Source organism: Anopheles cruzii, chromosome 2 (genome assembly GCF_943734635.1).
Source record: "Anopheles cruzii chromosome 2, idAnoCruzAS_RS32_06, whole genome shotgun sequence".
Classification (NCBI taxonomy): Eukaryota; Metazoa; Arthropoda; class Insecta; order Diptera; family Culicidae; genus Anopheles; species Anopheles cruzii.
In genome coordinates, this window is record NC_069144.1 from 52,779,700 (window position 1) to 52,851,788 (window position 72,089).

A 72,089-nucleotide genomic window follows, 5' to 3' on the forward strand; every position below is an offset into this window, starting at 1 on the left:
CAATAGTCGGGTTTACGAACGTGTCGAAATTCATAATTTTGAAGCTATGAAATAAGTAGTGGGACTTATTAATTAAGTTTTCTATTGATTAAAAAAAAAGGTTCAAATAGTACCTAGTTCAAAGTAATAAAACAAATGAAATAATAATACTAGGAATTGGTAATTAAGGGGAAACTTTGGATATCTTCATATCAACATAACATTTGCCTGTAGTCTTCGCCTTTTTCTTGAACTATAGAAAGTTTCAAGGCTGTTTTGTTGGTGGAAAAGAAGCTGAATTGAACCCATGGCGCCCGTGTGATAGCAAGGAGACTCCAATATAGCTATCACCGAGGACCAAAAATATGTTCTCTCCGTTGGACGCCATTTTCCTCAAACAACCGAGCGTCCGGACGAACAATCGATGCGACGCCCGGAACATGAAGACACACCTGAGGTGGCGCCGATGGCCAACACAATAAAACCGTACCGGGGACGCGCGCACTGTAAGGAACGCGGGACCTTGCCGTCCCGGGAAGCCCGTTTTATGCTGCCCGATGTTGTCCGATGCGCCGCAGAGAACGGTAGCAGATGTGCAAATAAAAACATTGTCTCTATGGTGCCGCAAAACCCCGCGGTGCGTCGCAAGGCAATCGATTCCAGGGCCCGCGCCCACAACCACCCCGTCGGGGGCCTCCGAAAAGGACATCCCAAGGGGACGGAGTTGGGAAACCCTGCGCCACCCTCCGAGATCGGCGTCAATCGTCGTTTAGCTGCCGTCGTGTTTGTAAGGCTTGTCTTATTATTGGCTTTCGTGTGTTGTTTCACGTTCTTTGCCCCTCGTTCGCGTGTCTTGAGGTCTTCGGGATGCGTTTGCGCACCAACTGTGCCGCGGGAGTGGATTGTTTTGTAGCGGTTGCGTGGCGTGGCGACAAAATAGACCACCGGCAGGGGTAAAAACGCGAGCGCGGAATCGACGGAATCGACCGGACAGCTTTATGGATATTTTGTTGCGCACAATTGTCATATTAAATATTCATTAGCAGTCGCGACCACAACCTGGGCGGGACGGGGGTTGGTCGAGAGGTGAAGGCCCTCGGTCGCTCCGTCTCCGTCCGTAAGGTGCATGTGAAGGCAAAACTTCACTACCACTGCGGTCGCCGTTTGGCATTGATCGGGCTGTTGGCGTGCAAACCACCCCTCAGTCGACGTTTGGGGGTGGCACACCGTCCCCAAAGAGGCGGCGAATGGGAGGACACTTGATACCGCACCGCACTCGGCGGCGGCGGCGGCGTGTATCAAGCTCACTTGCCGGATCAGCATTAATTTGGCGAGCTTGTGGCGGGCAGACCGCAGCGCCAGCCAGCCAGCCAGACAGACCAGCCATCGGAGAACAAAACTAGAGACCTTCCGACCGACCCGGTCGGGAGTGTCTTTTATTGTTTCGTCCTCGAACCCTCGAGACGGAGAAAAATGAGGCACAATAAGTTGGCGCTGGTTCGGTGCGATGATGATTTATTTAAATAAACCAGACGCAAGTGCAACGATAGCAATATTTTGATACTTTTTGTTTATCCACCAGAAGTTTCCGACTCGAAGGTGTGAATAATACTGTGCTATTGTTTCTTGCTAATGCTAAGAATTTGGGTACGTAAATGAAATTCTCAAAACTAAAAATAGAACTGGGAGCTATTGCTTTCCGCAACCACAATTTGAGATGAATCGCAAAATAAACTGTGCTTAGGACTGAAAAGTTTATTTCTTTTCACAACCCTCCAAAACAAATTGTGGCAAATGGCTATTAAATGAACACCCCTTATGCCAAGATGTCCTGGAGAATGGTTAGAGCTGGAACCATGAGTGCAACGATAGCGATATTCTGATTCTTTTGCTACTTTTGCCTCGGAGCTCGGTTTACAATTTTAAGCTCTCGATAAACTGAAGTTTTGAATTTATAATATTCAAAGCATTCACAATTCACTTATAACAAGCAAAGCATTGAGAAAAGCTTGTCTCATTCATGTTGAGGTAACACCTGTAATCACGGTACTGTCCATACCAGGCATGCAAAGCTAAGTTATCGCCTCTCCTTCCTAACTCATTAGTTTCGAGAGTGAAGTTTCTATTAACTTCTACAATCTTTTCTTTTCTTTTTCCCCCCAAAAATTAAACTGTAATTTTGTAACAGTCCGTGACATGTGTTCCTCGCCACAGAAAATAATGATGCATTTGTTAAATTTCTTTTTAATTACATTCGGCCGAGGTTTGGGCCACTTGGCCCGTGGCCCAAACCCCTTCCGCTTCGCTCGGATGTGACGGATCTGGTGTGGTCTTCGCGCGTTACCTTAGCGGCGATAGAGTGAACTCTCGAAACGGCGAACGGCGTGCGGTGTGCGGCGTGACTTTTTCGTAACTCACTTGCCGCCCCATTTCAAAGCACCTTTGCCCGCCGTCGCCGCCGAGTGTCTATGCAAATACGGCACGGTCACGGTGTGGCACGAACAATGTGCCATCATTCCAGTGTGACCGCGATTCTCACTTGCGCCCTTATGGGGTTGGCGTCAGTTGAACCTAAAACTCCATTCCATCTTACTGTTCCTGTGTTCCTTGAATGATGTATTTTTGAGGTAATTTTTAAAGTAAAAGATTATTGTTTTTCAAGCGTTCCCGACCACGCTAAGCACACTTTATTTATGCTTCGACCGACTTGGCTCCTAATCCCGAACCCGATGCCGAATTTTTTTGGACCGTTTGCGTACGCAATAATAAAATATAGCAACCCCCTAATACGCACCACCGCGTATGATGATTTATTCAATGGCCCCACTACGAAACCCAGCGCTCCCCATCGGCCCGGAAAAGTGGTCTCCAACCCAACTGTGGTTGATGCTTCAATTTATGTAGCAAATCCGGCTCCACTTGCTCACACTTCGCGGCCCACACCGTATTCGGCGGCGGCGTTGGGCGAGAGAAAATAAAGTGCGCTACGCGGCCACGGATGATTGACGACGAGTCGTAGTATGCCACGCCGCGTACTCTACCTCCCTGCGTCACCCAGCTTATGCATCCACACACACCCATAGCCGCACGTTGAACGCGCATGTGTGTGGGAATACATGCGTACCTAAACGGCAACCGCCACGAGGTGCGGTGTTTGTAAGCGAAAAAACGGACCACGCGGCCAAATCGCGTAAATAAGTGGATTTAGCTACTGCGGTGTGCTCTACGATACGCACGATTTTGGGTGTTTTTCGAGACGGTCTTTCTGTTTCGCGCTTTATCTCGCTTTTGATACCTTTTTATCAATGCTCAGTGTTTTGTGCTACTTATTATGTGCTACTCATGCAGTGTGATTTTACTTTTGCATTTTACTGCTATTTGGTGGTTGAACAACTGACAAAAACTCCAAAAGTCACAAAATCATACCGAAAGGAGTCAACAACGGCCCACCCAGCATACCACGGCACGGAGTGTCGCATAATTAAAATTGATTGGTTTGATGAGCTCTGGCTAAGGCACATTGTTTGCGAGAATATTGCGTTGAAGTTTCTATTCATAAATCAAATTTGGTTCGAGCCTCAAGAGGTCGGTTCGGGTGAATAAAACCCCTTTCAGGGTGGCGATACGGTATAAGAAATCCCAGCGGACCCATAAACAAAATTCATGGTACTCTGTCTCTTTCTCTCGCTCTCTTTCTCTTTCGCTCAGATCGCGCCCACCAACACCAACCACGGATCAGCTCGGGCGTTATCAAATCTCCCCATACCCGTGGCTCATTTGTTGGCTGCGAGCCAGCGACCCACGGTCGTCACCGCAGAGCGTTTTCACAATTTTATGACCATTGGTCACGCAATCCGATTTGCTTCCAACACACACCACCCGTGAGAGCCCCCCGGAACGGGCGGCACGCCGGCAGACGGCTTAAGTCGGACGACGCCCCCCACGGCAGCATAAATCAATCTCCTTCGATCGGGACGTACGGTTTCGGGATCGACACTTTGATCTTTGGTTTTGTTTTGTTCCGCCGTCGATTGTCTTGTCACCGGCGGGACACTCCAGAGGTACGGGATCCCACACTGGACCCACACTGGCTGGTGGATGCTGAAATTGCGGCTACCGTAGGAAACAATCATCAGTCCGGTTTCATAAAACACGCGGTTTCGGTTATGCTTTGCTCCATAATTATGCTGCTGCGCGGTGAAATTGGACCTTCTCGGGGGTCGGCCGGGCGGTTCGACAACATCAAAGCGATGCTGCATGGTTTTGGGTTTCCTTTTTAAGCCCTTTCTTCGGTGCGTTGACAGCTCTGAACACGCGCTAAACGCACGCTGATCCGCCATTTTGGAGCCAACAGAGAGAGCGTGGCCACTGTTCCGTGGGTCCGACGGTCATCTAAAGATGCTAGTCCACAACAATACGTTTAATAATTTTATAATATTTGGGGAATTATAATATTTCCTATTTTGACTTTGATTTATTGTATTTCAACCTTCGGCCCCCTCGCATCGGAGCTCTTCGTCATTATAACAGTCAGCGGAAGAATGCTGTCACTGTCAAGGGTTATGATTCTAAGAATCATAACCCGGTTTTTCGCCATCGGACGGGTAGTCACGAAGCCATTATCATCGGAGTGCGCTATAAAGGCCCATGGAGAGTTGTTTATTTAACGCCACGAAAAGATTGCGACTGGGCCCAGGTGCTGAAGGCTGCCGTTTTCGCGAGCGCTTTAAGATAGGTTGGGTGGTGGGAAAGCCATAAAAATAGGCTTATTTTTCATATGTGCTCCAAAGGAGGCTTTTCAGGACACGACGAACATACGGGTAAAAATATGTTCAGTGATGTGTCTGAATGATCGGAAGCAGACTTCAACAAATCGATGGTTGCGAACAGTCATACCAATTTAAATATGCAAAGAAAGTCTGTCGAAATATTGGGTAGTCTACAAAGAAATCCATTATTTTTGCGTGTACTTCAAAACTTTATTTCAGATGCTTTCAATTGTTCGATTTTCGTCAAATATGCCCCGTTTTGTTGGAAAATGTGCTGCCTTTTAAAAGGTTGCGTTGTAGAAGTCTTGGTCGTTATTGGCGAAAAACTCGAGCAATCCATTTTTACAATCCTTTCTTGGTGTCAAATTTTCATCATTCATTGTAATTTGGAATTGGAAATTTTGTAATACGAGAAAAAGATGTCAATCGCTTGGTGCAAGGTCCGGACTATACGGTAGATGCATTAAAACTTCCCAACCAAGCTACCGGACTTTCTGGCGAGTCACTGAAGACTCGCATCAAACGGTGCAGTTATTGACAGTAGCGATCTGAATTTAGTGTCTAGCCACACTGAAGCAACTCATAATAAACGATTCTTTTCAAATGTCACCATAGGTTGAACTTCCGAATTTATTAAACAAACAATGTAAAATGTACCGAATTTTCTCTTAGTTAACTTCCATAGTTAACATCCTGTAACTCACAAACGAATGGAACAAAAAATTAATTGAAAGAATTTTGTAAAGTGTAAAATCTCAGCTTTAAAATTAGTCTAAACTTGAAACTTTACGATCGACACTTCACGAGATATTGATCACTAAAAGCATCTACCGTGAAAAAAATGAATTTCTTTTTAGACTACCTAATATGATTCATAATCAAACCTAACTTATTGTTTTTTTTTTAACCATCTGCCTAACACATATTAGATGTTAATGAGTTTTAAGAAATATGAGTATGTTATCAAAGAAATTTAATTTTCAGACGTTATCTGTCAGCCTCAGGCGTCAATTATTATTACGTAGTCCTATGTACTTCACACGATAGCTGATAATATTCTAAACTATTTTAAGCTTTCTGTACCAGATATTGTTAGGATGTTATTGTAGACAGACTATTCTCGGCCGGTGGATTATGCTTAAGACCGCTGGAATATTTCTTTCAAGTTTGGGACGTTCAATCAACGAATCTCGCAATCTCATTACCTTACCTGATTATACTTTCAACATACGGTGGACAGTGCTTCCCAATCGTTGCGATGTCTCACCTAATGACCATTAGGGTCTTCTAGAATCACCCAAATACTTACCTCGGCATCCTCGCACATTGTTGCGCCACTTTTTGGATAAAAGTCCGTGGAACCAGGACCGTTGTGATATTCCCCACTCTCTCTCTCACTGTCGCGGGAGAGACCCCAGAGACCCGAGACCGCCCAAGCCCAAGCAAAACGCGATGTGTGTTCAAATATTGATTATCTTATTTCCCTTTTGACGTTTATTATTCATCGTGTCTCTTGACCACGACCGCGTGGCCACGCATAGTGCGGCCACTAGGTGTGTTTGTGTGTATGTGTGTGAGTGTTCCTAAGGATTACATATTACACACTTCGCGTGTGCGCCGCGCTCACGAGGTCTATGGGGATATACATTGATGTACGCCTGTTGTTTGTATGGTTATTTGTTTCGCTCTCGAAACATTGTTTGCTGTACTTTGCATGTGTGTGCCTTTTTTTATGTGCTGCTCTTATTCCTCTATTTGCTGTATCTGTGGGTGGGGAGAAGGGAACATTTCTGTTTGTCCAATGTCCAACAATCCAACGATCTCACGGACTGACCAATGTGTTGTTGTTTTTTACCGTGCGCACTTCGGTGGCTCTTCATTTATTATTTTGCTTATATTATTCAATTTACCCTATATTGCAACTGGTATGCGTTTACACTGAGTGGTGGTGAGTAGTACGAGGTGTGTGTGTCCTGTCCTGTGTTTGCATTGCTGGCCACCGATAATTTCCTGTTCCTTACCCTGAGAGAATATCATAATCGGTTACACTAATTGAATGATTCCTTAGCCCGCATCAGGCCACTTACTCCCCGCTGGCGCTGGCCAGGGTTTGAAATATCATTCCGCTCATTCTACTAGACTCAGTGGCTTTGTTTCACAAAGAGTACAATGAACTTTCGCTTACAGTCTAAGGTTCTAGCCAGCATAAAAAAAACATAAAACAGGAAAGCTTAATCCTAAAGACCAACATTCTACACAATTTTTTTTCTAGAAACTAAAACACCATTTGCAGGATTTTGCAGGAAAGCAGGAAATTGAATTAAATCCATTATCCTTTTACTACCAGTGCGGCCGACACCGCTGATTCGACAACTGAAACAACTATCATTGTTTAATGGGGGGCGCTACCAAATATTTAATTTACAAGTTACTTAAATCCCCGAACAAACACTGTTATTGTTTCTACGTTTTCCAGCTCCACGATTTGCATTCCGCAAAATTATATACATATTCGAACGTGTCCGTCGTCCGTCGGGTCGGCCAACGACCAGAACTCAGAACTTTGAAGTTAAATAAAAAACGGGGGAGAAATTTAACAGGGTGGCCACATTCTGCCAACGTAGAGAGCAGTAACCCGCGGTCTTGTGAATCACGACTCACGATCTGGTCCCGCAGGTTGGCTCGAATCGAAATCAAATGATGAATAATTGAAATTCTTCGACCAACGCGCGCCGCCTCGGGAGGGAGTTAATAATTTTTCGATTTACTTCAATTATCAATCCATCACCGTTCGTATGCTGGCGCAAGCATAGACCGTCAGCAACGGGGGACCGCCGCGCCGTGATTGCCTCTGTGCCCATTGATGGTGGTGTTGGCAATTGTGAGCAGCAGCAGCTGGCAAAGAACCCGAACCCGTTCATCAACTCCTTTTTGTCGGACCCTTTCCTTTCCGGGCCTCGATCGTGTCTTCTCTTGTCTGGTCGGGCTTTTCTCTTCGATCGAGCCCACAATTACTGTGCCTTATGTTCTAACAATTACTTGTTACTTTATTTTACAATTTGTTACGACGATACTTGCTGAGGTTGTTTGCTACTTTGCACTTTTGATTTACGTTTACGTTTATGAATATGCCTCCCCTTTGACTCTACACTGGTGCTATTATGCCCCCCTCGCCGACACAGACAGAAAACATGCACATTTGTGCGCTAGGCGAAGTACGTAGACCTTACTATTCGTAATGTAGACAGCGAAACGGCGGAGTGTAATGTTTGTTTGCACTAACTTTACTACAGCGTCTGATGGCGATTCAGCGATTGTTTGTTCAGCACACTCCTCTCTTTCGGCTTGCGGAACGCCATCGCCACTATTTTCGTCCTCGGTGCACCGATTTATGCACGTCGTGTGCACTGGGGCCGCGAGTACATTGGCAGCGCATCTGCACACTTCACGGTCCGCACTCGGCCGCACATTTCTCCGACGGCCAGCGGGCCCACAGTTCAAAGGGAAAAAATATAAATAAGTGTCCTACTTTTCACGCGCTACATATTGTTTCGTGTACGAGCTTGTATCGGATTTTCTTTATGACGCTCCGCGCCCCCCAGAGGTAAGAAGTGGGCAGGGCCGCAACATCTCGCATTTTCCTTTTCCCGCACACCCGTGGCAACATTTATGAGGCTGCAGAGTCGCTTTTGAATGAAATGTTTCGCCATATCGAGGGATGGAAGCAGCAAAACTTGGCCATCGCAAAATTCCCTGTTGAAATTCAATCCAGGTTTTTTGTTCGCCCTCAACCCACGAATCACGGAAAGAAATAAAGTTGGCATCATATTCATATCATGCATCTTTTAGTTCCCCGCCCGTCTTGCCAGAGCCCAAACGTCGTGCGAGTTTTGCGTAACAATCGTTCCGTAAAGTTTTTCCACGCCGAGCTCTCCTCGGTCAGCTCGGTCTGGGAGCTTCCCCAACAGTTTGCAACTACTTTTCCTATCCAGCTTTTCATATGGGTTCCCGAATATCTTACAGATGGAAGAAGCGATCCCTGAAAGGGAGCATTCCATACCACTACTGGCTGGACTGGAGAGGCTTTTGGATTCTAGGAAACTTCTGGGATTCCTCAGCCTTGAAGTTATGAGAATCTGACTTGAGAATTGGCCAACACGACTTGAGAATTGGCCAACCCGATTTGAGAATTGGCCAAGTCCGGCACCCTTTTTTGGGTCTCTAAAATGGCTGAACTATGGGTTGACGTTCTAGTCACCGTTCAGCAAGAATTGCGATCCAGAGTGTAACTTACCGCTGAGCGGAGGAATTCTGGATGATTTCCCCAAGTCTTAATGAGATATAAATGTTGACTCCAATTCATGTACAACACAGACCAAACATATGGTTCTGAAGTTACCCAACTAATGCTATATCCATGCCTCATTCGCAGTACTTCTAGTTCTAGTCACTGGGGGTACGTACCACAACTCTTCACCGGCAGGATGCTACCGTATCAAATAAATAATGCCGTCTTTCTTAAACCAACACAAAGCTCCTTTGCAGCTAGTGCCACGGAGATATCATGATTATCGTCGCTGACAGACGGAAGTTATCTTCAAGTCCAAAACTAGCCCAAGACGAACTCGCGCAGTGGCCAACAACTACGGAAGGAAAACTGCAAACTGCGTATAGACTACGTATGCTGGGGATTCTTCGCAAAGTTTCAAAGATTCTTCTCTTTCTCGCAACTCTTCCGGCAACCGGAGCCTAGCCAACGTTGATGATACTTGCCACCGCCTTGCCGTTCGTGTTGGTAACGCTCGAGATGCTGCCGCCGGAAGTACCGCTGGTAACGTTGGTGCTGCTCCCGACTCCGTTTGTAGTAGGCGTTGAGGAGCTAACGGTCGCAGCGCTCGCCGACGTGGAAGTTGGCTTCTTGCCATCGAGCGCCGAGGACGAGGTCGTTGAGCTGGTGGAGCTACCTCTGGAGGCGGCCTGGGATGATACTGGACCTGGACGGCCACCACCCGTCGTCGTATCGCCCGTGGCCGCGGCCGCCTTCAGAACGGCGGCCACCTTCTCGATCGTCTTCTTTCCTCCCAGTGGTGACGTAACAGCAGCGGTGTTGGCGTTGGCATGCTTGTTGCTGTTGTTGTTGTTGCTGGGTGCCGCTCCACCGTTCATGGTCGGTGGCTTACCATTCGCTGGCCGCGAGTGTCCGTTCGGGGTGCTATCGCCCGGCTTGGAAGCGCCATTGCTGAGCGAGTTGCCGTTGGCCGTCGGAGCGCTGCCCAGCGAACCGGACGACGTCGTGGCCGATATCAGCATACCGGAGGACGGCGGAGCGGTCAGCGTGAGCGTTCCGCTTCCGGACGACGACTGAGCGCCCCGGAACGCGAGCGCCGACGGGTTGGGAATGTTGCGGATCGAAGCGTTCGGCTGCCGGACGGCCAGGTTCCGGTTGCGGTTGATCTCCGTCAGCTTCGGCAGCGGGGCGAGCGTTTTCTGACCCGATGGCGGCGACGGAACCGGAAAGCCGATCATCTCAGGCGGTAACTTCAACCCCGGGATGCTGTTCCGGCGGCCTTCGATGCGCCGGGGACTAAACTCGAGCCCCTTTTTCTGTGCGCTCTGTTGGCGGAGGTGCTCCAAGATGATCACTTCTTCTGCGGCCGTCGGCGCAGGGCGTCGTCGGGCGTTTCCGGACAGATCGAGCACGTTGGTGGCGGGGCCACCCGAGTCCGACTGCGAACGGGCCGCAATCTTCTGCAGCATACCCGGCGTGATGGGCGTCATCCCGGGCGGGGCACCGATCGTGCTTTCGCCCGCCGCCGCAGCTGCCGGCTTCTTGATCTTGATCAGCGGAATGGTCGCCGGTGGCGGCCGCGTAGTCTTCGGACCAGCTGGTGACGATGTGGTGCTGCTGGTACTGGTGGTGGTAAACGGAGCCAGCGAAGGTTTATCGGCCACCGGAGCGGTCGAGGGAATGCGGACGATCTCAAGCGCCGGCCGACTGTCGACACTCGCGGACGACGATGACGTCACCATGTCGGACATCTTGGTCACGCTGATGGACGACGGTGGCAGAAGCAGGTTCGGGATCGGCTTCTTGATCGGTCCTAGCCCAGGTTCCTTCGTCGTGTAGGTCGAGCTGATGGACGACCGGTACGGGACCAGGTCGGAGGTGGTGGTCGGAGGCTGCTGCCCAGCCGCCACTAGGCCAGCCGCCTGCTGCTGTGCCTGCTGGGCCTTCGCTCGGTTCGCGCCCTTCGCGAAGTTGAACATCGGCGCCTGGATGGGGCCGGCCGTCTTTTTGGGCAGCAGCAACGGGGACACCAGCGAAGGTGGCTCCATGCGCGCCACCTTGGGCGGTTGGGTGCCACCGGAAGCCGCGTCACTGCCCACCACCGACGGACGCTTAATCGACGGTGCCATCGTCCGGATGCCGCCGGTCACCGGATTCGACGACATGACGACCGGGGCAGCTGGACTGCTGGTGGTCAGTGGATAAGCTAGCGGTGGATACGACTGCATGGTACGCGGCGACAGGATCGGCGTGCGGGGCGCAGACTTGGCCACCAGGTTGCCGCCACCCGCCGCCACAATCAGCGCCGGCGTCGGTTTCAGTGGCGAAGGGGCCGGCGTCGACGGCGTCGACGGCGCCGACCGAGGAGGACCAGTCTTCGCCTGGACACTTTCGAGGAGCGAGTTGAACGCCCCGCTGGCACTGTCCGCCGACAGACTGCGGTCCAGGTTGGGAATGTAGACCATCGGTTTGTGGCGGATGGCGCGCATGTCCGCCAGCTTCTCCTTCGTCGCGCCGGTGGCCACCGGAGGTGGTGGCGCTACCACCGGAGCGACGACGGTCGGCGGCTGCTCGTTGACAAACTTCACGTCATCGTCGTCTTTCGTGATGTCAATCACCTTAGGAGGAGGAGCCGCCACAACCTGTGGAGTGGCGGACGGAGCTACTGCCACGGGTCTCGGCGGAGACGCGGTGCGGTCCGACGGTGCCGCCGCTGATTTGGGAGACTTGGGAGACTTCGGTGGCTTCGGTGACTTTGGAGGTTTGGCGGACGTGACGGACGGTGGCGACGCCGCGGGCGTCGATTCGTCCTCGTGGCCGGTCGAGCGGAGCCGCTCGTGCTTCGGCGGCTTCTCCGTCAGCTTCACCTTCATCTTGAGGCTGGCGTCCTGCTGCGAGGAGATTTCCGCGTGCAGCTTACGCCGCTTGCCGCTCGCTTCCTTCGAGTGTTTACCCTTCTTGCGCTTCCGGTGTGAGCCTTCCCCATCGATCGTCCACTCCTGCCGCTCGTCCTTGTGGCGTCGGGAGGAAGCCTGGGTCGCTTCCTCGCACGCCCCGGCGTACACCGGCTTCAAGCCGATCGTCTTGGCGTACTCCTCCTTGCCCATCGGCCACACCGGGCTCTTGCCGGTCGAGGAGGATGCGGCCGACGACGACGGCGAGGTGGCGGCCGACGAGCTGCTGCTACTGGGCGGGCTTCCGCCGCTCACTTTCGTCTTGAGCCGCGGCACTTCAATCTTCAGCCGCGGAACCTCCTGGACGCCCACGATCGTTTGCTTCTTGAGGTTGACGTAACACTTCAGTTCGCTGCCGGACGGTGGCGACCGCTTCCCGACCGGAGCCGCCTTGGACGCAGCGACCTCCATTTTAACCCCGACGCCGGGCGCCGCCGATGGCGTATCCTTTGCCTCGGTCACGGCGGCTGCTGCTGGGGGTTGCTGCTGTAGCACCTTCAACGGCGGCGGAATCTTCTTCACCTCCGGCGGGTTCTTGCCTTTCGCCACCAGCACCATCTTTAGACCGCCGCCGGCGGCCCCAGTGCCAGCCGTGGATGCCGCCGCCGACGATTTGGTGGCCGTTTTCTTCTCCGCATCGGTAACCCGGTCTTTTCGGGTGGTGCCGGGGGTGTGTGGAGTGACCGCCGACGGTGGGATGGCCGCCGGCTTCTCGGTCCCGCCGACGCTGACGTTACTTCCCGGTGGCGGTGGCGGCATGGCGTGGGTCCCGTTGGTGATGGTGTTCTCCTTGTTGCCACCGCTGGTGGTGAGCTCCTTCGCGGTGGTGGCCGCTCCGGTCGTTCCGGCTTTGCCAGGGCTGTGGGCTCCGCCATCCTTGGCACCGGTGCCACCCCGTTGGCCACTGTCGGACCGTGTGGCGGCTGTGGTGCTACCGGGGGCTGCCGCTGGCTGGGCGGCCGCTGAGCCTCCGCCACCGCCTCTGGTGCCTGTTCCGGTGCTGTTGCTTTTGTCCTGTCCCTCGACGCTCCGGTGAGCGGCGGCCGTTTGGGGCGGTTTCGCGCTCGAGTGGATCAGGATGCGATAGAAGAAGCGCATCGGTGCAACCTGTCAGGGGGTCAGTCATAGAAAAAAGGAAGAAAAAACAATGCGGTTAAGGATTCGTTCGGTGGTGGTGTATGATGAAACATTTCGATCAAAACTCTTACTCAAAACAAGGATTTAATGTACCAACAATTCGATGCTTTTTTAGTTAGATTAGTTATTAAAGAACACTTCAACGAGCCGTTTTAATGCTACACCAAATTACAAAAGGTGTAACTGCTATTGTTTAACTAAAATGTCGATGAGCGGATAAACGGTTCACTGGTCTGAGTTTACAGATGAGCCCCGAATAGAGCAGAATCCTTGAGCGAATGGTTTTGCGAAGAGGCGCTTTCTTGATCTCTTACAAATAGATCTTTACAAAAATACTGTGACGTTTGTAGAACGGAAAGGCACTTGTCTTCTTTTGTAAACACATAACGGCGTTTTAAAAAGGCAAATTATTAATTGATCATGCAACGATTAGACTTCATCAATCGTACTCCGATTGTTTACTGAAACTTCTAAGGCAAACAAGAGAACAACAGACCTACAAAGTTCAGGGAATGTCTGTGTCCTGGTGGGTTGCTTCTTAGGCGGATTGCTTTGTAGATTATAATTAGCAAACTGGTCTCATATTTGACAAACAGGACCATTAGAGTTAGGATACGTAACTCACTGTTTGATGGCCCGCAAAGCCTCGCAAACTCGATCGTAGTGTATACTGATTTTAGTGCGTCTCAATGGCCTGTCTTTGGCACTGTCTCAACTCATCTATTGCCGATGATTATAGAATTTGCTAAGCCCCGAATAAAATTAAACATTGCAAAAGTTCCCGTCACTAAACAAGAATCTTCAGTTATTTGGAGGTCCACTTCCAAACATTTAAGCAATATTAGACGCCCCAAATTATTCAACGAAATTCACGAGATCGTCTATAAAAGGACTTGACTGGCAAGTTATAGACAACACAGGTTTTGTTAACTAACGATATTGACGCTCCAAAATTGCCGTATGAATTCCTATGCTCCAACTGTCGTTTACAGTACGATTTCATCTTGACTTAAGAAAAAGAACTCCCGATTTGTTCTACGCTTTGTAGATTGGGCTTCATTTGGGATTGGGATTTCATTTGGGCTAAAAGGCCAAATACATCTCCATTAAATGATTTCCTTCAAACTGGATGAGGATAGAAAGGCAGTTGGAAATCTTTTCAAATATTCTGCTGCGAGCTTCTATGAGCATCACAACCCTAAATAATTAAGCATAAACGAAGTGAGTGTAGTGAGCTTCCATTTAGAAATCCGAAACGTTTACAGTTGGCAGGCGTGTACCACTTTACTTCGATTAGCCGAGCAAAACATGATCTCTTGAAAGGGATGTATGGGAACATGTGAGCCAATGCCCTGGAACCGATAGTAGTAATCGATAGGCGGAGAAGGACCTATGAGAAAAGGGCATCCCCGCACCACTTGCCCACACTGGTGTGCTCAGAAAATTAATGCACTTTAATTATGGTAAACACCTCGGGACGCGCGACACACACAGCTCAATTTGCTCCGATCGCACATCTTTCTAGTCCATCACCCTCCCCGACACGGCCCCGACGTTATGATCTGTATCAGATTTCTCGACCTTCCGCCGACCAACGCCACAACTACACACACCACCACCACGACGACACCTCCACGTCGCTGCCATGGCAAACTTCTGACATTTCAATCTTGATCCCGTCCGACGGCCCACCAGCCGACTGCCCATTGGACCGGTTGTTGCCGGCGAATGATGGCATCGGCGGAGAGAGTAGCTCCCTTGCGGGTGTGTGGAGTGCCCCCCAAGGCTGTCGTATCTCGATGTCCTTGTCCCCAAACGGTGACCGGTGACAGCGGCAAGGTGGGCTGAGATGGGATGCTTTCGCGTAGATGGCCGTCACGAGGACGCGGGACAATATTTTCTCGGAGGCAACACCAGATTGCGTAATTCAATGAGCAAAAATCATCCAATTTTTGGCTCCATCGCGTCATCAACAGTTGCCATCATCATCATCATCATCATCATCTTCATCATCATCATCGTGGTCATTATTACAGTTCTCGCATCGTTCTCGGCCAGAACAGAACACTGGCAAGTGGCACTGGTAGCAGCATAAAATCACGAATCCCCTCTCGCTCTCTCTCTCTCGGCAGGCTGGCCACGGCACGGCCAAGGAAGCGGCTCCGAACCTCCTCAGCTCGTCGAGAGTTTATCGCTCAGCAATCGCTCAGCATAATTACTATTAATTATTTTCGTTTCGCCGCGCTTTCCACGATGTTTCCGCGATGTGCGAGAAACGGTACGTGTCCTCTCACTTGGCGCCCGCGCACGCCGCGCTGTGTCTTCATTCCACCGGACAGTGGAGCTCGTTTTTTGTCGAAACGATTTCGCAAAGAGGTGTGTACAAAAGCAGTTAGTTTAGTTCCTTTTACGCAAGCTAATTCAAAACATCGAACATCTAGTCCTTCTTGTTTTTTTGGAATAACTGCTTCAACCATCATTTAGAGAGTGACACGCAGTAATCGGATGAAACCAATTAGCCCGGGGGGCTTTCGAGTGCTGGGCACCTAATTTGTACGGCAAGCCACCATCCTATTTGGATTCATTTCCAGCCACAGGACGCTACAAAAATTGGAAAATCACTGTATTGAGCTCGGAAAGTTCCCGTCATCCCGGCAGGGCACCTTCCGCTGGCGTTTTCCACCTCTCTCGCTCTCTCTCTCTCTCACTCACGCTCTCTGCCTCGCTTTTACCCAGCCTAGCCCTAGCGGTGAAGTGGCCACTTGAAAATCCTGCCCAAGACCGTCCGTCCCGAGGGGCCCGCTGCCCTCGAGATTTCTCTCGCCTTCACACCTATCTCCCGCTCGCCCATCCATCCGTTCAGCTGTCCGCCGCTGAGGATGCGGCCCTTTCGGAGGGCCGCCGCCACAGCCAAGGACAGTGGAATTCTGAGCCAAACGGGTTCGCGAAGAATCGCCGATTTCTCTCTCGGTCGCAGATTCCTTGCACCGTCGTACATCAACACACACACAGACACACGCGTAAGGGGCGGCCCGTGAAGAAGCTCGGCACAAAACATCCCTCGTCGTCGTCGTCGTCGTCGTCGTGAGCCCTCGGTGGGCAACGGCATTGGGATAGAGCACGGCAAACGCGGTATTTATTCCCTTCGTTTACTTTAGGGTTCACCGGAATCGGCCCCGGTTTTTTCGGTGCTCGTGCAATGTTTTACAGTTTCGGGAGGTTTCCAAAACTGAGTACTAACCAAGCTAACGCGCCGCGAATTAAAATAACGCAAATGAGTCGCAAAAGGGTTCACAAGGCAGAACAGAATATTCGGAACATCGGTGCGCCATCAGCAATTCGATTTTCCACGCTTCGTTTCTATAGACAGAGTAGCGTTATCGCGGTACGGAAGGAAGTTTTCCAATTCTCTTCTTGCCACTAGGCACCCATTTTAGAACGCGACTGCCGTGTGTCTCCACTACCAACTTAACTAGGTTTCCTTTCGCATGTTCCTCCTTCGAGCATTCAAATGATTAGACGACCCCCGAACCTGCACGAACTGAAAACGAAACATTGACGGCGAAAAGAACAGCGCAGAATATTAAATTCGTGCCCTCTGCGGAGTTGCTGAAGCCACTCCGAATGCTCGCTGCGAAAATTGGATTCCAAACTAACTTTTATCGCATTCGTAATAGGTTTTGCTAATTTTTTCATATTTTCTACTTTCGTTTGATGCATTATGAGACTATTTCGATAGCAACGAACGTTCGTTTTGCAGCTTTTGCCCTCTTCACTATCGAAACTATCCGTGGTTGAGTTTCAACACTTGGTTGAACGGAAGAATCATTATGCTTAAGGTGTTTTGCAACTTTGCTTGGCTTTTACTTCACTTCTCCTTGATCACTCTTAAAAATACTCCAACATTTTCTTTGCCCATTCTTCCCAATCTTTAGTCAACATCGTATAAACTTATGATCATTTCAAGTAAGGATATTGTTTCAAGATGACAAGAAACTTACCCGCTTGTAGTCGAAGCAATAGGCCACATCCATCAGCGTGAAGTTGTGCGGCAGGATCTCGTCCTCGTAGATGATCTCGACGCGGATGTTGTCCGAACCGACCAGCAGCCCGTTCTTGGTCAGAATGAACTTATACAGATGGTGAACCGTGACCGCGGCCGGGCACTGCAGATAGGTCACGGGAAGCTTCGACTCCTTCGTCGTCACACCCTGCTGCGTCTCCGGCAGCGTGTCGTAGAGGTACTCGAGCGATAAACTGTGGCCGGGAAAGAGCAAAACGGAACACAATATAGACACAAATCAATCGATGTGCCTAGCCTCTGGAAGAGGTCCCCGGCCCGGACCGGAACGGAACTTACCTGATCGGTTCGTCGGGTGAGTAGAAGTTTTGATCGTCCAGCAGACTGCAGGGCTGCAGCTGATCATCCAGCGCTTGGGCGTTGCTGCTCTGCCTTTCCGAGTAGAATTGGATAGTTCTTTGGATTTCCGATTTGTGCAAACCGGGCACCATCTTGTAGACCAATGCTCGCAGCGTCCGATCGGGCCTGTCGGGGGGCGGTGAACAAGGGTGGTCAGCGTTATTAAATAAACATTAAACCGCTTTCGTAAACATAAAGGCTAGCAACGGAGTGTGGAAAAAGTAGCAGACCGAACGGAAGGAACGGTGTATGAAGTCGGTGTCGGTGTGGGAAAAAACGAAAGCCACCCCGAAGTCGTAAACCACGCCAATGGAATGTAGCCAGAAGCCCGAAGCGCGGCACCGCGGCAGAAAGCGAACGGTACGACCGTTTTCCTTTCGCAGACCAGCATAACGGCGTTACACACGATTACACCGCCCCCAATGGGCGCGCGTTTGCGCCCAGGGTGGGCCCCTCTGCGCCAACATAGCCCGTTCCGTTAGACGCGGTCGCGGCCACCCCACAACAACGGCAAAATCGAAACAAGAAAACGAAGAAAGCAACACTTTAAGCGTACAAGCGAGCGAACTATGAGTGCTTCGTTTCGGGGCCAATGCAATGTTGCAGCGGCCACAGCACGGGCTTCGGGTGCCTTCTGTGCACTTCCCAATGATAATTCGTCACTGTTTTGACAACCTGTGATCTGCGCGGAAAAATGTAAAATAAGAACACGCAGAACCATGCAGGGCAATTGGAAAACATGGGCGATGCGAAGTGGTTTGGAAGGAAAGAAAATGGGAAAAAACATAGCCGACCCACAACTACTAAGCTGTCTCTCTCTCTCTGGGGACCAATAATTACCTCAAGCTGGCGACCGTAATGGGCTTGCTGTTGTAGGACTTGCATCTGGGACAGTACTTGTTGGTGTCGAGGTATTGCACGATGCACGACCGGCAAACTGGAACGAAAAGCGTGAGAAGAAAGAAGTTTGAACCGATTATCCACTGCGATGCTGCGTGCGGGGTTCGTGCTCGCAGAGTTGTTCGAGGCGGCCAGAATCCCTTGTGTGATTTCGATGTTAAGTGTTTAGATCGAGATTCAATTTAAAGCAATCACCAGACCGACAGACAGACACAGACTAGACGAGTCGACGAGCTGCGAGGCATCTTCGTCGGAACGTTTGTTGCCAGATTGAACGGAACGAAACGTGATTAAATTTAAATTAAATAAAAACTAGATGACAAAACTATGCAACAACCTACTATAAAACATCATAGCAAAGGCACAGAAGACAACTAAAAACAGAAATAAAACACACACAAATAATCAAACCACTGCAGCTGTGCTGTAACGGCTGTCAGTCAATAAATTACCGTCCAATAGAAGGAAGACCCATTAAAAGCCAACATGTAATGGAAGATTTAACACTTGTTCAGAGAGATGTAGAAGTGGTGCTGAAGTGTCTATCAATGCTTTTTAAACTACGCAGAATGTTTTCCCATTAATTAAAAACAAACATGTTTTAGTTAGTTCTACATCTGGCACAAACTTATCGCTGTAGCTCGTCCACTACAAGCGTGGTAGATAAAAACACTGAAAAACACACAGAGTTCACTGTGAAGTGATAAAAAGACAGTGACTAATAGTCGTTACTGCTCAACTCAACCTGACCCTCAACGTATTCAAAATACGGGAAAAAATCCCCGAAGAGCGCAAAGAAAATAGTAAATTCTAATCGAAATCACCAATCACTAGGTGTCCTCGGTACCTGACGATGTCACCACCGGCGGTCGCGGTCCATTTATCATCCCGCGGAGGACGACGACGACGATCTATGCTCGCCGTCGTCGTCGATCGGCCCGCAGTGACAGTCAATCATCACCTTTGCCGCGCTCTGTCTGGTCTCTCTGTCCCTTTGTTGTGACAGTTACGAACTCGGCTCAATCACAGCAACCATCGCCACGTCATACACCGCCGAGGGAACCAATAGCAATTCACCGTCGGGACCTTATCGACGGGCCACGCTGTCGTTGCCGCTTCTGTCACCGGTGATTGGAAGTGTGAAAGTGTGATAATAATCACAGCCAACACGACGACGACCCGTGCTGGGGCGTCAATCGCTATTAGGTCGTGTTCTTTTGGCTTAGGCTTTGCCGAGCAGCCCGCTTAGCGTGAGCTTCAGCCGTCATTCGCTTGTCCGCGCTTCGCGTGGGTTTTTTCTCTATTAAACCGCGACCCGACGCGAGTCCGACGTGAGACCAGGAGGTTCCTGTGACTGGGCTTTAGTGGCACCGCGAGAGAGAGCGAGAGATCGATGATGCTGATGGTGCGAAGGCTTTTATTTTCTTCTCGCGGACTTTATTTTCATTGATGGGGCCCCTTTTTTATCGGGTCTTCAAATCCCGCGCGGCGCCGGATCCATCAGCGTCGTGTGTCTATTTATGCTCCCTCCCCGTTTCGTAGGCCTTCGGCGGGGACCGACCATGTCTCTTATCTTTATTAAATTCATTCGATTCCATTTTGCCGGTGACTTCTGGAAGTCTAACGTTAAAGTTATCTTAATTAATAATTTAAAAGCCCGTATTTGGGCGTCCTTGCCTCGATTTGTTGCCGGCTTCGAGCAACATACTACTCCGTAGGCAGATTTGGTGTATCTAATCAATATATGTTTTGCTTGCTCCCCGGCTGCTACTTCAGCTTCCGAATTATGGACTTTGTTTTCCGACACCGTCCTGCGAAGCCTGAACCTAGAGAACTCGGAGCCACTGAAGCACGCCGAGCCACATACTGATTATGACCCTTTCTGGTCGAGTTTGTTTTGATCTCAGATGATGACGGTCGGTCGGTCGGGTTGAGTCGAGCTGCACGATTTACTGGCCCTTCGGAAGAAAAGCTCACCCCGGCTCCGCTGGAGCGTAGGAAGTTAACCGTAACGTGCCACACACACACCCCGCATCGGTTCCCTTCATCACAGTCCAGCATCTCATCACCTTCTCATGGATTTTCATCTTTCTCGACCGTCCAGACCACCACCGGAGAAGCGCCAGAACACACAGAAAAACTGTCAAAAAAGCGAACCAAAGCCCTGGAGCCAAAACGGAGGCGCTCAACTTTATTTCCCCGCGGAACGCACCGCGGTGAACGACACAGGGAGAGAGAGCGAGAGAACACTGCCAGAAAACTCGGGCAAAAGCAAGAAGATTAACAACTCCAGCCCGGACATAATCATCGGGTCTGCTGGCTCGGTCCGCGTGGCGTGGGTTGGCGTGGCTGGCCGGTTGGTTCCGGTGTTCCGTTCCGAGATCATGAGATCATAGGGCGAAACACCGCAGGGCGAAAGGTATCGCTCGACGGTGTCGTGGTGGAGTTGGTTCTTGTTTTTTCCCGGCTGTCCCCCTTGGACCCTTTCACGAAGGAGAGAGAGAGAGCTGACGCCCCGGATTCGCCTGGATGGCGAAGAACTCCAGTGGAGATGGAAAAACTTCTGAAGAGTTTCCCCGGCAGGAACTCTTGGGGATTGGCCGTCGCGACGCGCGACGGCAAGAAACATCATGTATCCAGCGCACATGCTCCGATTAGAGAGTTCGTGAAAGTTCCGTGCTGACACTAATCCAAATCACTGCAACTTCCGTGGTGTCCGTACCTCTGGCTAACTCCCGGGATTCCACGTCGGCCACTTTAACAAGAAATCGCAGTTGGCAACCTGCTTCAAACAACGTGGCGGCGCGGTTGGTTGCCCACGGCTTCCGACGACTTTTGTCCCACAAAAATGGCGAAATTATTCTCTCATTAAGCCTAGACGGGGTGGAGCGAGGAGCACTTCCGGTCTCCACTCCATATTTGCTATGGCGGACAACAAACGACGCTAAAAAACGCTAACCCGTAACATTCTGTGGGCTTCTCTCGCTCTCCCGTGGGACATTCAACCGTTTAAGCATTTAATCCACACCGCGCAAGTAACATTATATGCACATGCTTCTTTGGGCGTCTCGCCAGTTCCGGACACACACACACCCACACGAAAGGTCACAAACCCACAAAGCTGGCTGGGCGCACCACACAATGATGGCAGTTGGAAGCGGAAAAACGAAAACATAAAGCAGAGAGCAGAAACAACGGAAAGGTCGCCGATAGCATCATTTACCCGGCGGCCTCGGAAAGCAATAGGGACCTCGGAGTGGAACTCTCGGCGCGAACAACGGAGAGAAGCACCGTTGTTGCTGGCGAGAACTTTCACGCATGCTGGGAAAGTTTCTTGCCGGTGGCCGCGGCCGGCCGACACGGTGGTAATGGAGAAAAACTTTACTCTGGCTCTGCTTTTAATTGAAATTGGTTGCAAATTTCCGAGCGGCATACAATTAAAGTTTCTTATGTGCCAGCAGAGCTCAGAAGCTTGGTGTTCTCTTGGAACTGCGCTCACCAACATCACAAGATGGACTAAGAGGCAATGGCAATGGACGGAAACAAATTGGAACAGATCCGTACTTCGTAGATTGCGGGTTTATGTACAATGTCTTCGCCAGCTGAGCTGAGCCGTGGAATAAAATTCAGGGCAAAAACATCCGGAATTCGTTACTCTTCTGAATCTTTTCCATACTCGAAAATTTCAACTAATTCTTCAATTCGGCTATTCACAATATCAGTCAGATTCCCAATTGCCCAATCGACCATCGGTTCGCGAACCGATTCTTTGATTGGTCCAGGACGCTTCTACACACTTTCTGCAACATCCTTCCCCGTTTGGTGGCTACGTTTTTCGGATGGCCCTAATAAATTGTAAAATATTTCGAATCCGCTCCGTCGTCTCCCCCATCCGGAACATGTGAATTCCCATGAGAGTCACGCCGTCAGACGCTGTTTCGGAACATGCACGGAGCGGCGAAAGATATGGCAAACACACACATCTCTCTCTCGTACTTCAAATTGTTTACATTAATCGGTCATAATTTCTCGGCCGATGAACGAACCGAAGACACGGCGCATCGAGCAGATGCCACTTAATCTACCGAAAAAAAGGCCAACATTTGGCACGTTTGAGGAGATCGGTGTCGGTCGTCGGCCAGCACCGTACGGAAAAGGAGTGTGTTCGAATATTGCGCGCATCGAAAGGCGCGCGATCCGCGAGAAGCGCGCCATAAATTTGTTTAAATTAGATGAAGAAGGCAACATTCGTGTGCCATTGCCATTTCGATCAACGTTGGCGTTTCAATCCGTTGCCGATGCCGAGGCGCGAAGTGCGAAATCGAGCATAAAAGGGGGCGCAGAGCATAACAAGTTCTCGAACAGCTCATCTTCATTTGAGCGCGCGTTCCCGTTTGTGAACCAATAAAATGTGCGATTGCATTGGTATAGTGAAGGAGCAATAGCTTCTATGCTGACACAACCCACAAAACAATTGAGAGGTCCATACATTCCAGACACGCACCCTGAACAGCTCTTCGTGTGGATGGGCACTTTGGTGAGCTTCAAATGTTGAAACGACCACACGGAAGTGTGTTCCCGAGTGGACCGGTTGAGCCACAGTGACATGCATCGACAGACAACATAATAGAGCGCCACCGCGAGAAAAAAATTCGCTTGACGCGCAACCCGAGACGCTCGACCCCGACGAGAAACACGGGACCCGCAAGAAGAAGCAGAACAGAAACGAGCATTAGACAAGCCGCCGTGTCTAACGGCGGTTCTTCGGTTCTTGCGCTGACCAAGCAGTTTCCGTCCGGCCCCGGGATGGGCCCCGGGAAGAAAACGCCAAAGAATGCCCAGAAGCCGCGGCTGAACACCGGAAAGTGGCGCGCGTTAGACGCGAACCAGAGACGAGCGCAAGTGAAGTGTGGCAAAGGCAGCAAAAAGGAGGCAGAAACAAAAAACCGGAGAAGCTGATAAGAAGGGCCACGTTGCACGAGTGGAACGGAAAATACCGGAACCAGAGCAAAGGACTCAAGGCCCAAGGAGAGACAGTCAAAAACAAACCAAAACACACACCCAAAACAAGAGCCCAAAAAAGACACAAAATCTACGGAACTCTCCTGAACGGAACGGTTCTTCAATTTGTGTTTTGTTTTCCACTATTTTCGTGTTGTGTTTTTCACGACAACACCGAGCGCCGCAGTGCGAGTTTTCTTCTCCTCGGGTGAGAGCGGGAAAACGGGGTCTCCCGGCCAGCAGAGAGAGACAACAGAGTGCCTGTGTGCCCGTGTGTGTGTGACAGAAGACCGAGGGGATGACGACGGAACACATCATTTTCCTTCTCATTTATATTCACCCCTAGATTGCCGCCGGCCGGCCGGCCGGTTCCGGTGACAGGTGGAACGGTGAGGAGCCGGTGCAGAGACACGGTGTGGCACGGGAGGGGGGTGGGGGGATGGAGTGGTGCGGGGCCACAACGGATCACAACAGAGAGCACGGCACGGAAGGGAAAATGATTCCGGTTCGTTCCTTCATCTACCAAGCGGTGGTTGTGTCCCTTTCGAACGTCATTAGTCCGGGAGTGGTTTTCTCGCTTTCTCTTCCTTTTTTTTCTCTCTCTCTATTTGACTTCTGTTTGATGTTCTCTTGATTAGAAAAACAATAGTGACCAGAACACCAGAAATTGGAATGTTTCCCGTCGCTTCCCGTGAGTCTTTCGAGAGTCATTGTTGCTTTCGCTGCCAGTGGTTCGTGTGTCTCTTGACTGTATCCGCAGAACTATACGACCTTTCTCTTCGTTTGGCTCTTTTTCTCACTATCTAATGTCTCTGGTTCGTTTCTTTCTCATTTTTTAACACGGGTGCTGCTGCTCCTTTGGCAACTTGATTCCGTTTCTAATCGAACTACAGTTTGTCTCAGAATCAAAGTATTTAAATAAAAAAAATAGTTACAGGAATTTATTTAGCATATAAACGCCAAGACTAACCTTCACTAGTCACTTAACAAACCACAAAAAATAGAGTTTTGTGGATATAAACAGCTTTCAGTCTTACTCAAAAGAAAGCAAATGAAGGCGTCCGAATACGCTGAGACGTGAAAAATAATTCATCAATTTTCTTAAGTTTCCTGCAAATTCTTAGATTATTGGCAAACATTGTCGGACCAAAAGTAGTAGGCCACTGTCGGGGGGAGACATTCCCGACGGGCTTTACTCGCCCACCTTTCTCGGCCGACTCCAGAGAGCCTCCCATCGCGCCTGACCACCCCGAGGGCACACGTTGCTCCCGTTTTCACTGTGAGCCTTGCGGAGAAGAACAGAACAACTTCACACACACACGGCGTGCTGGCGTAGTTGTTCCGAAAACGGAAATGTAGGCCGCCTGGCCGGTATCTGTGCAGAGAGTGCGCCTTCGCCAAAACTTAGAAAACTTTGCCACTTTCTTTTCTGCTTCTATTCCAGCGAGAAGGCGAAGTCGCGTCCAACTATTGGCAGCTTCCGAAGGTTCTGTCTTCAAGTTGCGGTCTCGGGGCCCAAGGAACTCTCGCAGGTCCATACCCGAAGTATGCCGATACCGATGCGCCTCCAACATGATTTTATGCACGTGTGTGTCTAAGTCGGTGTGAGCGCACACGTACACACGCAGAGTCAGCGTGGCGTAACAACAACCGGTTGAGTGATTTCTTGAGCCGATGCGATGAGCCGCGAGGTTCCACGTCTCAAACGCGCCCCGTCCCGGCATCGTCTATTATTCTATTATTCTAATTTCCTATTTATTTTCTCTACATCCGCGCGGCGAGGAGGCCCTTCCCGCGGGGGAAGAAGGCCCCGACGACTGTCGAGTCGGGCCGGCTTCTGTTTGTACAAATTATTACGATGTTTTACATTCGTGTAGGCGCCCGGGCCCCGATCGCGCCCGAAGTTGGTAAGTCGTCCAAACATTATGCTGAATATTCATGCTCCGCGTTGCGTGCCGTTTGTGATCCTCTCTCTCGCTTTCTCCCTGTCTCTGCCTCTCTCTGCATGGAGGGTTTCTCGAGGGTTCCACTTCAAACGCGGACAAGGTACGAAGTTTCCAAAAAAGGATGCTAAATCGAACATCCATGCCACGGCGCGAAGGAGTCAGTCGGTTATCGAGCACTCCCTGTGTGTGTGTCTGTGTGTGTGTGTGTGTGTGAGGACGCAAAGCACGGGTGACAAGATTTCAATCAAACATCGGACGGTTGTGTGGAAGAATCCAGAGCATCCAGACCCAGCGCGAGCCACAGCTGCTCCGGGGCTCTTCTGAGGCCTTCTCGTCCCAGGTCGTACCAGGTCGCTGAAAGCGGCATCTTATTGAAATGAAATATCGCCACCACCACCATCTCCCTCTCGGGGTTCAGAGGGATATCCTTCGCAAAGGCAGGAATTACACCACGTTCCCCCGTAGCCCAATCTTCCCAATCGCCGGGCTCCGCGTAGTTAGTCCCTTCGTTATCTAGCAAAACCGTTATCCGGTAAAACCACCCCTCAGAGGGACAGAGAGAGAGAGAGAGCAAACAGAGGCCCTCTCTCTAGCTGGCGGTGTCAAAGGTGGCGGTGGCAGAACGTGAGCGACCTTTAAACCATATCGTCGTATCCGCCACGCCACGGCCGGGAGAATCGCACCCCGGAAGCATCCTTCTTCTTGGGCGCTAACCCCGCGTGCCGCTGCACCGACGACGCAGCCCTTTCTTCCCCCTCCGGTGTCGTAAAAACCGAGATTTAGCACCACGTGGTGACCGACCGGCGCTTCCCCCTCACATATCGGAGCTCCAGAGCTCCGGTGGTGGTGGTGCTGTTCGCCACACTTTATTAGATCAAATCTATTAAAGATATATGATTGTGCCGCCGTCGATGTGCTCGGTGGCGGCGGCCCGGTGTGTATTTGCCACAGGGGAGTCTTTTCGTCCTAGTCTTCCTTCGGTGTTTTCCAAATTTACTTTGTAAAAAAAGAAACCCCTGGAAATAAGCAACACAACCCCGAGGAGAAGATAAATGTCCGGGAATCGAAAATCGGTCTGCAATTTGATCCGTTTTTTTTTATGCTCCGGGTCACCACCGGCCGAACGTCGAGCTGACCACCGTTGATCCGCCCATCGGCCGATTCTCAGGCCGGATCTCGTCCATATACTGCCATCCATCCCGACGGCCGGCCTGTCCGGCTCGGAGTTAGCCGGGGGACCGGTTAAGGGACGAATAAATCGAATAACGACGTCGACATTTTATCACCGCCACACCACGCACCGCATCGCAAACATTGGCCCGGCCCGGCGAGACCACAACCGCAAAAAAACCGTTGACAAACGATAAAAAAAATTGGAGAACCCTACGAAAACACACATTTAACACCTCCGCATTTGAATTATGGTTTGTTTGGCTGGTTGCTGCTGGCCTCCATTGTTGGAATTGTTCCCGTTTCACTGCGGCGCCGTCTCGCGGTTTTTGGGTGAAGATTTTGTTTGAGAAGTTACTGGAAATGAAACCCTGAGTAGTGTGGCCTGAGTGTGACCAAAGCCAGGCCATGGAAGGCGACCGATGATCGCTCAATTAGCCACAGTGGTGTGGACCCTTTCGACCGTCCCTTTTATAATTATAATTTTATGGTCCAAATGGGTGCGATGAGATCATCAGAGAGCATTGTTACCAGCGCACTTCGGGGGATGAGCTCACCACTACGCCCCGGAATCCCGAATCGGGACTGTAATCGTGGGCTGCTGGGCGTTTGGAGTAAACAAATTCGGCGCCGAGTCATGTAAACAATTCCCGGAATGGCTTATCGCGCGCCGCTCTCAACGTTGTCTCTGTCTCAAGAGTGTCGCAATTTTTGACACACTCACTCATATTTATTTAAACATCGAGGTCCCAAGACCTGCTGGGCACTTCAATCTGCTCTGAAGTTTCTTTAATTACTCGACAAAAAGATCCTGAGCACCGGAGAAGAGAAGTACTGGAAAAACTAAGGCTCTAATGAGCGACGAAATTTGCTAGCGCCTAGCTCCGAAAAGCCAGGTTTAGGAAAAAAGATATGTAAATACATTTGACTATTAAGTTCAAACATCTAAAACAACATTTCTAGACGGCTGTATGTTTCTTCTACTCGCCATGCTTTGCCTGATCTTTCGCCACTTTACAAACTTTTATTCTTTCCTACGGGAAACCCAAACCAGGGATTCCATCGTGGGCCTTCCAATGTTCATGCTTATCCCACACACACTCTTGTGCATGATTTATCGCGCATTTTATTTCTCCCATTTTTAGAACCACAGAACGATCGCGGCATCGAGAGCCAAGAAGCAGCACCGTCCGTTTCTCGGGCGTCCCTCGGACTAGGAAACATTTCCAGGGTAGTAAATTTTAGCTATGGCCTGTTGTTGGATGGTTCGTAGCAGTTAAGCCGTCTATATTAGATGAATGTAGCGAAACAATTCTACAGTGGAAAAGAGAAACTCAATGCTTAGCGCTTCAACTATGGCCAAAATACTAGCCAGTGCGTGGCGATTATTAAGAAATCTTGTTCCTGCTAGTTCCTGCATCCGATCCCACGCAACATCTTCACGCCCTTCCGTCCTCGTGCGTGATTGAATTCCCGATAACTTACTGAACCAAGCGCATCAGAAATGTTTTTCAGGGGGGGGGGAGCGAGAGTTTTGAGGCGAGAATCATGGTTTCATTTTTATAACTTTTGTTTTACGACAACGGCCGGGCTTAGTGCTACCCTCGACCCTCGACAACGAAAATAAAACTTCCAACCTCCAAAAAAAACGGTAGCGGCCGGTCGAAAATTGGTTGTTTTATGAATCGTAAACCTATTCGTCATGCCACCGGAAGAAGAAGTAATATTTAGTGTAGCATCCGTTCTGGCACTTTCAAGGATTTCAAGGCACGCTGACGTCGCCTTCGGACTACAGTGTTAGATAGACGAAACGGAGCAAAATAAGACAGAATGAAAGTATATTTTGAGCAGATTTTTTAACGAAAACGATAAAACGTTACCTAATTGTAGCAAACAAAGGTGCTGTAGTATCCCTAGTATCAAAAGAAAGCTGCCCGAGGCTAGGTTGAGGTTCAGTTTTGTCCTCAATACATTAATCCGAATTACCAAGAAACTCTAGGCCCATCAACCGAACATGAGGCAAGAAACTTCCATTACAGAACTCATGCAAAAGGATACTAAACTTTCAAATGTTTCTATTTAAAATTCCCAAAAGCATGGACGGTTCCGTGTTTGGCTAGAAAACAGTCCAATATTCATCAATCAACAATCCCAACAAATCAAATTGACCATCATTCACACACCAGGTGATATAAGTTCGTCTCCAGTCGGAGCATGAAACACGCTCCTACTTCGCCTTATAAGCCACCGAAAGTCAACAACCTCGTTCCGTTCCGTTCCGTTCCAGACGGATGGACGATTTTTCAGGATCGACTCGCCACCGGCCGGCCGACCTTGCCGGATCGGCTTTTCCGTTATCAATTATGCAAGGATTGACTTTTTCCACCCTCGCAGCCGGGTCGGGCCGGAGGGTCGGTTAGGCCAGAAGGGTCAGCCGTGTGCGTTCCCAGCACCGAAATCAATACCTTATCGGGTTTCGTGTTATGCAAAATCATAAAAGTGACCATTCGTGTCCGCTCGTTACGACAGAGAGAGAGAGAGAGAGAGAGAGGTCTAACGGCCTGGAGCGATGTGATTTAACAGTGGTTCCGTTTGTGTTTCGGCAAATTTATTATAAAACGGATGCATCAAATCCCTTTTTCATCGGAAACTGGGAAGTTGACAGAAAACATTGCCAATGCATCAACCGGGATCCGCTTTCGGGATTGTTGTTTTATGCCTTGCAGCAGGACATTCTTGCAATCTTTGCAGATACAATGGGTTTACAAAATCCAGCGTACGCTTAGCCTTAAGGAGAATAATGTTAAAAGAATTCCTAAAGTTTGGCGATCAATATAAATGAAATATAAATATAAGGCTGTTCAAAAAGTCATGGACGTTTTTCACGATAGATGCCTTTCGTGATCGATATCTCCTGAAGTATCGATCGTACAGTTTTAAGTTTAGGCTCGTCTTGAAGCTTATACTTTACACTTACAAAAATGCTTTCATTGATTTTTGTTTGTTCCATTCGTTTGTGAGTTACAAGGTGTTAACAGTGGAGGTTAACGAAGAGAAAATACGGTACATTTTACAGTTTTTGTCCGATAAAGGCGAAAATTCAAGCTAGGCCACTGAAATTGTGCATGGTGTTTGTGGTGTCGATACTCTAATAGCTAGTGATGTTTTGGTTTTGGTTTCGCTAACCCGTTTCAGTAATTTTTTATGTTTAAGTTGCACCTCGCACAGACAGACCTGTTGTCGAAAATGTCGATACAATCACAGAAATAATCAAAGTTGATCAGCATGTTAGTAGACAGAGCATCGATTAGGAGCTAAAGAAGAACCATCAAACAGTTTTAAGCCATTTGCGCAAAGCTGGATTCAAAAAGAAGCTCGATGTTTGGGAGCCACCCTATTTACAGCAAAAAACATGATGGCTCGAATTTTCATCTGCGCAATTTTGGCCAAACGGAATGAAATCGACCCATTTCGTAAACGGATGTGTACTGGGGATGAGGAATGGGATACATGCGACAATACTGTGTGAAAATGATCGTGGTTTAAGCGTGGTGACGTAGCTTAACCGGTGGTCAACCGGTGGCTTAACCGGCCAGGAAGGTTCTACTGGGTGGGAATTGAAAGGAAATCGGACCACCGGAATATCTTAAATAAAGTTTAGAAGTTGACGCAAAGAACGTCGATTACTTTTCAGCCAACCTAATACTATTGTGATGAAAATTTATTAAACGACCAGCAATAACTTCGCTAAGCATTGACAACAATGTTTAAGGTTAATCGTCGTCAGAAGGTTGATTCAACGCTACAGGAGCTAGTATGATTATTTAATCAGAATCTATTGAATTAACTGTAATGTGAAAGTATGATAAAATACTTAGGTGTTGGATTCACAGGCCCCGTGACGTCACGTGACGTTTTACTTTCCCAACCAGAGGAATCCCAATTAGTACATCCCATCCCTCAGTGGAATACTCACATGCGTGCAGACAGTCGTTGATGGTGGTGGCCTCGATCAGGTAGCCACTGCAGAGGGTGCAAGTTATGCTGTCGTTGAAGTCCTTGACGCGCCGCCGATTGCCTGCACTCGCGGCGGAGCGCATTCGGCTGCGCTCCGCGTCGTCCGGCATCATCATCATCATCGTCGTCATCATCGTTCCCGCCGTCAGTGGCAGGGCCGGCGAGGCGGACGACGACGACGGGGAGTGGGTGGTACTTCGGCCGCTCCCTCCAACGCCAACCACTGACGTCGCCATGACGCATGCCGCCTGCCGATGCGAGTCCTTGAGGCCGGCCCCGCGGGCCCGGGCTGTCATTCCACCACCGTTGGCCGCCGTAATCGCTCCACCGCCAGCGCCGCCGCCGCTACCACCGCTTATCATGGCCGCGGCGCTTGTCATTTGCGACCGCCCGCGCACCCCGCACCGCACCGCTGCGGCGGTGTGCGCTGGTTTTGTAATCCGTTTACCGGTAATCCTTGGTATTCCTGACCGCGCCGGGGGCGGGGACGAGCACCGTGGTATTCCAGGAGAGGCTTGACGAGCAAATTACACTCTGTGCTGCACTGCACTGTACAGTGCACACAGACAAACGGTCACACAAACACGTAGGCACCTTCAAAATTGATAATCCAACATTTGTTATTCCAAATTCACGGTACGCTTATTCTGGAAAGAAAAACAAAACAAAAGACGAATAGTTAGTTAAGGAGACAAACTAAGTAAATTTAATAAATACAATCATTCATTTTAATAATAAATCATTTTAATAAAAGTGAAAAAGGACCCAGAGTATAGGAAAGCTCAGCGACGAAAATGTGCTCGTCCTTCAAACTCGATCGCGCGCGCGCACGCGCCCTTGGATCCCGATCGCGCCAGTCCCCATGTCCCCCTATCTGACCCTCTTCCCACCCACCCGCGCCTTAACAGCGTCCTCGGAGCTCGATAATTCAGTGGGTGGGCCACCGCCGGCCGGCAACTTTTGGACGGCCGCCGTCCAGAACACCACCAGGCGTTGGCATGTGTGCGTGTCCAATACCAGCCTGACCAATACCAATGCACGGCGACAGCATCGCGCGGGAGCAAAGCAAAAGGAGATAAAAAGGGGGAAACATCGAAAACAACGCGCCACAAAATCTGCTGTGGCATTACGATACAGGCGCACCACCTTCACCACCCCCCGGTGCCCTGTAGAAGGAAGCTGTCTACTTACATCGGCGAAACCACTAGAGTTGGGGCGAGCGAGAGAGGACGCTTTGACGGCAAATTTCGATCAGAGCACTCACACACGGACGCACCGAGAAACACACGCCATCGGCCCGCGACCCGCGAGTTGTGCGAGAATTTGATTCGCGCGGTGCGAGCGAGACGGACCGATCGGATAAAGAGGGCGTGCGAGCGAAAGAGATCGCCCCGTTGCTCGAATGTCGAGCACAAAACTGCACGAACTGCTCGAAATCACTCGACACACAATCTCACTGACACCGCACACGCTAGTGTGCGTGAGAATCGACCGAGAGAGTGAGAGAGCGAGAGTGAGAATGAGGGAGAAGGAACGATCGCGACGCACAGAAAAAATGGTGAACACTCGTCCTCGAACCGGTGGGGTTGTGTGCGTCACTCTTTCCGACCACTGAACACACACACACACAACAGGGCGAACCCCTTCACTTGGACAGAACCGTGATTCCGGCCGGCGCCATTCACAAACGCGACTTCCGGCGCGCTCCAGACGTTCTTCTCTAGCAAACGGTTTAACTGAAACTGAACATCCGAATCGTCCGCCGTCCCGAAGCCACCCCGATCGACGGCCGAGAGCCGAAGCGAAGCCACCCGAACCCGATCCGATCGCTCCGAGGGCTGCGTACTGCGCCGACGCTGCAAAGGGAGCGGACTTCCAACCGCGGGGAAAAAAGGCAAAAGGCACAGCACAGGAGGCGCGCTGCCAAAAAAGAGAAAGAAAAAAACGAGGTCCAATCGAATCGACAAGCCGCTTGTTGATAGGACCGACGGTGGTGGTGGAGGGGCCGGGACAGGCCACATAAATGGTGGCGCAATGCGCTCCCTACAAAACCCGAAAAGGGGGTTGCCGAAGTTTCCCGAACCCCGGAAACGGGTGAGCCAAAGGGAGCGAGAGAGTGATGGAAGGAAGTGCGAGGGAGCCGGGGGAAAATCGATAAAAGAAGACCAGCAGGGCGCAACCGAAAGTTGCGTGAAAATTGTCACGAAACCACTGTACAAACCCGGTTCGGCACTCGGTGGCGTCGTGAAAATGGAAAACTCGCTTCGGCGGGTCACAAATTTCGGGCCCGAAGACCGAAAAACAGTTCAAGCCGTGGCCGTGTGGTTGTGTGGTGTGCACCCCACAGAGACACACGTTGCACAACCACAGACACACACACACACAGAGAAGCGACGCCCGGGGCGAGGTCAACGCCGAACGTCGGAGCATACTTTGATGTTTCGAAAATTCGAAAACGAACACGAAACTCACGGAGCCTGGGCCATGGCCAGGCAGGCAGGCAGGGTGCAGAGGTGGCAGAGGCCACGGAAAAGATCAAACGGGTGCTGGATGCGTGCGTGTTTGTTAGGCAGTGACGCGATAGACGCCATGTTTGCCGCATCATCGGGGTTGCTTTTATTTTGTGGGTGAATTTTGGTGGACAATCGAATGTAGCAAGCCCGAGGATGTTTGATAACATTGAACGGAGAAGAAAACGTTTTTCTATAAAACTGGGAGAACTTTTTGAACTGAACCGCATTCACGAAAGACGTAGGACTTATTGATGGTTAACATGTTTTTGTAGATTGGAATGCTGTTAGACAAATGCATTCATGGCTAAGGTTAGGCGGCTGACACTTGTCCAATAACCATTTGAGCATAAATCAGATAGTTTGTTTGCCACTGCCAAATGCAGCAGCATAAGAGAAAACCTGCAAACCCTGTGAGATAATATGGAATTGATGAATCTCTTTGTCGAAAAATTGGCGACTAATCTGGCCCGACAGGATTAATAATAAAATCTCTGGAGATAGCGTTACTACCCTACTGATTAATTTGTTATCTGAACCATTTAAAATATGAGTAACAGAATGAGAAACTAACTTTTGCATAGAAATACAATCAATAACTTGGAAGGAAACTCATTTGTTTGAACACAGAAACATCACATATTCTTCGTCAACTATTGTTAGAAAAAATTACATAAAACATACATTAGCACCAGGAAGTTTGGAGAACAGGATTTCCAGTTAGTTTATGAATGGTATTCTTGATAGGCTTTATATCAATGCCTGATGAATTATAGGATTGAAGCGAAACAAATCAAGAAATGCTAGACATAAATACGGCCCAGTCCGTTCTTCTAAGATAAGAAAAAGAAATGCTAGAAAGTCAAAGAAATAACCCAAGTACTCAAAGTAACAGAAAGTAATAACCACAAGGTGCTAGTGGAAATGGCTTCGTAACAAACATGAAATCCGTTGTTATGAAATGTCTAAGCTATGGAGTTTTCGAGCTAATGTTTAATTCAAGAATAATTAATGCGATTTGAGCATCAAAATTTCTCTCTCTCTCTCTCTTTCTCTTTCTCTCTCACTCTGTACCTGTCTATCTCTCTCTCTATCTCTCTGGTTCAAATGACAGGAAAAAGATAGCTAACCACAAACGAACAATTTCCGTAATCAAATGTGCGTGAAAACGCGAGGACAAATCTGACTTATCATGTCATGCTGACATATCTTGTTTGGTGTTGGAAGTGTCCCCATAATCTTATCAACAGTGTATGCTCTGTGAGCTGTTGAACGAAGATTTGAGACAGGAGAAAAAATAATAGTCACCATTTTGTAGGGCCAGGTGATAATGCGCAATTCGGGTCTCAACAAAAATGCAGCGTATTGTTTGGTGTAACAGCTGAAACCTACGTAAACCTACGCAAAACCAACGCTTTTTTAAGCTACTAGAATGGGCCGGTGTCAAACTTTATCGCAAATCGCAAACCCGATTTTATAGAAACAAAATTATATTGTAGCTAAGTTCATTTCATAAAAATAATTCGATGTTCTTTCATCGTCGAGGCATAAAGCTAGCAAATTAAGACCAATCTAACGGACAGCTTTATAACATTAGAACAACATACGGAGGTGATTTTGGTTTCATCAAACAAGCCACGGCGTTACATTCATATAAGTTGCCTCTTTAAAATAGGGCCATAACAATGTTCAAACCGTCAACAAAAAGTTTGAAGTTAACAAAAAATAAATAATAAATTGACCTTATAGTTAAGGCTGTTTTGTTTTCCACATACCGATTGTTGACGAACCGTAGTACATAATCCCACATACGGAAGATCAGATCTCAGTTTCTGTTTTCAAGATCAACATTCAATAACATATCCAAGGTTGGGTAAGCGATTCAATTGATCACGAGCCAAAATGATCAAAATTATGCCCAGCAAGAGCTGAGTTGAACGTCGTGTTGGTGTTAGCCGCCCGTTGCAACTGTACAAATAACCCTCGCCGACAAATGGTTGCAATTAAAATACGTTCAGCACGAGCATGGCTGGCTAGTCCAAGGCGGAACAATACACAAAGGCGGCTACAGATCGGTGGCGGCGGTGCAGTCGACTAGAAACAACAACACAACGGACCCACGCACCCACGGTGAGCACATTTGCATCGCGAGAGCGTCGTGACTAATCGAAGAATAAGAACATAATGCAACGGCGATTCACGTCGAGTGAGAAGAGAACACTCATCGCCTGCGCCGAGATGCACTTTTTTGCATCGCTCCGTGCATCGGGCATCAGGGCGAGAACTGCAAACGGGGCGGGGGCTGACGGCAAAGGGACGATCTGCCCACGTCGTCCCTTGCTCGACCCACGTTCTAGACCCTCCCTTCGGAGACCGCGTAACGCTCGATTGCATGCAATGCACACCGCGCGCACTCTCCGGCATTGTGTGGAAATGTTGTTTCGGTTATTTTTTTCGCGGCCTTGGCGATGCTCGGCGATGCTGAGACACCCGTCGTCCGATACCCGCGCCCGGGACGCAAATTGGATGCTAGGTCGCGTTCGATTTGGTGACAGTATTGAAGATAAGAATAATGCGATGCTAGACACCACCACTTACTGCGCTTCGGTGCATCTACTTCCACCAGTGGAAGAATTACCTTTAGCTGCACTTTGGCAGACACAATCGATCGTCGGTTCCGGATCGTCACCCAGCGGTGCACAGCGAATGTGACGAAATTTCTGCGATATTGAATGAGTTTGGTTTGCACAACGATTCACTGTGAGTAAGAGCTCGCCTACCAAAAAACGGGTTTCACAAAGTCGTGTAATCGAACATCGAATTTAGAAAGTCACAAGGTAGAACCGAGCCAGAGGGAGAACCTTATCCTGGAACAAACTCCAAGTTATGCTCCCAATTTGGAAAGTTGGCTTTCAAATGTTATGTAGGATTTATTATTGTATAGAATAAAATTTGTTTGAGAATTAAGTAATAGGTGGCGAATGTTTTACAACATGTTAACAAAACAGTGCTTCGCTTGCATTTCCAATGATATCAAAACTCACATAGCAGAGTTTCAATATTTTTTAAAGAAGCTTAATAAAATGTTTCGTAGATTTTTTAATCAAAGCCTATTTTTAATGGATTTAAATTCACTTCACTTGATAATGGAGTCAACATCGGGGCTTAAAGTTAAACAGCACCACTCTTTGAACAAAGCGAAGTTTATGGAAAATGGTAATTCAATACGAAATAGAGCCTCAGCTCGTTCGCATTCTCCACTTCCAGAGCTCTGGCAGCATTTTCTGCAAAACAGCGGCACCATCGCCCTCGATGTCCATTAGCATCATTCCAACGGACACGTCCACGTGCACACGGGATAACAAAGAAAATTAAGTTCACCGTCACACATGCGAAAACAGGTCTGCACATCATCACATCGTCCTGCGATAGTCGACCTGGAAGACCTCCACCGAAATAAAAAAAAAAAAGACCGACCAAAACCTTGGTGCACACCAATTGCACTGCACTCAACGCAACACGCAGGACACCGAAGGCAATGCAGCAGCAGACGACGACCGACGCCAGGCACCGACAGCATAGTTTATGGCCACTTACGCCACCGGTAATGGGAAGGAACAACAGACAACCAGCAGATAAGAATCCAATGGCAGCCAATGCCACTGTCGCCCAATCCATCCGAGACGACATTTCGGGAGCACCACCTCGGATCGCACGGTCGTGACACTCGTGACAGGCGACGTGGCTCACTGCTGGCCGGCCAGCGCAGTCCGTTATCATCGGAGCGTACGTTCCACACCGGTGTACACGATAAGCAGACGGGACAGCAGAAGAAAAGTAAACTCTCCTCCTTATCTGTAGTCGCACTTGGGGTTACCTTCGATGCCTTCGATGGCCCAACCGCCATTTTGCTAGGAACTCACACGCTGACGATTCTGGACGATAAAACCTTAGATACGGAACCTACGGAATGCTGTAACACTGGCTCGATGCCATGTCATCGCCTACTTTGCTAACATAAGTGAGATGCATGGAACAGTTTGGGTGCCCAATTAGGGGTCTATCGTAATTTTGTACATCCAAAAACCTTTCAATAGACCTGGGATTATCTGGATTAATTAATCAGACAGTCTCGGGTAAACTTCCGCCGATTGTGTTGTAAAGATTATTAATGAGTCTAGTGTTCGCTTCGTTTGGACGATTGTAGTTCAACATTTCATGTATTACTAAAAATGCTTGCAAATTAGGACTCTTTTAAGATGATCTAAATGTTGTCAAAAAATATGAATAATTAGATAAACTGATTGGTTACGACTATGATTGATGTTTAAAAATAATATTAAAAAATATTAACGAGACGTCGTTAAAATGTGAAATGTTTGATTTTGATGATAGAGAATAATGAGTGCAGTTTATCTTCTACTCAACTACTCATATCTTTGTAGGAGAAAAAGTCCTAAAACAGGAAGAGCTCCGCAAAACGAAAGATTATTAAGGGGTCCGTCAAGAAGAACTTTTCCTAGAAAACTGTACGGCGCAATGTTCCACGGCTATCAAATTGGTGTATCGAGTATGTTTATTAAGCCCCACAAAGGCGATCCAATAACATGTTGCTGCGATAGGCTAACGAGCCCTTTTTCTCCCGGCCACCTTCGAGGCCAACATAATTTGCATCGCGATGGCCACCGATGGCTTGGAACGGGCCCGGTCTCTGGGTCCCCGTACGAAAATATGCTTACAATGCATCATCAATTTAAATTCATTGCACTACAAAAGAGGAACAAGCTGCTTTATCTGTGGCTGTGGCGACCCAGACGCGACGCTGTCACAGCTGTCCGGCGGGTCCGGCGGCGGCGTGTGAACGTGTAGCATGTCTCCCGAAAGCAGATTAGCAGATAACGAACACACGTCACATAACACGAACTCCCACATTGGGTGCGGGGCGACGGGACGGTCCTGAGCGGGGCGCCATTGATTTTCAATCGACGAGCTCCCCGCGTTGTAGAACCGGCTTCTTCCCAGACACCCACCCAGACCTTGGGCCCACCAGACGAGAGTCCCCGGATTGATGTTAAACCAGCGATAAGCCTCCTTTAAATGGTCCGTCGTCCGTGTGTTTCTTTTGCGCTCCGTTCCAGCTCCGACCTCAGGTAGCTCTAGTGCAACGCTCCTCTTATAACCTGCTTCAAGATTCCACTAGACCGTAGAGGAGTATCGGCTACAGTACCCGTCCTAGGTCTCGATCTAGTCCGGCCACCGGTCCGGTTCCCCGAGCGCCAATCGTGAAGCTTTTTCCCGTTCGAGCTATCGATGACACAGGAGTGAGAAACAAAGGCCCCGGTGGACAAGCTGCCGTCGTCCCCGCCGGACCTCCGGTTCCTTCTGGAACACCCGCACGGGAGGAGAGTAAGTGGAAATTTTTCCTATCCTTTTCGCGCCAGAAACACACACACGATCGCCGTCGGTTAATTCGCCAACGTCGGGGAGAGCTCGCAGAGTTCGGAATAATTGAATTTCGCGACGCGGCTACGACCCAAGGGGGGCCCCATCCTTGGGAGGATTAATGGGATCCCAGGTCGGGAATCGTGTTCCCGTTACTCACACTTTTCGTAGCGCTTGTTCCGGAGCTTAGCGTGTTTAGTACACATCTTTCGCTTGGAGTTGGAGAAAAATGCCAATAAAGCATATCTCTGGATAATGAAATTCATGTAAAGGGCTTCCTATCGGTTCGATTTTGTTTCTATTTTCTCGTTTTACACTTTTAACTCGTGGCCTCCGGGCCTCGTCTATCGAGAGATCGTAGGACGAAGGTTTTACTTCGACCACTAGCTCCGTTTGCGTAGTTGCCATTTATAAGAATCAGACAAAATCGGGTCCAAATGGAAAGTTCTTAGCATTTGCCTAGCAACATTATCGCGTCTAAGCAAATGATACAAAGTTATCACAATTCTACGACTGAACGATAATTCTCACAAAGCCAAGTGTTAGATTCCCTTAGTAAAGCATTTTGCTGACCAACGTAATACCTTTTAAACACATTACCTGTTTAAATGACTACTTTTTTAGAACACCTTTAACATATTTTTTAACATTGAAGCCTCATTTCAACAACCCAATGATTTAATTCAATTATTTTTCGATAAAAAAGGAAACACCAACGAATCATTTGTCTAATTTTAGACACAAAATTGGAAAGCCGTAACTGAAAGCGAACGATTTGGCATAAAGTGATGTGCTGTGACCAAACACAAACGGAAAACAGGACATCTTTTACCGTCAATAGTTGAGATAAGTTTTCAAACGAAGAGCATGTAAACGGCTATTATTAAAAACAACTTTTCGAGCCTTTTCAAACATTGGAACAGACGTATTGCTTAGAGTAAGGAATTTTTATTGGTTTCCTCTAAATCCTTGCCATCGGATTTAGAGGAATTTTTTGGCAACAATAATATAAATTTTCTAGGAAATGAACTACAATTCAAATCTAAAGTGATCCAACTTTTGTAAATGTGCATTTTTTTTTTTTACTCTTAAAGGACGGGCGGACCCGTATTTATTAAATCTAAACTTAAATCTATCGACATAACAAAAACTTAGAGCTAAGCATCATGTAAGATGCGGGTGGCGTGGCATTTCCTCCAACGCGCAAATGCCTTATCCCGGGCTTGCTCGGTTGACGTAAATGTGCATATCGAACAATATTTAAATACCTTACACCTGGTGAAAGTCCACTTTTGTAAATCCATATTTCAATAAGAAAATGTAGATGTTACGGTGATACAGCATATTAAAATAATAGACCATTCATTCGTCGTAGAAAAACAGTTTCAACACCCAAAAGGTAACAATTTTACTAGGGTGATCATTAAGTTTTGACGTTCGATACTAGAGGGCGCTGCTACGAGTCTGATTTTTTTTTGTCATATTGGTACACTCTTCAGATGAACGTATGTGAAGTTTCATTTCAATCGGATACTTAGTTTTTTTTTACAAGCCATTTAGTATCGACATGTCACAGTTTTTTTTTCAATGGAAAAAATCCAGCATCGTGCAGTGATTTCATTGTTATTTTTAAAAGGTTTAAAAGCAAAGGAAAATAATGAACCAATACTGAAAGTGTATAAGGACTCTTCACCTTTAATTATGGGGTTAAAAGAGGGTTTTCTGAGTTTAAACATGGTCGTAGTAGCCTTTAAGACGATCCAGGTCAAAAACGTAAAAAAACAGACACAACACCCGAAATCGTAAAACAATACAGGATAACGTTTTCGAAAATCGTCCAATCACTTATAGAAATTAAGTACAAGACCTACCCAACTTATTGAGCAGTATAACCAATATTTTGACTGAAGTTTTGGGTTTCAGAAAGCTGTTTGCAACATGGGTGCCGCATTTGCTACAAACGCATTCGAATGCATCTTTCTTGACAACATTTAAAGCGTTTTCGATAGGATAAAGTGGATTTTGTGCATTGAATCATCATTGTAGATGAGGCTTGGGTCTCTCACTATGATATTGAATCAAAACAAGTGGCCAAAGAGTGGTGTGAACCATGTTCTTCAGCTTCGAAACGAGTTCGTGTCCAGAAATCGCCCAAAAAGGTGTTCGCATCAGTTTTTCAGGATGCGAATGCAATTTTGCTACCGGATTGCTTGCAGACTGGTGAACCAATAAATTTTGATTATTTTTGTAACATTTAAGAGCAACTGAAAGTGAAAATTCGTGAAAAAAGACTCGGTTTGCAGAAGAAAAACATCGTCTTTCATCAGGGCAACGCACCCTGTCAGAAGAGCATTTCGAAAACGGCAAAAATCCATGAATTAAAGTTCGAATTGTTGGAGTATCCACCCAATTCACCAGATTTGGCCCTCAGCGACATCCACCTGTTTTCAAACCAAAAAATAAACGTGCCCGGAAAACGTTTTTCATCAAATGATGACGTCATAATAGCTGAAAAACAGTAATGTGAAATGTCGATACTAAATGGCTTGTAAAAAAAAAACTAAGTGTCCGATTAAAATGAAACTTCACATACGTTCATCTGAAGAGTGTACCAATATGACCAAAAAAAATTAGACTCGTAGCAGCACCCTCTGGTATCGAACGTCAAAACTTAATGATCACCCTAGTATTTACCCGAATATAAAGAATGGAACAGTGAAATACGATAAGTTATGGTTTATTCTGCATCATACTAAACCATGGCTGGTTCCTGTTTCCCGTTTCCCGTTTTTTTGCACCACGAACGAGTCCGGTGTGCCGTGCTATGCTCTATGCGGCGATTATTCGTATCATTCCGAGAGATCTTTTCGAGCCTGCCATAAGCAGCGGAACACAAAAACCGAACCACCTCCGGCACCGTGGACCGTGGGGCGAAGTGGTGCAAAACTGCATCCGACAACTGCAGAATTCTCCCAAACCGGAGCATCTTGGCAGCATCGGCTGTGGGGCGACTCACCCTACTCGGACCGAGCTCCGTGGTTGGGTTGAGCCATTTTTCTTCCTACCAATTTGCCCCGCTCCGGCCGCAGTCCCGACGTGGAATAAATCATATCAGCCGCGAATGTGCGAATTTAATAACCCCAAGGCAACCCGAGGCCTTGCCTTTCACAGGCGGCCGGACAAGCACGCGCATAGAACTCGTCTTTTCAGGTTCGTTCTTCCAAAAACAGCATCGCTCGAGGCCCATCGCGCTTCTGCACTTGACTATTTTAATGAGACTGCAGGCAACGGAACGCAGATGGGCAACTTCGCGTCGCACTTGGGACCTCCAGACAGAGAATCGCGAACGGCGCGCGAAAGGGGACGCGAAGCTCGAAGGAGACCTCTCCCCGAGGGGCCTAGGAGGTCTAGGCGGCGACCAGCATCATTAAACGTACGGGACGGGATGCTACGTCCAAAGCGCGAGCCGGTTGGCCCTGAATCGCGCCCAGCGATCGATGAACGGAGCCGGCCCAGCGAGGCCCATCGACATGACGGGAAAAATCGCTCTTCCTCGCGAACTATCATCGTCATCGCCGTGCCGCTAAGAGGTCCCAGAGGGATTCACGTACCCCAAGAGCGTTCTACGCGGTCTACGCGCGGTCTCTAGATTTGAAGGATTGTGGCTGGCGACTCTGGGATGTCCACGGCTCGGCTCGGCTCGGCTCGGCCGGGGGAATTATTAGCGTGGTAGCGTAGTCGTGTACCGTGTTATTATTACTGTAAAAGGCCAGAGGAAAGGCCCGGCCAGGAGTCGACGGCGGCCAGACCGAGCGTAATGATCCCTACGCGGGAGAATGCTGTTGGCGGCTTTATGGCGCCGTTCATTAGGCGCTGGAGAGAGGCCTCTTTGCGATGGGGATTATCAACGCATCTCTAATCAGCCATTAAAGTGACGTACAACAACGGGCCGGCCACGGAACCCCGGACCGGGCACTGAAGGATCTGTGGATTCATGTGGTTCGTGCAAATGCGTGGGACGGTTCCGTGATTTACAGGCACTACTACAAACGTAATTGATGGTTTGAAGCGAAATACACAAATGGATGCCGCTGACCGTGCAATCGATCAGTTACTGTCACGACAGCAACGCACACACTACTGCCTAGAAAGGACCCTCGTGCAGTTTAATTCTTATTGACTAGTAAAACATACAGAACATTACCTTAACAACTACTATTTAAAACGATTGCTTCGTGTGTCTCGTTCTACATTTCTTTACACACTTTACGTGAAATAGTTCCGCTTTCGTTGAAAATGTCTATGAAAAATGCTTCTAATTTGCTATGTTTATGCAACAATTAAATTGGTTGTAGACTTTGTTAAATAACTTAAAATAACATGGATTGTAATTGAATTGTGTTATTATTTTTAAGGTCTGAAATTAACCAAAATGCTTTAGGTTTTTAATATAGTTCATAATAAAATAATCTCTCACAAATCTTTCACAGTATACAATATTATTTTTGGGCTCAGAGAAATTCAATATGGCGTAATTGGTTACTTTTGAATTAAAAGAACTCTTTGCCATGTAACACAATCCATCCAAATGGAACAAATCGAATTATCTTGATTTTATGTTGGATATGATATTTGTTGAAAAGAAATGTTAGGGTCAAAATCGCGAAGAAAAAAGCCTTTTTTGAATTATTGTTAAGGAACAACGGCGTTTAGGTGGCGCGGGGCTAACAATCCCGCCCGTAAAAATGAAATGTTAGAGAGAGCACCAGAGATTAACATTGTCTCTGGTGCAGGCCAAGACCGCGCAGCGGTTGTAGCGCCAAAGAAGAAGAAGAAGAAGTTAAGGAACAACTGAACTTTCAACTGATCCAACGATTGATATTATTAGTGTAAATTGAAAAACGTCTCAGGAAAAAGTTACGAAAAGTCAAGCTTCAAATGTGTTCAAGCTTCAACACATTAGAATTTGAGTGATTTGATGACAGGAAATACTCTCCAATAAATACTTGTAATCTCAAATCCTTCCAAAATACTTGTAATCTCAAAGTTCAAAGGGTTTCTTAACAAAACGGGACTCATTTTACTGTTGATACTCCAACTTAAGAGGTTTCTACACACTGACTCTTGAAACGAGATGGTAAGGGCCGGATCCCGGCTCCCGACTCCCTGCTCCGAGTTTCAATTCGATGGCTTCTAATAATCATCAACGTTGTGGCCTCAACTCCGTTTGGGATTCCCATCCCATACTTAATGCCAATTTACACTACCCCATCGGTTAGGCCCAATCACAGACTGTCAGGTCGGGGTTTGCTCCGTTGATAAAATCGTTCAAATTAGCTCAACCATTGACGGCTCGGGCCCGGGCTCGGGGGTATCTCTGTTCCCGCTTTACAGTTTACCACTTCCGCTTTCGAAACCCGAACCCGAAACCCCCGGAATGGCTCCCGTCACCGCAAGGCGGCTCTAATTTGTTCAATTTACATAATTATCATCGGCTTCCTTTCTTCGTCCTTTTTTTTACTTTCCGGGACACCCAAACCAAAACCCAAACTGTATGCCAAATCCGAATGTTATTCGGCCGGAGCTGATTGCTGCTGATTTCCATTGCAAAAAGGACGTTCACGGTGTACTTCCGGCACGCCAGACGCCGTCGTTGGTCCGACTCCGCACCGGTCTTTCGGAAGAAAACTTTTACCGACACCGAGTTAGGAGTTTGGACACCACAGAAAGTGTGACGACCACGAGTTCGTCTTGTAATCGAATTGAATAAATCTCCTCGTGGCGTGGCAATTGCCAAAGGCTAAGTTTCCGACCGGAAGTAGTTTAGTCATATCACTGTGCTGAATGGCCGTAGAAGGAGTAGAAACTTTAACAACAAAAAATGCACCAGCCAGGGGCTAGAAACTTCGCAATGCATCCGCTAATTTGGGTGAGAAACTTGTGACACCAGCGTTCAGGAGGAACCTCTCTCACAGGTGAACAGATGAACTAGTTGAAGGGTTGGGCTAAAGAATGGCTCCTACTTCCGACTGTGCTGCTGCTGCTGCTGATGGTTATGAAGGTGAATAAAAAGCCCGTGTCGTGAAGGAAAGCTCCGGAAATAGTTGCGAAAACGAGCAAGCACCAACGGAACTAATTTTAAACTCAATTAATATTCATACTCTGATTTATGGCTGCGTTTCAAGGCTGTAAAATATGCTTCTTCGCTTCGTTTCTGCTTACATTCTTCTTCGTAGTCTCACCCAGCCGGAAGGCGTCACGAGGTGGGCACCGAAAATGGATGTGGTGTGGCACGGTTGAAAAATGTGCCAAATGGAATTAATTTCCTGGCCTGGTCGGGAAAATCTCGGCCTTTTTTTTGCTGTCGACCAAAGGATAACTTCCAGCATCCAGAAACACCGACTTTGGAGGTCCCGAGAGTTGGACAAAATAATGGAATTATTTTTCCCATCTCCCACGACCGGACGACCGAATTCCATCGGGTATGCCGACGATACACCGCCGGAAGTGGGGCTGTAAAGACGGAAGGCGGCAGAAAATGGCGAAAGGATTGGGGCGGACCAGAAATGGCTAGCCGACTGACCGGGGCCGCCGTTAAGACACGGAAATTAATATTCATCAACAAGTCCATTGGGGCGCGCCTCTGGACGCGCCACAATTTGACCACCGTGGGTTGGGATTGTCCCCAAGCGCACACTGGGGATCCTTTAATGTGGCATACCGGAACACGGCGGTATGGGTGACTTTTAATGGAGTGTAAAATTACTCCACACTTAACTTCACTTAAAACCGTGCCAGAGCCAGAGAGCCGGAAAGAGTTCGTGTCCGTGGTCGGAGGAGCGCAACAAATGGTCGGATGGTCGGTGATTGTTATCCTGGCCGAGGGAGGACTAAAAAACAACCGACATCGCCGCGGCGGTCGTGACCCGAGGAAGGCTTACAGAAAAGGCTCCGAAGCAATGGAAACTAATTAATCACGTTTATTAATTGATTGGACGTTAATTCCAGCCTATTTAACGCACAAGAGACCGGGAACCATGAATCTACGAATTTTTGGCCAGTTTCGGTTTGGCCTTCGCCATTCGTTTTCGACAATGTCGGCGTGTCGGATTTAAGTATCACACTTACATGATGGAAAATTCAAAATAACACTTCATATTTTCAATAATCATCAAGATTTACTCAACCATCTTTAAATATAGGTCTTTTTGAGTTTACGTTTTTGATATTGTGATTAATTTGTCTTTTCTTATTACCAGAAACTCCTCAAAAATGCGGTTTTTAAAGCAGCTTTTTTGAACTATTATTGCCACAATGCGCCTAGTTTCCAAAACAAAACCCAAAGAACTATGATCTCTCAAGCGGAAACAATAACTTTTGTGAACCAATTCTTCCAGCCTAGTAACGTTTTACAGAATATTTTTAATAGTTGACAGCAGTTTCCTCGTCAGGGCGTGTTTCAGCAACAGAAAACTTACGTTTAACAAACAAAACAGTGTCACCCGTGGTGATATCGACAAATAAGCTAGTCTTATATCTGTAAACTACACCATAACGTTGTTTGTGTCACATTCATCTATAAATGTTCATTTTATTGATAAAAAGTAAGACCACCCAGACTACAAACTTTTATTGAGTTTGACAAAACAAAAACAAAACAAAAACAAACCGGCAAAACAAAGCTTTGAACAAGGAGCAATGATATCAGAGGTTACCACGGATACCTTATAGGTTCATTTGGAGCCATTTAAAGAAAGCAAAGACACCCTGAATTTAAAAATATATTATTTTATAACACTTTTAAAGTTTAATGTAAGTTAAAAAAAAGTTTAAATAAACTATTTCTATTAAGCAAAAGCCAATATAGAACGGGTTATCAATTAACGTGTGGTGTAATGATTTAAACGTGTACTTAACATCCTGGCCTTAATGGTTCTGGAGAACTGCTAATTAAATAACGTCCAACATAATTAATTGCATGTAATAACCTCCATCATTATGTGAGTACACACTAGAAACCCACGCAACAGTGGGTGAACAAACCGGCTACAGAAAAAAAAATGTAAACATATTTGCCAAAACTACCACATCATAGATTTATGTTGATCAGTTAACCAGTTTGATGGTCACCAGGCTAACGGTGACCGGTAAGAGTCCCATCGAAAGCGGACCATAATTTGATTTCGAAACGATTGGCCGCTCTTTCCGATTGATGCCACTAATCAGCGCCACAGCGCCTCTAAATGGTTCGACCCATTTATGATCGATCCCAATTATTCATTACACTCTGCGCTCCAAAGCACTACACATCAGCGCGCCCCCGGAAGGACGGCAAACGGTACAGCGTTCAAATATTTACGTTTGAATGAGTAATTTCCGTTGTCATCGACAGCCATCGGCACGGCCGTGGCCAACCGCAACCCAACCGACCCAACTGACTCTTGCCCCCCCCAAAAATGAGCGATGCGGGACCATGTTGCACCATGCGCTCCTCAACAAGTGCCGGCCGTGCATAATTTATGCGAATGCGCTTTTACCAGGTAATGACAGCCGAAAAAAGAAATGGCAATGGCAAAAGTAAGAAAAACGAATAAACAGCACGCGCTGACCATGTGGCCGTCCCACACACACACACACGCACATCCGCAGGAGGGCCCCAGCCAGAGCATCGTTGTGCATTAATTAATGTCACCGACAGAATAAGCAGCGAAGCGAGCGCGGGCCGCGGATGATGAGGATCACGGTGCGTGGCGTGGTTCAGGTGTAATGTTAATTAATTAACCTTCGCGACGGAACCATCTCTCGCGCTCGCTCTCTCTCTCGGTGTTAGGGACAATTAAAAGGTGACTGCAAAATATGTACCTTCAAGCGCCCCCACCCGGTTGGGGATAAACTATCGGGCATCCGGCCTCGCCGCTCCCGAGAACCCCACTTTGTGGATGCGGTGCGGCGGAGCGCGCCCGAATGTTTGACAACAACGGTTTATGGAATGGCAAAAAGGTTGTCGTGATAATTATCACCACCACCACGCGCAACTTTCGGGCGCGCGAAGCGGCGTGATTTAGTGCTGCGCCGTTCCCCGTGCGCCGGGAAGTGGTCCTCCCCCCGTTCGCACCTCGGCATCGGGGTCGCCGCACCACGCAACACACGCACCAGCGGGTGGAAGGGAGGACAGCCCGCAACCACGCCGCCGGCGGGCGCAGCACAACGGGGAGAGTTATCATGTCATCATCATAAATTTTATTAAAATTTCAATCCGATCCGCTTTGGACCATAAAATGAGTCCTCCACCGTCGCCGTGCGGTTCCTTGCCACGCTCTCGCTTTAAGTACCGGCACGGGGACTGGTCCTGCTCATGGCAGGGGGAGGGAAGCATGTGGCATGTGTAGCGTGCAGAGCCTACCATCACCGGGAAACCGGGTTTGGGTGGGAATTTTAGTGTGCCCAGAAGGGACAGTGTTTTCGGTCCCACTTGGAAGGCAGGAGTAAAGCAAGCAACTTAACGCGGGAGTCACCCGATACGGCTAGCGGCTTGTACTTTTAATGATAAAGTCATCTAATTACTAGGTCTAGGTTTTCTATACAAAGTTCACTAGTACAACGAGAACAGTTAAGCTATTAAGAAAACGTGCAAAGTAATTACAAGTACTTATTGCAAATATTTGGGAATTTTCATATTTAACTAACGACTAACGAGTGTTAGTTTAAGTTGGTTTGGTTATTAAAACAGGTAACCAAAAATGCGAGTCCTACACTTGAAACTTGTCTGTACTTTATTGAAGTGATTATAATTGATGTTAAACAATTTGTGATTTTTAAACATCGTTCGATTCTCTTACCCAATTTCAGGTGGTTTCATTTACAATATGTGTTCAAATTTGCCTACTGCCTTAGGAATTTGATTGTTTTTTTATTTGTTTATTAAATATTATAACAACGCGCAGAGCAGTAAAGATTTGCGCTAAAGTAGATGCAATTGACAGGGTTCCAACTGACGTCTTTCGCTTGGAAACCGATTTATCGGTACAACGAGAAAGATGATCTATGGACGAACCACATTTAATTGTTTGATTAGTACCCTTTTTTTCACTTTAATTCTACTCATAAACTCTAGGTGTGCATTAATCATTCTTTTTCCGTTTTAATATAACTTCCAAATAATCGATTACTTTCGACATATTCGATCTATTATTTCGGTTCGTATGCTTCTTATTTGAAGAAACTAATTTAGTTCATCTACATTTTAGTAACATATTTCATGCCCCGGAATGTGTGTTTGTTTACCTCAATTCCGTGTTTCGGTTGTTGAACGAACGGCATCGTCACCTCCAACATATTTCCCATCATCGATTCACCAAAACACACACAGCCACAGCCTTCCGTCCGTCCGTACGTCCGACCGTCCGTCTGTGTATGTGTGTGTGTGTAGGCTTTCATCGGCTTCCTATTTTTATCGCCCTCCGCACCGGTGGAATCGATTTTCCATTTCTGCCACTTTCCGCTCGCGCACGGAACATGGAAAACCTCAACACTGATAAAAATGGAAACTCATCGTACCCGTTCCGTTCCGGACGCCGTGGACCCGGGCGGTTAGAAAGGGGGACAGGACAGGGGGCGCCTACCGCATCCCTCGTGTCACACTCGCGTGAAGTGGTGGTCCCCACCAATTTCCGGACCGAGACTTCGTGCGCCTCCAACCAAGGAAGGACCAGGACCGGCCCCGGTGGCCAATTTCCTCACGACTCAGGACGACGAATGACAATCGACCAAGCACGCCAGTGGGGGCCCTTCTTCGTAAGGGGCTAGCGGGGAGGGACCCCCCTTGAGAGATATAGCCGCGTCCGATGGTTGAGTGTCCTCGTTCCATCATTCTAATGGCTCGCTGTCTCGCTTCCCCCCGAAAAAGGCTTCCGTTGTGGGACTGGAAGGCCTGAATCGTTTCAGTTGCTGGCCGCGACAGTGGAGCCTTTCAACAAACAGGCCCACTTTACGGTCCCGGCGAGACGTTCCTGAATACGTTCCTTCCGCAGGACCAAGGTTATGAATATAAAGTTTCTACCGAGCCCCAGTCCGAGTTCCGATCGCTATCGCAGGAGGTGGAATTGAAAAGAAAAAAGCGGAAGTCCTTCAAAACCGTTTGAACAGAAAAAAAGGTCGCCACTAAAGGGCCAACCCGTCCGATCCCAAAAAGGAGAGCTCAATATTTGTCGGCCCCGACACATTCCGCAGTGAAATGTTCCTCCCTTCCTCCTTTATGCTTGCGAAAATTGAAACCCCGCGTTCGCCGGTTCGGTTTAAAATCTCCGCAATCCTCGCCTCTTTGCCAGCCTGGCGGCGTCGACGGCGGGACCCTTCATTTTGCGTTGAAATTCAAAGGACATTCCTCGCCGCTCGTCAACCTCGACATTTCCGGTAGCTCGCTTTTAATCACCCACCAGTCGGGCGAACGGGCAAGCGAGAGAGAGAAAGAGAGAGCGGACAGGGTACGTGCTCAGTTGGCCAGCGAGATTCGAGTCTCATTCGATAAATTACGGGCCAATTCGGGACTCATTAGCGACAAGGACGCTCGGTGCGTAGGACGCTCTCTCTCTCCCGAGGGCCGGGCCCGAGGTCGGAAGGGGGCGAACGTCAATAAGCGGCACGTGGATCATTATGCCCGCCGTTCCCCCGCTCGTGTGCGCCACACCACCATCCATCAATTGCTGCCACGTGGCCCACCGGCGACCGATTGTTACCCATTTCTTGGCGACGGGTTCGAGGCCACACACCACACCATGTTCGGTTTCCGAAAACTTCCACCAGCCAACTCCGAGCACTTAAGCGAACAGAGGAGTTGAAATTGCTTCGTGCACCTCAAATGAGCAAATTAGTTTACCTCACGCAACAATGTGTCGAGAATTGGGACTGCTGCGCAAACATCGGCCATTATGCTCGCTGCCATCGAACGCGGTGTCGAAGAATGGAAACATAACTATGACACGCAGATGCCATCCGTAAAAACCCAAATAAAAGAAAATCGCAAAACTAGGCGGTGAACATGTCAACAGCATAGTTGAAGGTAACATCGGACATCCCGCCGACAACCTGCGCAGGTGTCGAAAGGCCAGAAGTAAAGGAGCATCGGCAGCTCTGCAGGATGTACACTTATGTTTCTCTGCCCCTTGGGGTGTATAAAAAAAACTTTATTTAATCCAAAAAGATGTGCATCGAAGAGGTGAAGACTGACTGAACTGGCTGCTTTGAGCTGCTAAACTGAACTAAACTCAGAACTGTACTTAGCCGAGAACTGTACTGACTAACTTGACGTCATCCTATTCTGGCCCTGACTTGATGACTCACTCTAGCAAGCGCGATCTGTTGCCTGATCGTATCTGCTGTTGATTTCGCGTCGCCGTCGCGTCTAGACTGCTTCCTTCTGTTGATTTCGCGTCACTTCTTGCTGTCGCGAAATCACTGCGTTGCGTCATGGTTGCTTTCTACGATCGTTGTTCGGGATTTGCCGCCGTGGAGCGACACCGTCCGTAACTATACACCAACAGGACAATAGCTGATCAGCAGTGATTCCAACGTCCTGATGGTAAGCAATAGGAAGCGGACTCTACAAGATGGCAGGTGGTAGTGATGAACTCATCTGTGGCTACGCTTGTGAAACTTCCTTTATCCACACAACCCAAGAGTTTTCAAAAACACATCCCGTCAGTAGACGCTTGGGACCTACATATAAAACCCCCTAACTTCCTGAGAATCCTCCTATTATTTTCGTCATAGTGGTCCTTAAATGTTTGCCCCAGGAACACTTATGAGGTCTTGAATCTTCGAGCAGCCGTTGACAGACAAAAAGAGTTGAAGAATCAATAAAAATAATATTTCTAACCTTCAATTGCCAAATATAATAGGGGATTTTTAAGTACCAATTTTTGCAGAGTCTCAATTCTATTACTCGCAGAAGTTTTCTACTGCTAGAAATCAACTAACAACGCTTGTGGAGAATTAATCGGGAATTAATATAATCATTCTATCTAATATTCTCTCTACCCATCCCAGACCTATCCTGTCACTAGCTGTGACGATTTTCTAACACGTCACGGTCCATCATCATCGTCCACGGGCCCGACAGCTCATTATCTCACGCAAATACACGTCACACTCTGTCGCACCGTTGCGCACGGCTACCAAAGGGCGCCCTAGCAGGGTGGGCCTGAGTGTGCGAAAGAGTGGCTTCCTGGTGCACGTAGCCGTGAACATCATGCGGGGACAAGAACAAACACCGGGCGCTGCGAACCGGACTAACGACGATGTTTGATAAATATGTAATACCTTCGTCAGCCGGGCGGCATCACATCGCGAGTGGAACATCGCCAACCAGTGTCCAAGAGGCAAACACTGTGAGATAGTGTCCCCGTAACGGCTTCAGCACAGGTGGCAGACAGCAGCAGACACCATGTTAGGGTCTAGAAGTCACGAGCTCCGGGCCATCCTGGACTCTTGACTTATAGGACTATGTTAGGAGCAATAAATTAATATCCTAATCATTCCAATTGGGAAATTTATTTGAAGACTTAATACCGAAACATAACTAATGTCAGCCTTTTTCCAACAAAATATCGACCGATCGTAGGTATAAAATTCTCCGGAAACTAATTACAATACCTTTCCAAATGTTATTAAAATCCTATTTAAAAGAAACTTCATAGGGTCAAACACAGACTCTGTTGTTTACATTTCAGAATGTTTCCGAGACAAATAGACCGTACAGAACTGTCGGACACCAACCGTGCCACACAAATGAACTCAACCGATTTTTGTTTACCGAGCATTTGCTTGTTTTGCATCGTTTACTTCACCGTCAAGAGCCCACTATCCAGCCGCCGGACACGGTAGAACGTTTAGAACTCCGCAATTCCGCCAATCGAATCGCCACTGGCCACCTGTTCGCGTCGATCGCCTAAAACGCTACGCCAACCCAGCCCACTCGAAACTCCCGGTGCCAATGGTGTACCATCCCGAAAGCATATGTTAGTTCCGGTTCCGCAGGACAGCCGCAGGACAGGCCGTTCTGTTTGTTTGCGTATCTCTTGATTTTTTGTTCCTTCGCATTGGGGCGTCGGGTTCACTCAGAAGTGTGAGAAGCCCACTTGACTCGACGGGTTCGACGAGTTGGACGAGTTTGACACTCCATCGTGTCGACTCCGGTCTGGACACACAACAAACAGCAAAAAATCTGGCATGTTTCGCACCATTTTGCCCGAAACTAAACTCCAAACGGCACCACACGCACCACGTCACGAGGACACGGAGCGTCAGTCGGCGGCGAACGACGGGCGAATCCTGCCCGTTCCTGCGAGTTGCGTGAGGGTGAACGGTAAAGTGATTTTTCAATTTTGTTTTCCACGCCGGCACCCGGCGCTAGGGCCCGGGGAGGTTTTCCCTCGAGGCGTGCTGGTGCGTGGTCGGGCATCTTCGAGACCAGGGTCTTCGCCGGGCTGCGATACAGTTATTCGCTTATTCGTGCCCTGTCAATCAGCCGAGATTCGAGAAGCCAACCGTATGCTGGGGTTTTCGGTGTAAGCAATACGTTCGCATAAATCGTGGTAGAGAGGATGAATATTTCAACACCGCCAATCGTCCGGGTGCCACTTGCTTCTTCCGGCCGGGGCACTGCCGCTTTCCGTGAGAACTTGTCAATTTGTACAAGAAATTGTATGTGAACTCGCACCCAACACACATTTTATGCCACACACACTCTGGGTGCGGATTTTCCGTCAGCAATATGCGAAATGTGTGTCGGTTGATGGTTTAAAATTGGGTTGCTTACCCACAGAGAGAGTGTGTTCCAGCCCACACGGTACAAGAAGTTTTCCCGGGCCTACCCGGGCGCGAAAGGGGTTCCACATCTGGAGACAGATTGGAAGAGGGAGTAGGGACGAATGGCTTGTCTTGTTGCGCCCCGGATGTCTCCGAGACGTTGTGCATCGGGCGTTCTTTGCCCACGATTCTCCGATTCTCCGCCTTCGGAGGCCGTAAAAGGGGAGAATAATCGGTCGGGCGAAGTCAAGCGTGGGAAGCCGTCGATAAGCTATCTCGCGCACGTGATTTGTGGAACAGTCAAATCTACTTCCGACGTGTGCAGCACAGTACGATGCCGGAATGATGCTGTCGGTGGGCCTGTGGGTTGCCACGATAGTTTTCGCGCCTTCCACCTTCCAAAGGTTGGCCGCTAGCCTCGTTCGATCGCGTATCGGTGCATGCGGTACCAATGCCAATACGAAGGGACTTAGCGAGTTGTGGATTGTTTACACTTCAAGTTAACAACGTAACGCCGCGATTACACACTCCGTAGCAAACCGGTAACAGTTTAAACACCTGGCGAACGGATCGAATAAAACAGATGCTGGAGTGCCTCGAGTCGAGGTCTTCGGAGTAAATGCAATTTCGCTTGGTTGCGGTTGCTGCGGGGATGTTGTTACTGTGTAATCTACTTACTAACTGTAAAGTCAATATGCTCGAAGCCAGGCAGGTAGAACGCGACGATAAATCGTGGTTTCGTACTCCTTTGCGTGTTTCAATTGCGACTACTGAACTAGGTCTCGAGCATGTGGTATTATACACTGTTGTCCTTTGCCAACTGAAAGTGACTCCCAAGACTTATTCGTACTATGGAAGAGTCAGGTAACCAGTGACAACGCCGCGTGCATAGTTTAGATTATACAAAAAAGGTATTCCAGCTAATATTCTTTTGGACCTGACTGTCCACGGTCTATTTTTGTTTACAGCTCATAGGAATAATAAGTAGTTGATAACATAATTAAGTAAAGGTCTCTGAATGGGCCATCAGTAAAAATAAATTGACTGTTTGACAGACTTTTTATCGGGCAGAGCCGTATTAGCACTTAAGTTGATGCAGCAGTCAGGGTTCGGATTGATGTCGGAGTAGACAAACCTTTAGTTCAATGCAAAATCTTTTAGCAGTTCATTGCTCAACAAGTAGCATTCGGTGCCCATGAAAAGCTATAGTTTATGGTACAACCAATTTAAACTACAACCCACCAAAAGTCATTAATGCATTACTGCATTCGGTTTCCCCTGCTTATGTCAGGAGGTGCCAATACGTGACCAAACCTTTTCCCAGCATCCTTTATCTGGTAGATAGAACAATAGCCGTGGACAATTGACGATACCATTGAAATGTTCTCAACGGATTTCTTTAGAAAAATACAGTATGCGTACGTTCTGATTCAGATTCTGAAACGTTAGTCTATACCGTTTTAGTCATAGATCGATTTACGCCAAAAGAGCGGGCTGGAATTGTAGCGCTCTACATTGAAAATAATCGTTCAACAAATTGAAAGAGACCTTGTTACAAGGAACGTAAGACATTCTTTCAATTCATTCAGGCAAATCTTTCTCCAATCAAATGGTGCCCTGTCACAACCGATGTCTCCTGCTCGGATATGAATCTCTTGACTCTAGAAGTTAATGCGCTCCAAGCAGCTCCTGACCAACATTATGGACTGTCTAGCTTAAGTTTATTAACGCCCTCTCGTCAGCTAAGCAGTTTTTCAATGACTTGACTCCAGTTACGCACTCCACTAGACTTCAACCTGATAAATTTCATGTGCCTTAGATTTAATCAAGTACACGAATATATTGACTTCAATCAAGCGTTACCGATGTTGAATCCTTCCCGTATCTGTCTGTTGGAATTTTTATCAATTTAGGTTTGCATATGGATGCGTTTATAGTCCATTAAGTTTACTGCCTCTTTCATTAATAATAAAACTATATAATAGAAAATCTGAGACCTTCAAAGCAAAGTGAACAAACCTCCAACAACCCATGGTCTGGATTACAATTAGCAACACTAACAAGTGACTCAAACCACCCAAAAGGTAACCTTACATTCAATAAAATTGTGTCGTAAAGAGTCTGTTATTCAAATGACACACATCGGGATTGAGAGCTCTTTCAACAAGCGCCCGGCTGAGGCATAATGGTAAATACGTAGACGATTTGTATCACTAGGTGTTTGTAGCACTGGGAAGTGAGTCCAACCGCGTGCCTCTGCACGTGTCACATCCGTGACCCTCGAATGCTCACTCAAAAATGCACATAAAAATGTGAACTCCGTTAAACGTTTCGCCAACTCACTGCGAGTGAGCTCCGCGTGGAGTTTGCCCCATTCGGTGGCCGCTGCTGCTACTACTCCTGCTCCCGGTGATTATGTTATCACCGATCCCGTCCGACCGAAGGTGACCTCTCTCTGCTTCGTTCGCAGGAATCCGTCGTTTGGGGGGGTGACGGAGAAACAAAAAAACAACAACCCGTGGCCGACCGACGTGGCCAAATGCTTCCGTGCGAAGCGATAAGGTGGAACAGCCAGAAAGGAACGGCCACCCCCAAAATCACCCGACCTGCGCGGGCTTCCGGAACATATTCACATATGAAAACGACCATCCTTTCCGGCTGGAGTTGCCACGGAGTTACTTCATATTTTTAACGATGCCATCGCCATAAACCGAAGCACGCGAAACGCGAAATAGCTGAGTAGGCCGCCCCGTGCGGCGACGGCGACACTCGAGTGCGTGCGTGTGTGTGAGTGTGGACGGGTGGCGACGGCGTGGCGGCGGGTTGTCGAAATTGACGCCGCCGTCGTTCGCTTAGTGCGCAACTTTTGCATTTAGGAGGGCAAATTAGGTGTGGGATTGCACAAATTAAAAACGTAAACATCGCGTTCCATCGCTTTCCATCAGTCCACGGGACGGCAGATGTGTTTGGAAGCGGAAATCAACGACCACACACACACAGAGTGTGTCGGGAGAGAGCGTTTCTAGCGATAGAAAGTGAGCCGTGTCGGGTGAGCTCTACAGTAGGCCGTGGAATATCGACGCACTTCAGACTCAAATCAATCAGCAGCCCACCTAGGTGGTCAGCAAAAGGCGAGGAAGTTGTGGTCCCAAGTAAGCGCCCCAACGATGGTCGTAAGGGTTGAAGGTATTCCTCAATTCTTGAGACCGGAATGTACTAAGCCTTAGCCAGTTTATTGGCTGTCGTCCAACCAGCTTAGCGATTAGCGATCAATGCGAAGGCTCTGGCACAACATTAGTACAGGGTAGCCTATTTGGCGCACTTTTTTTGAACTTCCAATTACTTGAACTTGATCAAAAACAAACAAAATCAAACCTCATTCTGAAAATTGTAAACATTTAGTATGCCTACACTTTGAAGTTGCCGAAATGGGACGTTTTACGCTGGAAGAAACCTGAGAAATATGAAAAACTTACTTCCAAAGTGGAAGGTCTTCAACCCAAAAAGTACGATATTTGAAAAGCTCATTTCATTGAAGCTCATTTCCACCTTGGTGGCTATTTTAATAAGAAGAATTATACTCTCTGGGATTCAGAAAACGCACACGTCGTGCAAGAGAAACCAATGCACCCACAACGACGAGTGACTGTTTGGTGCGGATTTTGGTCTGGCGACATCATCGGCCGCCGCATGAATGAATGAAGAAGGAGCTGTCAGAACCGAAGGAGCTAGCGGAAGGCGCACGATACCGAGCAATGTTGCAACGTTGGCTGATTGGTTCTTCGGCGAAATTGAAGCTGAGAACTTAGCCGACATTAGGTTTCAAGGGGATGGCGCTACCTGCCATACAGCGACAGCTACGAAGGATTGTTTGCGCCGCATCTTCGGACAGTGAATAATCAGCAAAAGTGGTCTTATGAATTGGCAACAAACCAGCAACTATTGACGACCTTAAGTCCGAAATTCACATTGCCATTGCCGAGATAGGACCACAGATAGACGATAATGTACTCAAAAATAGATCGATCGAATGGGCTACTGCTAAGCTAGCCGTGGTGGGTATTTGACAGAAATTGTTTTACACTCAAAAAAATTTAAGAATCAACCTTTCAAGTAAAAGTTAAAGCATCGAAAAATATTAAGCCGTTTCTATTTTATAACCAAATGGAAAAAAGAGTCCGTATTGGGCCACTCTATATAAAAGGCGCGATCTCGCACCCCGATCGAACAGAAATCTCAAAATCAAACGTAAACCGGGCGCCGCGGCTAACAGGCGGTGGTGGTGGCAGTAGAGGGCGCGGAAGCGCAAGAAAGCAGCTCCGTTTGCCTATTTCTCGCGTCGCCGCCTCGCTTCGCGGGGTCTCTCGGCGAGCGAGTCGCGCGATCGCGCGTTCGCGCCCGATGTTGTTGTCGCTCGCAGACGGCTGCTGACGATGATGATGACGGTGATGATGACGGTGACGGTGATGATGATGATGAGTACACAAGCACGCGCGCACTTTACACGGCGGCGGCGGGGCGCGCTATTATCGCCTCTGCTGCTGCTAGCAACGTGCCAGAGAGCCTCTCGACAGCAGCAACTCCTTGGGGGCCCGCGCGAAAAATAATAAAAAAGTGGATCGCATCGCACGACCGACCGCGAGAGAGAGAGAGGGCTGGTGGCGGGATGGCGTTGAAAGACAGAGCTGGAAAGAGTGAACCGATCCGAGGCGAGAAGGCCGTTCGGACCGCCACTCGACACCGTCGTCGGGTGGGCGCAAAGGGGGGGGACCGCGAGGAAAAGAAAGCGCCCGCCCGAAAGTGGGTCGTTCGCGGGGGGGCGCTGTGGCGTGCGGACGGCGAAAGAGAAATCACCCGAAGGCCCCGATACATGCCACGTACGCGCGCCGCGGCAGACGGGTTCGTGAATTTCGTGCGCGCTCACAAAATTCACGAATCCGTTCGCTCTCTTACCGAGACGGTCTCTCGCGGAGAGAATCGGTTGGTGTGCGCGCGCGCACACACACCCGAAAGAGAGAGAGTGTGTGTGAGAGAGTTCGTGAAAGGTGTGCGCCGCGTGGTTTATCGGAATGCGGACTGCGTAATGCGAAGATTAAAAAGGGTTTAAATGCGACTTACCTTCAAATAATCTCAGCAACAAAACAACACACTCACTCTCACAAACGAAAACACGCGGACGAAGGAAAAGATGTTTTTCTGCGTGACCGTCGATGGATTACGCAACACGCGGCGCAGCGGCTCAGCGAGTTGACGGATGGCCTTGTGGCCCGTGAGCGGGCGACGCAATTACGGGGGGCGCTCCACACGTGCGCACGCGAGTGAACGGGATGGCGCAACGCGAAAAAGAAAGCCGCGACCGCGGAAAACGTGAGGTGGTCCACCTCAAATGACAATCGTCGCTCGACTGGTCGCTCCGGCGTCCGGTTATCGTCGTCGTGAACACGGCGCTCGTGTTCGTGCGTGCACACGAGCGTGAGAAGAAGAAGAAAACGACGGAGCCGTCTAGAAGAAACCGCACCGCCTCCTTTTTCCGGTCGTGACGAACTGGCCGACCGAACCAACCCGAAGTTGGCCCGAAGTTGGCCCGAATTGGCCCCGAATCGGTTCGGGTCGACTTCGGGCTGACGTTCCGAGGAAATCCATTTTGTACCGAACGCACACACACACGCTCGCGGCCGACACAACCCCTTCGCGGGGTTCGGCTCCATCTTTCTCAGGGATCATTTGAAGGTTATATCGGGTTGGTCCGCGCCGCGTTGGTCGTCGTCGGGTTTTCGGTCACAAACCGGCGCCGAAGGTCGTCGTCGGGGTTGGCTGGCCGGATGGAAATTAGAACCGCGTCGGACACGCCAAGAGATGGTAGGCCATCCGCGCGTTGCCTTTCGGTAGAGGGCTTAAAATGGAAATCAAATGGGGAATGGAGATCGCGGAGGAAAAGACGCTTGTACGACGCTTGTACCACGTGTTCTTAATTGTATTAGGTTAAGACCATCACCAACTAATCTTTCTTTCAAACCAACTAAGTCCATCTTTAGCGCGAAGTTGTGCTCCATTAATGATCATTACACGATTCCGTCCGTTATGGTAATAAAGTCTAAATCACTAGGAATCGTTGGCGATCATCAATCGGCATTGCAACGGACGTACAACAACTTTCCTTTCTACAAGCAATATTTAGTATTAACTCCTTAAAATAAATAGAACAAAACAACTTCTTAAAGGAATTCAACAACAAAACCTTCAGCCAGATAGTTTATGCTTGACCCTTAACGTTGTGCTCTTTGCTTCTCCTTTCTAAAACAACGATTCTTCATATCGGTACTGGCTTTTTTGCCATGCCGTTGATCTTTTTTAATCTTTCGTGGCACCTTCCTGGACCGCGGAAGAAGTGACTTCATACTGGAACTGAAGGTTACAGTCTCAGCGTAATCGACCCTTTCCACCCGCTTGAAAATTCATTTCTATATTTTTAATTTTTAATTAAATTTAAATTTAAGTTGACTTTATTAGACATAAATATTTGATTACACCAAAGTACAGAGATATTCCTCATCGGGATTGCAGCTATTTAATATATCTAAGGTATCAAAATGATTGAAATGAAAATGTTTCGATTTAAATCTATTTAAATTATATGTTATGCCACGTTGCATTGAGTAATTTTATCCTACCTATAACCAGTACTAACAACATCTTATAAATAGTTAACCTTAAAAACATCAGATAATTAGTTCTCGAATTGTTGGGTGGATAGTATTATTATGAAAATTCACTAGGTTTGTGCTAGTCTATGAAAAAGGCCTGTCGCCAAGCCTGTAGATAAACCTGCCGTTTGGAGCTGCTGCTCCAAAGTTTCAGTTTATAACCTGCTGCCATACTGTAATGGAGAATGGTTGGTAACTTCTCACGGATCTCACGATATCTTGATCGCGGAACTTAGCAGACTGTGCCTCACTAGATCAAATCCCGGTGAATGTGGCTTTTTAATCGTCCAGAGACCAGGACAGTAATTTTGGTCCACTACTGTCTCTTTTCTTCACCCGCCGACGATTTCATCCTGCTTGCTAACATCGCGAAGTTTCCTGTCCTCCAGTATTGTACTACAGTCCTCCGGTGAAATCTTCTGTAACTGTCCATCGTAAGCGTCAATAGATCCAATTTGATTATACTGTTAACTCTGCAACTATAAAACGCCCTAATCTATAAACGCAAACGTGATCTTGGCGTCCTAGTCGATGAGCGACTCATCTTTGTCCTGCACAACAATTTCTCCATCACAAAAACTTCTGATTTTATTTTATTTCAAAAGTCCAGGAAGTCGTAAGAATTTTCACAGGTAAATTTTTGAAACTCTGAGGGTCGTAACCAGATAGAAACAAAAGCTACACCCCTCTAAAACCTAACCATCGCTGTGCGCTGCAATTGGTTATACTGGCTTCACTCTGTGAAACTAAAAATAAATCACGTACAAAACAAATTGAAGAAGATAAAGCAATCAACTTGGTTGCCTTCATGCTGAGGTCTTAGGTTGTCCGAGACCATACGTCCAGGTGTACAGACATCAATTCGCCAACAATGTTACAAAGTTAGTATAACATAGCAAATAGGTCGTTTTTTGTTGCTCATGTTGACTGGTTCGAACACGTCGCAGCCGTTGTATTGTCAATGGTGAGACCTGCTCTCGAACATAGTGTTGAAATTTATATTTTGTTGTCCGCAGAAGCAAATGCATTCACAGAACCGTACAACCCATCTTCTCTAATTATAAATTAATTGCAACGAAAACATTTCTTTGCTCAACTACTTCAGTCCTTCACCAAGGCACTGCACACCGGCAAACTCCACAATCTAGGATCTGTGCTTCAAATTCACTGTGACTTTCTGAACACCAAGCATCTACTTGCTGTGGAGACGACGGGCCTTAACCACAAGATAAATGGTTAAAACTGCACAAAAGAAACACTGCACACATCGCGACACCCACAGCAATGGAGGTCACAGGATAAGTGCTAATAAAAGAAACGACCCAACGATACCGATCTCTTTGTCCCCGGCCCGTACGGAGAATCTTCTGCATCGAGAGTTTCATGCCGCAACGGTAGCTGCACACGTGTGGAGACATCTTCGAGTGTCGCATTTCCAGAAGGAGCGCCAAGGAGTCGGTAAATAAACTCCAGTATTTTATGATGTCTCGTAAGTGTCACTATAAATTAGTGAACAGTGCACGGCGCGATGCTAATGAAACGCCGCCAAGGAGCCGCCACGGGGACCAACGTGTGCCGTAATTAGTAATGGCAAATGACGCACATTTCGCACATGCCCGTGAATAGGCTAATCGGTGGCACAGGCGGGCGAACTGCTGGCCGCAAGAGTAATGCGATCGTAATTGTATAGTAAACTAAATGTAGCTGCTCGCGTAAAGTTGCCCGGGTCGCTCGGGACACGGGATGCTGCCGGTGCATTTGCAATTAGCAAGTGCATTAGGGACAGCGACAAGAGACTGATTTTGGCTTTGTCGAACGATAGGGGACTTCAGCATATACGCAATAAATAACGCAAGGGGGTTCTTCATTAAACCAGAGCAGAGAATTATTTTATAGAAAATAGAATTGATTAGCCACAAATTTGCATTACAAATTTATGTTTGCCATTATAATCTAAAAGGTTCATTTCGATCAAAAGAAAAATACATCCTTGAAAAAGTGGATAGTAATTACGGTTGTTAAATGCTGCCGAAACTCGCTCCATGTAAAATTCGTTGTCTCAAATTCGAAAATAATGGCAACCTGAACGCCAATCTATCTGCCGACTGGCAGATAGTGCCGTTCCTTTTCCTTATTTAATTTGTAAAAACACCTCCCAATAAATTGGCGTAAGAACTTAATCGGAATTGATTAATGAGTGTTCGCGCACGGAGGCAGCACGAGCATAGTTTCGAGCACCGGCGAAAAGATTCCTAGCCCATCGCCCGTGTCCGAGGCACTTTCTGGCAACAAAGCGCCGCATTTCCTATGACAGAGCACGCGACGTAATCAAACCGTACCACCACCCTGCCGGGCCGATTGTTTGTGTTCATCGAGACGAAAAGATAATGCAGCAGAGGGCTGCTGCTTTGTGCAGCACGCGTCCCATTCCGTCCCATTGCTGACGTGGAAGGAAAATTAATGACACAGCCGTTTCGGCCGCGAACAAATGGACCGAGGATCGAAGATGGAGCTGTTAGGAGACACGAGCATTCTTAGCCGACCGATTCATCATCGACGTCCTTCTGGCTTCGGGCTAAGAAACTGAAGGTCTGAGAGCCTGAAGAGCTTAGCTGGGAAGACTTAGTGCATCTGCTTCGGATGGTTTTAATTTGGCAGCACAATGGAACGCCAACGGAACTGTGAGTTGACTGTGAAGTGTACAATAGAACCGGTGTCTGGGCGAGAAGCAGTTTTTCTAGGGGGTTCAGGCATTGCTTGATTTCGTAGATAGGTGCAAATAGATGAATTGATGAATGAAGCTGTTCGGAAAACCCATGTTCCTCATTGTTTCGTACTATTGCTTGAAGTAAATGCAATAAAACTGCGTAGACATTTTCATGCAAGTTCTGCTGATTGGCTCCTGGTGGACCAACAAACCTTTTTGCTTCTTTTTGCTATATTAGAGGTGAAGTTGTCGAAATACGTCCTCGACTGAGTTTTGTGGCGTTGGAACAATTGATTCTTCTATTTATACATATAAAGTACTAAAGACTTTTAATTGCAAAATTATAGTTAATTAAATTTAATGTATTTGTGTTTCTAGGCGTTAAGATAGCTCCAGCCAACCTTGAGCTGGAACTTGGAAAGAAAGCTATTGAGCACTAAGAAGTGAGGAAAGATGTTTGTTTACGGCTATAGGTAGGCAGTTTCAGGGAGGATTCGGAACTGTTATTAAAAGTTTGAAGAAAACCGCTGCGAAGGTTTGAATTCCACGTATAAATTGGAAAAGCATTGGAATGGCTATGTTAAATGAATGTCTGTAATGTTGGTCATTTTGTCAATCCTTTGTTTTTTTTTTAAATGACGAACAGGTTTTACTCAATTTCCCTAAACTCCGAACTTCCCCGTCCCCTAAACATTTTATTTTTTTTTAACCGTCCCCTAAACATTTTATTGAATGTGCACATTAGTCTCTATTGTTTTGTCCAAAAGATTACATCGTTAGCAAGAAAACGAAAATATTTTCTCCGTTTATATTCCACGAACTCTTTTTGCGGTTCATTAAGTATGTTCTTTTAACAACAGATAATGACGACAGGGATTGAAGTACAGGGAGTGTACAAGTCTCTTCAAATATTTCAAAAATTTGTTTCAATTTCTGTTAAAAAACACTAACACCGGTGCTCAAACTAATGCGGCTCCGTTGTAACCTATGAAGAGAACAATCTACTTCACACAAGTGCAGCTGGTTAAGTTTTTCATATAAAACATTAATATCCTGCTCGGCTTTTGCTTTCCCAAATGGGTTTCTGGCTGCTAAAAACTTCCCATTGTTTCGCATTCCTCTCGGTACCGTTGGGGTCCCAGAACAAAGCTAGAAAAAAACCGAAATTCCATCGGAACGAACACCAATGAACGAATCGCTGGCGACCCCCATCCGAGACCATCATTTCATCATTTCGTTTCGTTCGCTCCGTTTACGCGTTTCGGGCGGTTTGCGCGATTTTGGCTGTAAGAAATGAATGGGGAAACATTTCTAACTTGACAGCCATGTCCTTGAGCATACGAGGGACACGACCACGAACCGCGTTGGCCACGGTTCTAGCGCGGCAAACCCGTGGGGGACCCGAATCCGGAGGGAGCCTATTTCGGCGAAGGGTGTTTTTGGGCAATTTTCTTACGCACAAAGCATCGCGCGAATGACCGTAGTTCGGCTGCTGGCCGTTAGCATTGCGAAAGGGGCTTCTCTCTCTCTCTTTTTGTTCTCTTTTATGCTCCTCAAGTACCCTTTTTTACCCTCGCAAGACGGCGCGCGTCTTGGCCGTAGTTTAGTAAGGGAGCAAGGCCGCGCCGCGCGTCTTGTTCTCCTTTTTTCCGATTGTTTCGCCTTGGTTGCCCAGCTCACCGAGTGAGCTGGGCGCGCGTTTTTTTCCACTCACCCTGAAGGTGAGTGAGCTCGCCGAAAGTGAGCAGCAGTGAGTAGCGCTTTTCTCTTCGCACTCATCGTAACGGCCTGCCGTGTCGGTTGGCTTTCTCGCTCACGCACGATGCGGTTTATCGCTCTCTCGTTCACGCGAATACGACTGCCAAGCGAGAAACATAATCATGCGCCGCTGTCTCACTCACCCTTACATCAATGCTTCTCTGTTTGTGGCACGAAAATGCTTCTTTCAATTAAACCGAGGCCGGCGAGGCCATCGAGTTGAGTTAATGTTTCTACGGTTTTAGCTTCTCCCCTATACTAATGGACCGCGGCACTCGAAACGTTGGGGATTAGAAATGTTATGCTCGCACCTTTTCTGCCCTTTTCGGTGCTCGTGGACAAATCGTTAGCCAGCCAGGAGGCCTCAGCCGCTGGGTGGCTCATTAAAAAGAAGAAAATATCGTCATCATCAGCGTCGTCTTGCCATAATAAGCGCGAAATGCACCAACCAGCCAGCCGCCGCCGCTAGCCGATAACGGAAACTTTCCACTTCCGCGGCGAATGCACTTCGGTGCGGTGCGATGCTGGTGCTGCGGTGCATAAAATGTACCGAGTCCCCCCGGCCGTCGGTCAGTGACGGTGGAAGGTGTTAAACACATCACGTGAGGCACCGTGAGGCGATGTGCAATTTCCTTCCGCGTCATCATCTCGGGACGTGGGACGGTGATGAGAAGAAATCTATTCCCAAGCACCGTAATTGCTTTTTATTTGGCATTCGCCGCGGACCGCAATTTCATTTAACGGACTTACGGGTCAAGTCCTATTTGGAAAGGTCTCTGCAAATGGAATGTCAGGTTTCGCAGGTTTTGTTCGATTTTATTACACCGACGAGCCGAACACGAATGACTCATCTGCGTCGGAATGTTTAGTACGTGAACAACAGGCATCAATTCCCCACGTTGACTGTGTGTTTATAGTCTTTTGGAGTTTTGCAAAACAAATTGAAAAGAAATACAGTGAAACAAGACAATAAAACCAATAAGACGTTCTCTTGCAGGAATGAAGACTTCTTTCATTATGGTTTGGTATGCTTGGGCGTCAATGGGACCCACAAAAGCCTCGCCAGTTGCAGAGATGCATCTTCAAACCATAATGCCTTTGTCGAAGCAAATGATTAGTGTTGGTTGAGTCTTACCAACGACTTTTCAATCCAGAACCCTTTTTTCCAGAATGAAAAACTTGTTTAACTATCCTGATGGTAAAATACCGTTCTTGTCTAGAAACTTTTTGCAAACAAATTAAGAAACAAATTAAGTTGACCAATGTTTTGTTGATTCTTTACTTCGTTTTCGAGTAGTAATCTGTAAACTGTAGATACACACATAAGATATTCACAATTTTTCAAGGGTATTGAAATGTTTAGTTGATTCGAATTCTATTCAAATTCTAATAAATTTACCATCCTACGTTAAGTCAAATTGGAAGCAATTATCTGTTACAACTAATTAGTTCACAGTCAAGTTCGCCAGCTAACCTTTATTTACTGACAACTATTTAAGCTACAATCCGTCGTACAAAGTGAATGTAGTGAAAATTTGATCTAATAGTTACTTAAGACGAAATATCGACAACCCATTACCCTACAAACTGAAACAGGAGATGGCAAGCAAAGCCGCAATTAAAATGCATGAATAATGCAAAACCAAGCTCCTCTTCTGTCGAGCAAGACAACGTGCTCCTTTGCTGCCCGAATTCGTTGCGGAACTTCAAATGGCGCGACGTAAGTGAAACCTACCAAAACGGGAAATGCACGAGCTATTAAATTCCCCGTGACACAAAGGTTAAACGATTTTGAGACGCTGGTACGAGCCATCACGTTGTAAACCCACCTAAACCGTTGGTTTGAAAATAATGTAATAAATTACCATTTACCACACTGTAGGTCCGGTTGGATCGTAAAAAGGTGATCGAAGAAGATGAATCATGTAACGCACACGGAAGTGATTATCTGGGCGGTGGTGGCCCAAACAATTCGCGGTTTCATTCAAACCCTCGATGGTCTGAGGTTAGCGAATCAATGACGAAGTGCATGATTGTATTGCATGATGATTCAACTCACAAGCGGCGAAAGCTAATCACTGCAGTTATGAAATGTGGTACACATTAAATTTACTTTCGTTGAATCAGAACCACAACCAGACACAATCACAGAATACAGGGTTCGGTAGAATAACTTTCACATAGAAAATCAAACTATAAGTGTTTTGTTTAAAATTACATTTCAATGATTCAATGGAAGAAAATGTGTGAAAACTGTCCTAACTTAAAGAAGATCCAGTCGATTTAATTATGAGTAACGCACCACGCGAATGAGATTTATCTGAGTTTTGATTCCCACAGCAGTTACTGAGGCCACAATCATTATTGTGGTGAAAAAAGGCTTCTAGCTGTTATTCGAAAGCTTAAATTTTCATGTCTTCAGAACTTGTAAGGTTGAAGAGTTAGTTACTTTAGGCAAAAGCTTAATATTGAGAAGTGTTAAGTCGGAAATGCATTTTGTCTCTTGCGGTCTGTCATTAGTTCAAACCTGACGTAGACTTCATTAGTGGTTTAATAAACATGATTGTCTGAAGTTATGCAAAAATCGGGAAAACTGTAAATAGTTCTTTAACTTTCCTTTACACAAGAAAATCGACGTTCCACTTCGCTACACAATTGCACATCCATTCGAGAGGCACAAGTGGCCCCGCCAGCACAGGACACGCCATCCTCTTCGTGATGAAAACGATGAAACAGCAAAACCGTGCAGCATCTCGCCAATCCGTGCTAACCGCGTGTGACGTTGTGACATTTTAGCTTCGACCCAAGCGGTCCTCGGGCTAAACGAAGGTTAACGGCAAACAAACCCCAAGATCAATAAATGGCCGGCGTCCTCGTTGTCGCTGCCATTGTTGTTGTTGTTGTTCGATGGGCAGACTGCGCTCACAGTGTCCTGCGAAGCCCAGGTGTCCTCGTGGTCGTTCGTGACGGAGCGTGCTTTGCGAAAGGATAATGGGCTTTCCAATGGGAAAAGAAAGAGTTAAGCTCAGCAAACGAAGATTGACAAAACGACCTGAACCTGCAACCTTTGCAAAATACCGCCCCCCCTCGGTTGTCGTTCCTGTGCTTCCTTTCCTGGAGGCTGAAGAGTGTCCACCCCGTTGACGCCTTAAATAGGGCGAGCATTTAGATTGCCACTTTCGCCTGAACTTTCCGTGCCTTCCCAGCCGTGGAGACACTCAGGTTCATCCTGCGAGTCCCGTCCAATACACCGGCCGGCCGGTCGGGGAGAAGGGGATTTTATGTTTCGCATAAACAAAGCAAAACGTGATCGGCATGTTCAGAAGCCTTCCCGGAGCTGAGCGATTCCGTTTATTGTGATTCCGCCCCACTGTCCTGCGCCCTCTGGGGGGAGCGCAGGGAACATAGCAGCAAAAGGCAGGACATCTAGCGGTGGGGCCATCAAACGGATCCAAACCGTGGCACACGGACGCTGTCGAAGGGGATCGATTTTTCTTATTTGCTTAATGGACGCTTCCCGGACCGCTGCGAAGGCCTTGTGCAAATATTTTAAAGCACAACACGGGGCACACGAGAACGGGTAATGCCACTTGAGCCGGGCTTTCGAGACGCAAAACGAGCTCTGCCGGTGTCTGTGTGTGTGTGTGTGTGTGTGACGTTCGTCCGTCCGTCCGTCACCGAAAATGTCCCGACAGGAGACAAATGGGCAGCGTGGGCTGTTATGCCAAATAATTCTGCCATCGGTTCTGGGTTCGACGAATCGGATCCTGTGGCGTTGAGTGAAGTGACGTGGAGTGAATTTATGGTCGCTTTTTTCCAACTTGAACCGGGTCCGGGAAGCGAAGACGTGCCTCGGTAATCTCGTACCTAATCCCGAAACAGAGTCGAGTCGCCAGTTGAGGACAAAGGATGGCGACGACTTCAAAGTGATATATTTTCCGTAATATAATCTAACATTCAACGAACCGAGAACCTTTGGAGGGCATGGGTGAAAGCTCTTTCTCGCATTTCTTTGGTGTCATGCGACGCTCGATTGCGAGCTGTATCGGTATTAAACATAAACCATACGCTTTCAATGCAGGGCAGTCTTTTTGCTTATTTGTTTCTAAAGAGACCATTAGTTTGATTCATGATTTGAACCATTGAACTACATTGCTGTGTAAAATGAGACCCGCAATGGTAATTTTCTGTCCCAACCGAATTTTCCGAATCGAGTTTGATAGAAAACTGTATCAAATGGGATAGCCAATGAGAGCATTTTTTAATATCTAAGAGGTGTCATGGACTTACGTCTCTTAGGGTCTCTGATCATAATTTGCACTTGCCGGATCATCATCAATCAAAGTGCTGAAGGGTTTTTCAAAAACCTAATAATTCGTGTAGCAATTCACCTCGGCCAATCGGCTGGCGATGCTTCGTGTGCACTTTTGCACTGCAACTGCCAGCTTCTTTCAATTAAACACATCACTGTGCCCTTATTGACACTCCAAAGCCACCGAAAAAAGGGGGCCAGGGCGTCGTAACGGAATTCTTCGCCGGAGCTGGAGAAAGGTTGTGATGCTTTCCAGACGACCGGAATCGCCCATAAATCAACCGACTCGCTGGCTCTGTTGTTGGCGACACGATACCGGGCTCCCCGGGACTCTGCGGGTGTGGGTGATTGAAATAAGCAACACTCCACGTCATTTTGTTCCATCCTTAAATACAGATAATCCAATAGAAATTGATGGCTTGCCAGAAAAAAGGCGGACATTATAAATCATGACGCAGCACACGCGGCGGCAGGACGAAACCGTGGACCTGCGAAGCTGTGCCGGACTGGAAACAGGGCCAACGACGAAACGTGGCGAGCGTCGAAAGTTTTTCTTTGTGCCAATGTTTCCTTCACATCATTCGTGTCGCACATGTGTAGTTTATTATACTGTCGCCCGGGTCTCATAAAAAGCATATGCGACAGCCATTTTTTCCGACGCTTTCGCTTTCTTTTTGCCGACTCAATTTCGATTAGCACGAGCAAAGCGGCAAAAGACGGGGGAAGATGATCATCGCTGACCTCCAACGAGGCCAGGCGAGTATCGACGAAATTGGATTACTCGTTAGAACTGTACATTTATAGACTTTCTCTGTCTTCGTCTCTGTCCAACCCCGGCGACGGGTGGAACAATTACGAACCTTCGCAGGGCTTTGGCCTATCAAAAAAGGTTTTGCAATAGAGCCGCAGGCTTTACCGCAAGTCAATATGAACCAATATGTCAATATGTGGGGACTACGATGATCAGAACAGTGAGAATGACTCCGCGTAACGAGGACAATAGAATGTCTTTCCATCGCATCAAATTGCTCTTAATGTTAACTAATACGCAGCTTTACGCTTTACTCAAGCTGATCTCATGATAGACATGGCTCTTCTCAATTGATAGACAATCGTTACCAAACCTTTCCTTAGTTTTCAGAGCAACTTGAGAGCGGAGTTCAAAAATCTGTCAATCAATCGAATGAATTGGATTAAATTTTCAAATTACTCAAAGCGGAGTTATAAAATCAGTTGGTTTGGTTTGTCAAAATCACGTGGACATCGTGGGGAATATCCACGCCAAGCGCAATTCTGACACTAACTGATACTGGCAGACATCTGTCGAATATCTCTTAGTTAAAGTCAAGGCTGTCACTGTCGACTTTGTCCGATCAGAGCGTTCTCTTCCGTGCATTCGTATCAAGATAAACAAAACTTCCTGACTTGAAATATACACCACGTTAATAGTAATGTCGTCGAAGACTGATTAGTCTGTTTCAAGAAACTTTCTTCTGCTGTGTTCTGTCCAAAAACTTTCCTTGGTGAACATACCGGGTATTCGTCACGAACTGACGGCATCAATGAAACAAGACAAGACAAAATCACATTACTGTCCTACTGGCATGTGCCTGTGACACTGACTTCTCCCTTTGAACTCCTTAACATCCTCAACATACCCATGAAATGGGCGAGATAATGAAATAAGGTTACCAGCCCTGTTTCTGTAGCGTCAAGTAATGATGACCATTACATGCCTGCCCTAACAGCCCTGGTTTTATTACTTAATGGACCCCCAACCATAGTGCCATAAATAAAGGAATTCCTGGAATGAAACTGTACCGAAGAAAAGCAAACTCCCAACAGTGACTCGCAGTGATAGCATTAAGAGCAATGGAATGTTGGATGAATTTTGGGTGGATTTTGTGACCCAACTGCAGCTCTTTCGCACGGCTGTGTTATTATTTATTTGATCAGTGTTAAAGAGTTGACCGAAAAACATACTCACACTAATAAGCAACATCTGTTGGTGGTTCTTTCACTCGTTTGCTTTTCTTGCAACTCAAAGATAAATCAGCATAATTATTGTCCCATTGTCGGTGCATTAGAAATCACTGTTCCAGTATTCTGTTCTTCCCCGTTCTGCAGCGGATCGGTCGGCACTTACAGAACGGCGTGCCCATAAACATGCGCGGGTGATAAATCTATGAATCAACCACAACGCGCACAGTCATACAGCATAACGACTTAACTTTTTATGAGCCTTCGTAAAAGACGAAGAACGGCGTAAACAAAGCCGGCGTCGACTTTCATCGTCGTCACCGCAGACCGGCCAACCGAGCCGGTAATGCGTTCCAGATAATCCGTGAAACCCGTACCCGCGCCGATTCATAAGACCATAGTTTATGTTTCCAAATATGTTGGGCAGAGAATGGGGATACATAAAACCGGAGGAGGACAAAGAAGAAAACAGAATCTCTCGGAATGGTGCCGGGCCTAAGATGACTGCCGACCCTGAGATGTGGAACGAAGCCAGCCGAATCAACAATAGGCATCCAGTGACTTCTACTCACTCCGAGGCCGGCTTTGCTCACCCGAAACCGAGCCAATGAAATGAACTCTTATCTGCCTAATTCGAAAGTAATCGCTCACCGAAGGCCAACGATTGCCTACGATTTTCAACACTTTTTCGACCGTCTGTTGATTTTTCCTAGCCCCGCGCCGGGCCACCAGTAGCTCAGGGGCCGCCCCACCAACCAGCATCTTCGTTTCGGTTGCTATCGAGTCTTCACACGAACCGTGCCCCCCGCCGCCAGACCTACGCTCGGGGTGTTGTTTATTTATCATCGATTGATCGATAAGTTACCATGCAGTGGAAGGCAATCTCGAGTGGATGTTTATGTGTAGGTTTTTATAAAGTTTCATTAGTCCATTTACAATTTACAGTACTCAATTTGCAGAGTTTCATAAATCTACCAAACACTACCTTTAGAAAGAGTAGCCGTTTCTTAAAGAAGGTTTAATTAACAAAACAAATCCATTCACTATAAATGTACCAAGAATCAAAGCCAATTCGTTCGGTCGTTTTATCTCTGTTGCAATAGTTTCGATTGCCGATTTCTAAACTGTTATTCTTATCGTTTACGGTCAGTAGTTCGAAAAACTGACTCATATTCTGAAACGGGGTTTCACCCCAGGGACGTATCAATCCATAGGCCCACGTGATGCTTGCGTGCGACGCTCGGCCCCGTCTAGAAATGATTTCTTCCCCAGCGTCTCCCGTCGCTCACT

At 47.7% G+C, this 72,089-nt stretch overlaps 1 protein-coding gene across 1 annotated transcript; it reads right to left on the reverse strand.

Annotated features, from left to right (window-relative positions):
* Window positions 1-9,437: 9,437 nt before the first annotated feature.
* LOC128266946 (protein suppressor 2 of zeste) lies at window positions 9,438-30,961 on the reverse strand. Its single transcript, XM_053003736.1, has 5 exons — window positions 30,541-30,961; window positions 18,388-18,484; window positions 17,488-17,673; window positions 17,129-17,384; window positions 9,438-13,097 (listed from the first exon to the last, which is right to left on the reverse strand). The coding sequence occupies exons 1-5, from the start codon at window positions 30,959-30,961 to the stop codon at window positions 9,498-9,500; spliced, it is 4,560 nt and encodes a 1,519-aa protein (XP_052859696.1). The 3' UTR covers window positions 9,438-9,497.
* Window positions 30,962-72,089: the final 41,128 nt, after the last annotated feature.

What these genes read in the sequence shown, in the direction of transcription:
- LOC128266946 (XM_053003736.1), bottom strand. Translation starts at nt 30,961, where the DNA reads ATGACAAGCGCCGCGGCCATGATAAGCGGTGGTAGCGGCGGCGGCGCT. An exon ending in ATTACGGTCGCCAGCTTGAG is followed by an intron (nt 17,674 to 18,387) that starts GTAATTATTGGT and finishes GCCCCCCGACAG; the next exon opens with GCCCGATCGGACGCTGCGAG. An exon ending in TCACCCGACGAACCGATCAG is followed by an intron (nt 17,385 to 17,487) that starts GTAAGTTCCGTT and finishes TCCCGGCCACAG; the next exon opens with TTTATCGCTCGAGTACCTCT.